General features: G+C 39.9%; 3 protein-coding genes across 5 annotated transcripts; all 3 read right to left on the bottom strand.

Moving 5' to 3' along the window:
- Positions 1 to 36,976: 36,976 nt before the first annotated feature.
- Positions 36,977 to 39,051, bottom strand: LOC101159737 (tumor necrosis factor ligand superfamily member 6). Its single transcript, XM_004068275.4, has 4 exons — positions 38,541 to 39,051; positions 38,016 to 38,064; positions 37,838 to 37,906; positions 36,977 to 37,755 (listed from the first exon to the last, which is right to left on the bottom strand). The coding sequence occupies exons 1-4, from the start codon at positions 38,814 to 38,816 to the stop codon at positions 37,340 to 37,342; spliced, it is 810 nt and encodes a 269-aa protein (XP_004068323.1). The 5' UTR covers positions 38,817 to 39,051; the 3' UTR covers positions 36,977 to 37,339.
- Positions 39,052 to 40,806: 1,755 nt separating this feature from the next.
- Positions 40,807 to 44,366, bottom strand: LOC101159497. 3 transcript variants are annotated; one of them, XM_004068274.4, is made up of 5 exons: positions 44,231 to 44,366; positions 44,049 to 44,089; positions 43,894 to 43,968; positions 43,622 to 43,811; positions 40,807 to 42,325 (listed from the first exon to the last, which is right to left on the bottom strand). In XM_004068274.4, exons 1-5 carry the CDS (start codon positions 44,295 to 44,297, stop codon positions 41,778 to 41,780), a joined length of 921 nt encoding a protein of 306 aa, XP_004068322.1. In that variant the 5' UTR covers positions 44,298 to 44,366; the 3' UTR covers positions 40,807 to 41,777. The 3 variants fall into 3 exon arrangements, with proteins under 3 accessions (XP_004068322.1, XP_011472650.1, XP_011472651.1); XM_011474348.3 differs by lacking the exon at positions 44,049 to 44,089 and having other exon boundaries at positions 43,894 to 43,983; positions 44,231 to 44,359; XM_011474349.3 differs by lacking the exons at positions 43,894 to 43,968; positions 44,049 to 44,089 and having other exon boundaries at positions 43,622 to 43,823; positions 44,231 to 44,354.
- A 7,735-nt stretch (positions 44,367 to 52,101) lies between these two features.
- On the bottom strand, positions 52,102 to 54,073 carry LOC101174822 (transcription factor AP-1). The gene has a single exon (XM_023954465.1). The coding sequence runs from the start codon at positions 53,767 to 53,769 to the stop codon at positions 52,792 to 52,794; it is 978 nt and encodes a 325-aa protein (XP_023810233.1). The 5' UTR covers positions 53,770 to 54,073; the 3' UTR covers positions 52,102 to 52,791.
- Positions 54,074 to 71,885: the final 17,812 nt, after the last annotated feature.

The raw sequence follows: 71,885 nt of genomic DNA, 5'->3' as shown, positions 1-71,885 counted from the left end.
TGAATGGAGTGGCTGGGAATGTTCACATGTAATGATGTGATTCTTGGGCACAGTTTAGCCAAGCAGGCTAACCTTGAAGAACTGAGGAGGAGCACCTGATCAGAAAATATTCTAAATGCACCTAGTCTGCCTTACCTTGATCCTTCAGAAGCATCTGAACCATCATCCTTTTTACAAACCACAACATGGTTTTCATCTCACTTTCACAAAAATAGTTTCCCCTCCAGTCATCTTCCTCTTTCTGGTTGACTGCTTTCATCTGTGAACAAATTCTCGTTCCTTTTCTGCACCACTGAATTCAGAGGAAACACCAATGTTGTCAATCTGTGTAAAAATGTACATTTTTGTGAATGAAACCTTTGTTTGTAACATTTTATTTCTGTGTTTTCTTCCACTTTTGGGGTGGGGATGAATTCAGTCAAAGGCTGAAAAAACGTTTCCTGCTGTATATTTTTGTGTAAAGTAAATTAAAAAGAAAAAATGTTCAAATGCAGATTTGTGTTGTTTTATTACACATTATAAAATACTGTAAGATTGACAGAAAAGAAAACTTCCTCCAAGATATTCTTTTTTTCTGAAGCAGACTCAAGTGGATGTAACTGAGTTAATATTACTACAGTAGTTACCACCCACCTCTGACATTAGCATCTGCTTGATGTGAAATTGGTTGAGCAAAGTGTCTGCTACTCCAATAAAAAGCTTCTTTTCTCACTGAGCAAAACAGTATTTTTTTTATTTTATGCAAATATTTCAAACCCAACTGACTGACTTTAAGCACAACAAACCAGATCCCACACTTTGAGCAGGATCTCATATGTCATGAAAACTTTCAGCATAAATTGAAGTTATGACTTAAAAGACACGATGATTTATGTGATTGTCAGGTGTGTCATTTTCGGGTTCTGCTATACAATCGTGTGACAGCTGCACTGTAGAACCAGAAAAACTAGTTTAAATGTATTTATAACATGCAGAGATTTGTAAAAATAGCTCATGCGTGTAATGAGGTTAGGGAAAAACAAACAAACCATCAGTTCAATCTGCCAATATTCTTTAAACGAGAATCAGTGATGGAAAATGGAACAAGTGGAGACCCGTAGCTGCTTACAGTCGTTCTTCACAGAAAACAAAGACAGAGATATCTTCCTTGAAAATTCTTCTTTAATATTGTATTTATTTTACAACAAATACATTACCTGTATGAAAAATAGACAATACGTTCATTTTGTGCAGTGTGCTTTACCGAAATATAAGCACTTTGGCACAGTAAAATGATAAAAGATGAATAACATAAAAAAGCAATTTTAAATAAAAATGAATACATTTTTATTTAATTCCTAAAATCTATTTATTTGATAGGGATTATGCAGATGAATGAATATCTACTGATGCAGTAATAGATGTGACTATGGCAAATTATTACAATAAAACAAGTTTAGAATTGTAGTCCCAATAGAACGTTAACACAATGAGATACCGGATAAGTCATTTGATCACATCAAAGCATCAACATGGCAATGCATGACCCTCCGTCCTGGGGGAGGATGTGTGACACCCCTGAGGTTTCTTCTTTTTTTTCCTGAATCCGTTTTTTTTAGGAGTTTTTCCTTACTGTGAAGGAGGGTCCCAGTTTAGTTTAGTCTGTTTAGTTAGTTCAGTTTAGAATTTCCCTATTGAATTCTATGACTTTGTGATCCTTGTGATTTTATGTTTACTATACAATAACGGGGATGAAGCCCATTGAGACGACTATTGTTGTAACATTGGGCTGTGTAAAAAAAATTGAATTGAATTTAAATTGAATGACTGGGTGGTTATAAATCAGGAGATAAAATCACACAAAACACCATCAAATGACAGTAAAATAAAAGAAAGCTATAAATCAAATTTGCAGGAGCGCTTGGCTTTCAGCCACTGCTTGAGGCAAATTCGGAAAGTTTTTAATATGGGACATTCCCTTACGGAGAGTGGGAGGCTGTTCCAGATGAGCATTTTAAGGGAGTGTTTATCTGTGTAGGATGTTACAGTTCCTGTTAGAGGAAGTCCTGGACCTCAACTGTGAGCTCTTTAGTTTTTTTGAAGACAGTCAGACATAGGAAGTGGGCCATGTGTCCATGGCCCACATTAAACAACTACACATAAAGTGGTTTAAATTCTGAAATTCTCAAGTTAAATTCTCTTTAAATTCTTAAATTCTCTTCTTATAAGTCAGTGGTGGGCTGCCAGGACCTTTAACACCTGTGCTATCCTATGAGGTCCAAATGACCCCACCCTTACCTTGACGTGTTATTCCTACCATGCAAAGGTGGATAAAGGTGGAACGATTTCATGTAATCCATGGACACTAGTGAAGATCACAAATCATTGAAGAAAAAAAAGTTCAGAGCACTGTCTAGTGGGTCTAGATGACCCAACTTCCAATGGTAATGTGCCAAGGATAGCACATGGGTTAAGGCCTTCTCTGGAGGCCTAAAAAATATCTGAATCATGTGTTAATTATATATTTGTCCATGCATACTCATTAAATCATTCCAAATGATCTGTCCATTCTCTTTTATTGTGTTTATGATGGTTATGCTGCTTTCAGACAGAAGTATTTTCATATTGGACCATTTAACCAATCGCATTTCAGCTGTCCTTTGTTGCCAGGCAGGGTCAGAGCTAAAGAGGCCTTCACTATGAGTTCTGAAGGTCTTGTGATGCAAAATCAATGTGGGTCATTCATTTCCTTTAACCAATCAGATTTTGAGTTGGTGTCAGCGGGGCCTTCTAGCAGGCTTTGGCAACGTCACAGTATTCAGACCTTTTGATTGGACTGGACAGTTTCAGGAAGACACATGCAGCCTTGTCCATTTTGACACAGAGCCACGGAGCACTTTTTGATCTGTCTCAGTTAAAACAGAGATGACTGTAATGTACGCCACAGATGATTTTGCAGGAAAATCTCCCGCTGATCTCCTTGACTTCCTTCATCAGAAAAGTCTGAGTGAGAGCATGAGCAGCTGTACAGATTTGTGTGTTTGGCGCTGACCACCCCCGTGTCCACTTCGTCCATCGAGCAGACACTTTCTGCTCTAAAGTGAATTACGCAGAAACACAACTGGGCAGACTCGGCTCTCAGCACCGGCCTTGATGGCAACAGAAAAGGACTTCTTGATGGAACTGAAGTGCAATAATCTTCATGACAGCGGGATCGAACTGTTTTTGAGGAAAGAGAGGAGGATGGATTTTGTCTTCAAATAATCCGATTTATTTGATGAGTGAAATGATAAATATCATAATAAATAATATTCCAAATGTATGTGGTTTGTTTGAATGTTTTTTGCTGGCTGTAGTTGCAAAATGAGGTTTGTTCACTGTTTTGTTTTTTCAGTTTATTTATAGGCATTAATTGTGAGTACAGGAATTTGCCAAGCTGGTTTCTGCATCGTACAAATGGTTGAGGGGTTGAGTGGTTCTGACGTAGCACTATTGAAGCCCCAGGTGTGTTATGTGTTGTCCGCTATTGAATAAGTTAAACTTTTTATAAAAAGCTGCAAGTGTTTAATGCAAGTGCTTTTCTATTCAATCCCATAGTGATTTTTTAGAGAGGGCTTCTATAATTTTACAGGTATTTACACCTGCCAGCAATCAACACTACTATATGTCTAATACAGTGTTTGAAAAAGGTCATTTAAAAAAAATTCTGTTCAAGTTGAATTAAATTAAACAGTTTTCGCTGAATGTCTTTCACTGCAAACTATTTGATATTTGCAAAGATTTAAAACTTTGTTTTGATTTGATTTGATTTTGATTTTATTGATTTATTTCAAGCATTGTGGTCAAAGCAATAAAGAATTTACACATATTTATCAAACTCATTACAGAAATGATGAAATGCATAGATTTAAAAGACATAAAACAAAACAAAAATGTCACTTAAATCACATTTGTTTAATTAAATAAAGTGATCCTTAACTGAAGTATAAGTAGAGTTTGATTTATTGCTTGAAAAGGAGTGGGAAGAAGCAAGCTTATACAATCCCACCCCTACTGAGTTCATTCATTTGATAGTTTTACAGTGTTTTAAATCCGGTTCTGATCAGATAGATTCTCTTGAAGTAACAAAATCCGGTGCCTAGTAATGATTGATTATCTTCAGAAAACATTCATTCATGATTTCAGTAAACAGTAACGGTACAGATATGTAATAATAATTGATTATTAGAACATATAATCACATTAAACCAGAAATTATTGCTACATATTGCAGATCAAACATTTAAACATTTCAGTGATCATTTTTGCACATTACAATGTAATACTCAGTGGTTGTAATTAAAAGAGCTTTGATTATTTCACCACAATCAAGTTCACACATGTATGACATGTTTTTAGACATTTGAGATATTTTCCCAGGTTTTTCAGTTGTTTTAACTTCTCTTCACACCACAAAATCAAAATCAGCACAGTGGAGAACTTTATGTCTCATAAGGAGCTAAGATCTAGAAATAAGGTAATTATTATTCAAATCAGTTTATATCCTTTTAGATTTAAGATTTATAAAAAATCTATTTAAAAAATCTCAAATTTATGTTTTTGAGAACTCCAAACAGGTTTGCCACAAACCTCATCTGATCATGAAAACTAGAAGATGAGCTGCAATTAAACGTTGAAAAGCCACATTGTGTTCGGTGTAGTTACCATAACCGTTTGTCCGGGAACTTTCGTTCGGGGTCCTTTCGACTGAACATAACGTCACACTACGGCAACCCCACTTGGACAAACTACGTAGCGTCGAGATCTGCTCAGGCTTCATCAATTTTCATTTCACGTTCCCTTTTGTGACATAAAGTTATTTTCCCTCATAAATTGTGTCTGACAATATTCTTTGTAAATTTTAGAGAGATTTTGCCACAATCCGCTTGTTATTCCAGTTTAAGTTCAGCCGTGGCAGAAAATGTTGTTGGCACGGCTAAATGTTGTTCTTCTGGGGCAATTCTGCCAATAATAAAGCACTGGGCTCACGGATTAAAAAAACTATAAGCGAACATGCATTCAATAATCATAACAATAATAAAGGTACGTTTGCTTACAACAAACTTCATAATATTTTCTTCAATAGTAATATCGTAATTTGTCCAGACCAATCACAATCTGACACGTCATCTGACCAACGTACAGCCAATCACATAATGTGACGTCAGCATTAGTCCCAGGAACTCGAAGGACCCCGAACGGAAGTTCCAGGCCGAACGGTTATGGTACCTAAACCGGGTCATAGACCTGATCTGTTTTGTTTATGTGCTCGTCAGGATATCGCCAGTCTGTTTTGTTCTTCCTACTTACTTTATTCACAAACATAGCACAAACATGTGAAATAAAAGCACACAAACATTACAAAAAACACACAAAAAAACAGAAGAAAATTGAAGCTTTTTATTACGGTAATTACTAAACGCTTCCATATGAAATGTATCAGTTATAGGATTTATCAAATGTTACAGGATACTAAAGGGGTTCACAATTTGTTGTCATTTTGATGGTTTTTACTGAATTAACAAAATAATCTTGTAAAGAGACATGCAAGTAAATGAAAGCAAATAAAAAAAACACACTTTTGTTGATCAAACAACTGTTTAAGCTCCCAGATTCAAATCAGCCGTTTGCACCATCTCAGAAGCAGTAGATGAACAGCAGCTCAGTGAATGTTTTAGTGGTCCTGCATTGTCTGAAGACCATCGTGAGTTGGAGGTCTTCAGGATGACATTTGAAGGCTACTGTCTGAGCTTCTGGAATCTGGGGATAAAGGCTGATTTAGCCAGAGTTGCTTCTTTTCAAGTAAGCAAAAATCTGCTGTAACGAAGTTGTTTGGATGAGTTGATTATAATCTTTTTCATTTTCATTTTCCAAAGTTGATCGAAAGTAACTTTTGTTTTTTGTAATATGTTTCTCATCAGTTCATATGTTGCTGATTGTGTGAACTTCAGCTGACTTTGATTTTGTTGCTCTTTTTCAGTCCTTCCAAAAAGACATGTTTTTACCTTTGAAACCCACACTAACAGACTTCTATCTGACTTGAATTGCAGCTACAGTTTTTGATGAAATGCCATTTCTCATAATCATGGTAATACTGTAGATTAGATATCAACTGACTGCAGTTACTTGTGATTAATACCACACGTTGAGCCATTTTTTAGTTAGGGCAATGTTTGCTTGAGGAAACTCAGGCCTGAGCTGCGGTCTGGTCAGCAGCATTGGCTTTTTTTCCCCTGACACACAATTGTCATTGGCAGAAAGGTTACAAAGCATTGATGTGCGTTATAAAATGAAGGCCACACCACATCAACTCCCACCTCTAATACTGCCATTTGTGATAAATTCACAAGTATATTTTGACAAAAAGTGACATCAGTGCATTCGACCAAAGCGTAATTGAGAATCGGAGGTCTGCCTTTCTGCAGCGCGACATAGAGGACCTCTGAATCTGGGTCAGAGGTGGGTGTGGGAGTTAGACGCTGAGCTTTCTTTGTCGGCTCACTTGTTCAGCAGTGTCATGTGAAGTTCCAGGACACAACCTTTGGACTGGCACGCTGGGTTGTTGCTTGGCCTTCAGAAACCAAAGCAGAAGGTGTGTTCCAACCGTAGAGGGAATCACATCAGTGCCCTCTGGCTTGATTCAGGTTTGTACAGTGCAAGCAGTGTCACTGCAAACTCGTTAATCCTTGCAAATATTTCAATTTTATTTATATAGCCCAATATTGCAACAGTAGTCGTCTCAATGGGCTTCATACCGGTACTTGTGCAAGAACAGGAAATCAATCATAAAATACAATCGGCAATTGCTAAACTAAATTAAACAGACTAAGCTAAACTGGGCATCCCTGCCCTTACACTCCTTCTCGGTAAGAAAATACTCCTAAAAATGAAAGAAATGGATGAAAATCAATCTTGGAAAATACCATTTGGATTGAGTCACAGTAGGTTTATTTACTATAACGTAAAAAAAACAAGTACCATCACACCTGACAACACACATGGGATGCAGCAAAAACTGATCAGTCCATCACCCTAGTCCAATGTGTGGAAACACTTTGAATTTAGCAAAGTCATGTGACCATTCATTGTGTGAGATTTCGTCAGGAGCTTTTAGGGCACACTGCTAACAAAGAGTTACAGTAATCCAGTCTGGAGTTGACAAATGCATTGATGAGCTTTTCAGTATCACTTTTAGATAATAGATTTCTAACCTTACCTATATTGCGCAGGTGAAAAAAATGCAGTTTTAAAAGCCTGTAATACAAGATATTGTACTATTGATACTATGCCCATGATAGCATGATTATATTTTGTCCTAAAATAAGTAATTTCCATTTATTGTACCTGTTTTCTTGTCACTGTAATAAAAATGAACTACAATTAGGTCCATAAAAACTCAAAAATACAAACCTGTGTAACATTCCATTTGAAGTAGTTCTAACAGCTTTTGGGGCTTATTTTTCCCTGTTTGAATACTTGCATGGAATCCCTAGTTTCTCAATTTTGATATTGATACATAATTTTTTGTTACCAGTTAGTAAAAACTACTTGTTGCATGGACAGATCATTTTACTGCTTTCCAGGGATTTCCCTTGAAGATTAATATTATTTTCCTATTTTTAGGCTGCCTCTTTTTGCAGTGTAGTTCTTGTTAAGGGGAGATGCATATTCAATTTCTTTTTGGTCAGTCACTTACAGTAATGTGTATTTTGTTCTTTTTGTGTCTTTGGTTTTGTTGTATTTTTGTTTCAGTCTTCTTATTTAATGTCAGCACCATTTCTTTGTATTTTATTTTGAAAAATGTCCGTGTTTTTTTTTTCTTTGTGGAAAGCAACCAAAGATTTGAGAGCTTTTCTAACTTTTTCTAACTTCTGTAAGCAAACTTGGAAAATGAGCATACCTCCTGCTGGAACGTGGGCACCAAATGAAGGACTTGTCACTTAGATTTGTGAGTGATGTGATCACAGCAGCAGTTTACGATGCAGAGCTGCAGGCACTTTCTTTGACAGCGCAGTTTGATGTACCAACATGTTACAGTTAGGCGTGGAACAAGCTGGGAAAATCTCTGCAACTCCTCACCAAACCTTTTACGATCATCTGAACTTGAGAGACATTTTCTTTTTTTTTTTTTCTTTTTTTTAACTTGTCCTGTCCAACAGCTAGGCAGACAGATGAGAGCTTAGGGCCTCTTGTGTTGGACATATTTTACTTTAACAAGAGGGGTTATTCATCTTCAGACAAACCAAAGGTATGCCTTGAGAGACATTTTCATATAGAACTGTCTAATTGAAATGGTAAGTTCCGTGGCGGGGGGATGGAGGGCAGAAGACTTTTGAAGAGGTGGCAAATGAGATCAGCAGAGTGGAAGGCCATCACAAATGGGAGGATCAAAAATACATATCCGCACGGTGGGGGGGTTCATATTACACCTGAGCCGGGGGTGTTCGTGTCCCTGGGGGGTGGGTCCTGGTCCTTGCCCCTGGGCGCTGGGCCCCGCCAAACTTCCAACATGGCCGAGCCTGGTCGGGCCATATTTATAACACCCCTTGTGGGCCACCCTTTTTTCCCCGGGGTTCCCCCCTCCTGGGCGGGGGCGGCGGGCCCCTGCCTTGCTCCTACCTGGACCAACCGTGGGCCGGGTGGGTGGCTGCCTGGAGTGCGGAGCGGGTCTCCCTTGGGGGGTCCTGGCTCGTACCTGGGGTCCGGGCGGGGGGATGCCCGGAACTCCTGGGTGGTGGTGGGGTGCTCGTCTGGGGCTGTGGGCGTCCCTCTCCGGTGGGGCCCTGCGTTGGGCTCTTCCGGCGCGGCGGGGGGGCTGCTTTCCTGGCTGGGCTGGGGCGGCGCTCTCTTTCCCTCCGCGCCTCCCTGCTCTCTGGCTCTGGGGGCCTCGCGGCGGTCCTGCTGGCCCTGGCCTGGGTGGCAGTCTTGGTCGCCCGGGGGGCGGTTGTTCCCTGCCTGTTCCCGTATGGCGTTGGGGGGATTCCGGCTGCCGCTGCTGCTGCGGCGGGGGTCTGGGTGTGGGGGTGGCTGGGCGCTCCTCCTCCTTCTTTTCACATTCCACCATCCATTTTAGTAGAACATAAACACTCACCTGAGCACAGGTGTTAGCTCACCTTTGCACTAACAGTTTGCATGATTGAATGAATGAAAGATTTCACACTAGTTGGTTTAAAGGCATAGGTATGCGTTCGTGAACACTATCTGTTTTGTGTACATGTTGACATGTGGACATTTTTGCAGCTAGCAGGTGGACATTTTTGCAGCTAGCAGGTGTGTTGATAATAATTGAGTGTGTGTGAACAGGCCCCGCCCTTTTTGTACTACATTTGAACCGTACCGTAATGATAAACAACCAGTAAACCTGTCTGCTCTATGCTGCTTCATGGTCTTACCCCCCTTCCCCTCCTATTATCACCCTCCTACCCCCCCCTCTCTCTAACGTCCCTCTCTCTTCTTCCCCTCTTTCCTTTTCCGTCCGGTCCAACACCAAAGATTTTCAAACATGATTGAAATTAATAAAGTTTGGCCTCAATTACAAAAGGGGTTTATTCAGAAATACCTTTGGTTTGTCTGAAGATGAATAACCCCTCTTGTTAAAATAAAATATGTCCAACACAAGAGGCCCTCAGCTCTCATCTGTTTGCCTAGCTGTTGGACAGGACAAGTTTAAAAAAATAAAAAAAAATAAAAAATACATATTTAGAACAGCTTTATTATTGTTGTTATTGTTGTTAATATTAATATTATAGAAGCAGTTGCTGTCCCCCCAGCTAAGCTTAACCTCCTGTAGCTCCGCCCTGAGTAAGTTTATTTATAAAAATATTTTTTGCAACTGGTTATGATAAAAAAAAAGATCAGTTTTGCTCTTACATTTGATTAAGTGGACATCTTGTTTTAGTTTATAAGTTGTCGTTCAGGAAAATAAATCAAATTTATTTAACCTTCTGATGACTATTGATGCAAATACACATCAAATCACTTCATTTGACCTTCATATGACCTTAATTTAGAATCTGCATTAAAGCAAAAATATGACAGATTTTTTTTTCATAGCTGAAAAATTAATTAAGGCACAGAGGAGTTAAAAACTGTTGTTAATGAAGTTTTTAGAGTCTAAAACGGAAGTGGAGGATCAGTTGATCAACAAGACTCACTAAGTTGTGAGTCACTAAGCACTTGGGTATGGAAAGATGCATTTTTTATGCAAGATATTTACTATTTTGTTGTTAATTCAGAATAGTCAAATTTAACTTAAATGGACATTTATTGAACTTGTTACTTGCCTAACTTTCCACATACATACAAACTTCAAACCTTCTGTTTCCTGTGAAAGAGGCATTATACTCTGTGTTCACACACTTCCAAACCCTTCTTCTTTCAGTTACAATGAAATTATGAGTGATGGAATTAAACATAAAAGTAGAAAATAAATACTTGTTTCCTTTGATGTTTTTGGGAAAGTCTGCGGTGCGTTACCTTTACGTCACCAAACCATCATTTTTCCATCCATATCACACTCCAGCCATTTGCCCATCAGAGCAGTTTGATGAACCGCTGTCTAAGTGTTTCATATAAGTGGAGCGTGCCCACATGGTCTCCCTCCACCATCATCCATTTCCTCCACTTTTGATCTGCTGGGGGAGGTGAAGCTGGAACACAAAGTGCTTGCCAGTGGTCTCAATTTCCACTGTGACACATATACAGCCCCTGCTTGACACCAGACATCAAACCAAACACAGATCAGCTGACTTCCTTTGCGACTGCCGGGTGCTGAGGGCAGGTAAGCCGTTCAGACACCATCAGTCCGCCCACGTGAGGTGTTGCTCACAGGAAGCCAAGCAGGCCATGACATGTCTTTCTATTAGTTCTGAAATAATTACACAATTGTCATGAGTGAGTTAAGAGAAAGTTTTCAATCTTAGAAATGGTCCTCTTTTTATTGCCAAAAATGTTGTAGTAGGAAACAAAATAGACGGTATTCTGAGTATGGGAAAAGCTGTCATAAAGCAGCTGTAATTTCAATCTCTGCACTTTGTTTTTGTGTTTACGTGTTATTATAATGACATTTTATTTTATTTTTTGTTAAAAAGAGAAGTTATCTTTGAAGAGTCGCAACAAATTAGGTTAAACTTTATCAAATTCCGTGAGGTGGTTTCTTTTTGAGCAACACAAGTACCACATCTCGTCTCACCAAGACACATTTGCATAATTTAATGAAAGACAGGCTGTAATACAGAAAAAGAGGGAAAGTCCAGCTTGCTTTATGGGCTTCCTGTGCTTCTTTAAAACACCTCCCACCTGCGGTGAAAAATGAAGAAGACAATAACTTCTGTCATGACATCATTTTCTCTACAGTTTTGACTGGACTCACATTTAGAACTGAAAACCCTTTCTGGATGTGCATGTAAGCATGCATCGACCCAATGCATCGACCTGATCTTCTATTCCGATACTGATGACCAGAGGGTCAAAGGTTGTAGTTAATCTGCCTCAAGTTTTACAGCTTCTACAAAGTTTGACATCGGTCAGATGAGTCTTCAGAATTAGAGTTTAAATTTCATCTCACAGCTTCTGACCTGAGTCAGTTAGTTACACACGATTTCAGTTCTGCCCACAAATTCTCTGTTGCGTTATTTCTAAACCAAAGGTACCTGCAGGTATCGAGGTCTTTTGCTGATGCTACACTGAATTTTTGTCTGACAACAATAACATTGTTTGTAAAATAAAAACAATATGGTGCTCAGATACTTATTTAAATGGTACTACTTTCTGTGAGGAGGTTATTTCCAACGCTAAAGCTGCTTATGGTTTAAACCTGTTTAGATTGGGTAATGTCAAAAATAGGGATTTCGTACACACATTCTGCATACTCAACAGAACTAACAATTTTTTCTCTTTCTTTATTACCAAAGTGGAGAAATAATTACCAACAACTTTCTTCAGATTGTGATGAAAATATAAGTCATTTGCCTCATGTCTGGTGAAGTTCTACATCCACTAAAAACAGCAGTTGTTACTCAAAATCTCAAGAAACTAGCTCTGATCTTCATGATATTTTTTCTGTCTCTATCCAAAATGTACAACTTCACAGAAGTTGTCACTGTTCAGATCCATGCACTCATGAACACCTTCAATTTGCATTTCGTCCACTCTACAGTATTGAGACTGCCATGATAAAATTTCTCCATTTTCCATACTCCACCTGCTTGACATGACCCCAGTATTTAACACATATTCTTCTCCGCTGTCTTTTCCAAACTGGCTTCACCAACAGAGCCTTCACCAGGTTCCATTCCAGTCTCTCTGATTATACTCAGCCCACTCAATTCATGGATTTTTCTTTATCCATCATAGTAACATGGTGTTCCCCAGGGGTCTGTCCTGGGCCTTTACCTGTTTATTTATTTACTGCCACACTTAGCAATATCCTCATGAAATATTAAAATGTATTCCATTTCTATGCCAATGACACTCAGCTCTACCCAGTCACTGATCTCAATTCTGCCCTGCCCCCCTCTTTTCTTTGTTTTCACTTAATTTCCTTAAAGTCCCACTCTGATCATCTTTTGTTCTATCCTAAAAGCTTTCCCAGTGGCCTTTTTTATTATGATTTTTTAGTTTTAAGACAAATTCCAAAAACCTGTGTCATTTTCTAGGACACAGTTTCCGCAGTGCTCCGTTGGCACAGATGAACCGCATCTCCCCTTCCCCTTCACATTGCGTAGAAGACTAGGGAGCTTGTGGCCCGCCCAGTGTATTTTTATTTAGTATGTGTTCACTATAGCCATTTCCATATGTCCTTTTAATTCCTCTCCTGGATACCAAACTTCATCCCCTCGGTTTCCATTCAACAACATATCCATTGAAATCTGCACCAATAACAACTCTCTCACTTCTAGGATGCTCATCATCATTTCATGAAGGTCCAAACAGGATTTCTCCTTCTCCTCCTGCTCACTTCCTGCCTGTGGGGCATATCAACTAACAACATTAACCAACACACTTACTATTTCTCCTCTGACTCACTACTCTATCTGACATTATTTTTTACCTCCACATAACTCCTAACAAAGTCAATTTTTAAGATAACTCCATTTCTTTTCGTATCTCCACCATGATAGAACAATTTAAACCCTGCTCCTAAGTTTTTAGCCTTTCTAGCTTTTCATCTGGTCTCTTGGACACACTGTATGTCTACCTTCCTCCTCTGTATTATGTTAACGAACTCTCTACCTTTTCCTGTCATAGTTCCAACATTCAAAGTCCCTACTCTAAGTACAACGATGTCCTTCCTGACACAACCCTCTCCATGTATCCGAGCTTGGGACTGGCACAATGAGACCCTGGCTTGAGCCCCCTCGTGGCTCCAAATCTGTTAAATCTAAAGTTGACAGCTTTTCATGAGCAGTTGAAACCTTTATTGTCCTCTTTTCCTAACAGATCCAGTCTCAGTGTTATTCTTGACACTTTGCTCTCTTTTACCACACTCATTAGTAAGATCAAACAAACAGCATTTTTCAATCTGTGCAGTACTAGCCGTGTCCAACAGTCCATCTGGCTGCCAGTCCATCTCAAAAGTAAGTTTAAAATCTTTCTCCTCACTTTTGAAAATGTGTCTCAATGTGGTCCCTTCATAACATAATTATGAGTTATGAAGGGTATCTCCTCCAGCTCTGTGTACCCTTCAGCACCTTAGAGTGCTGGAGAGGGTAGTTCTCTCCTCTTCTCTCCATTCACTCATCTTTCCATCCCAGAGTTGAGAGCATTCAGCCAGTCTGCTCCTCTCCTCTGGAACTACCTACCACATGATCTTCACGCTGTAAACTCACAATCAAACTCATTTTCACCAGTCGCACTTCAAATTATAAAATGGAAATGCAATTTAATAAGTTTTATTGATATTTTAATTTATTTTTAACTTTGTCTTTGCATGTCTCTGGGTCTATTTCTCCACCAATTTTTCTGTAAGATGACCTTAAGTACCATGAAAGGTGCCTTTGAATAAAAGACATTATTAGGGTCACAAGTCTGGTTCCAAAAAACCCTAATTGCATGATATCTACCCCTCCATGCCTATCTGCAGATGTGATTTAGTTTGACCAGAATCTTTTAACTCTTTTCTTTCTTTGTCATTTCCACAAATAGCAGTGGTTTTTATGACCACTTCATTTACATAAACTGTCACATTTCTTCAGAACTTTCTTTCCCCCCCCCTAAAGTTTCATTTTTGTTGCAAATACATCAAATGGGAAAAAAGATCTATTTTTCTACTTTTATGTTTAATTCTATTACTCATAATTTCATGGTAACTGTGAGAAGAAGGGTTTGGAAGTATGTGAACACACAATATAATGCCTCTTCCACAGGAAAAAGAAGGTAAGGTTCATGAATTTATCAGTTTAAAATTATGTGAAAAGTTATAAGTTATAAGTTCAATAAATGTAATTTTAGACCAATATAGTTGTCCTTTAAATAAACAGGTAATTATGTCAATCCTGAATAAACAACAGAAGAAAGTTCTCTACGTCACAAATTTTTCAAACATCCTTTTTTTGTCTGCTCCTGATTCGCAATGATTTAAACATAGAAATGTAATTTTAAGCCTAATTTTCTTTTAATGTGTTCTCCATCATAACAGCACAATTTTCATAATAGTAGGTCTTTAAATTTAACAGTAGCAAAACAGAATTTTTGCCTCTGGGTTCCTCTTATTTTTCTTCCAGCTTTTCCCTTCAGGGGTTGCCAGAGCGAATCAGCTTCCTCCATCTAGCCCGGACTTTTGCATCCTCTACTCCAGAGGTCACTATTTAGCGGACATTGGTCCTTTAAAATGGAAATGCAATTTATTAATTTTTATTGATATTTTAATTTATTTTTAACTTTGTCTTTGCATGTCTCTGTGTCTATTTCTCCCCCAATTCTTCTGTAAGATGACCTTAAGTACCATGAAAGGTGCCTTTGAATAAAATACATTATTAGGGTCACAAGTCTGGTTACAAAACCCCTAATGGCATGATATCTACCCCTCCATGCCTATCTGCAGATGTGATTTAGTTTGACCAGAATCTTTTACATTTTTTCTCTCTTTGCCTTTTCCACTAATAGCAGTGGTCTTTTTGACCAATTTATAAAAAATAAAAAAAACAATAACAAAAAACTCACATTTGTCATTTTTCCCCTGAAGTTTCATTTTTTCCACAGCAGTCCTGTCAAATTGGGTTCTAAAAACATTTCATTAATTTCTCTGCAATAAATACAATTTTAACATAAAAATGAACACATTGCTGCACTTTCAGGACTGATTTATACTAACCTCTTTCAACAGAGAGCAGGAAAGGATTGAATTAAAACCAGGAAAGGGTTTACAGTCCACCGATATTTTTATACTTTCCATAAAAAGGATGATTGTGGAAATTTTACCCAATTTATAAATGAGTAATAACGAATAATGAATGAATGTCTGTTTTCTAAGTGACTGAGCTGTTGTGTTGTATTGCATCATCAAGCCAAAAAATTCTCTCAGTTTAAATATTCATCAAGGACTGCAAACAAATGTAGATGTGTCATAAAAAGCCATGTGTAGTTGTGTTCTTCTGGAGCATTGTTCATGCTGCCTCCTCCTGCATGGGGTCACAGGTCACAGTGTATTTTTTATTTTTTTTTTGGATACTTGATCCATGAGTTCACCTTTCGATGCTAACAGTTTAGCAAATTATTAATTACTACAGTTTTTTCATGCTGACATACTTAGACATACTGTCATGTTTTCGTTTCTCCCAAGTTAATGTTTTTGTTGTTATTCATCATTTTTAATCTTTAGAATCCTTTGGAGTGGAGATGTCAGCACCATGCTCACAGGCTCAGTGTGGAAATGGTTTCGGGACTGTTTTGTTGATGTCCTGATGTGCTCCTCACCTAGTCTGCTCAGAGGACATGCAGGATGATCTTTATGGTTTTGCACCAGGTTGCAGCTGCCCTGCACTTCCTATTCAGGCAGCTTTCATGTGTGATCTCTCTTTCAACACCGGCTTTGGCAGCAGTGGACACCTAATCTGTTTCTGCTACATGACACAATATCTAGCTCTGATTTTCAGTCAGACCCCATGCTTTCCCCAGTTAGATTTTTCTTTAACATCTGTGTGGTGGTTGAACCTCAAACCACCACATAGGTGTTAGTATTTCTTTTATTTTTCTTTAAATTAAAATATTCATTTTTACTTTGTTTACTTAAAATAAATTAACAATGGGTGCACACATTTGATTCATTTGCTTTAAGTGAGAAAACACTGTATTCACTTGTGTTTGTTTGAGTTTCCATCCCAGGTGAGCCCATCCATGGTAATCCGCAGAGGAGATTGGGAAATTCCACTGGGGAACTGCAGGGATGACCAACTCTCCTCATGGACTTTATTTTTGCTTATTTAAAGGAAATTATTCAGTCCACTTTTTGTTGAAGACTACCTTTATATTGTATTAATTTTCTATTCTGTTTTGCAATCATAGATTAATTAGTTGGAATGTTTGATTCATTTGTTTTCCCCTCCCTCATGTCTCCAGTATGGTTTGTCCCTGTCTATAAAGCTTCCCCAGTGTGTCAGTGCAGGGCCTGAGTCTGGTCAGGCCTGTTCAGTTTAGTCCCACTTGTTTTGTTTCATTTAGTTATTTTTTTCAGTTGGGCCCCAAATTACTTTAGTTTTGAAACTATTCTGTTTTTGTACTTTTCTATCTTCCTTTACCATAAAAAAACTAAAGAAAAACCAAAGAATTATACATATTAAAAGATCTTGCAAGAAACCCCATCTTGTCCATTGACTAATTGTGAACCTTCACAATCTGCATCTGTCCTCTAAGGATAAGTGATTTCTTTGATTAATTTTTAACAATGTCATTTTAGTATTTGTTGTTTCTAGGATCACAGCTGGTACTCTGTGTTCATGGTGGTCACAGTTGTCAAATCATTGCCTCCTGTTGTCATATTTTGGTTTGTCCTGGGTCAGTTTGTTTCTGTTCTGTCCGTCTATGTTTTTGTTTATTCAAAACCTTTACTTATTTTTTGTTACAGAACATGATTTTTGATTCTATTTTTATATTTCATGTGTATATTTTTTCATAAATCCTTTGTTTTTGTTCGCTTGCCTCAGCTGTCCTGCATTTGGGTCCCACCAACCTTGACCGATACAAATGACAACGGCATTTTCAAATCCAATAGGAAAATAGAAAACAGTAAAGTTTTACAGGGGATGAATCATAATCTTCATCCATTTGAAGCTCTATTTCATGCACTGCCAACAAAACTTAACTGGTATTGTAGTAGGTTTAGTAGGTTTAGGTTTAACTGGTATTGTAAAAACAGCAAGCCAAAAGTCTTTCACATTTATATGGCAGATGAGGTTACAGAAAGCCATTCAGTGACAGCAATGTCCATGGATAATTTCATAAAAAAAAGAACATGTTTGCAAAACTAGAACACAGAGGAGGATCAAAAGTTTTTAAGTGTAACTATTTCCTTTTCTTGTTGCTGAGTCAGCGTTGTAGCAGAACAAGCTTCTGTCTTTTTTTGTTTGTTTTTAACCAAAAACCCGCTGCACTTTAAAAAGAAAAATAGGTTGTTTGCATCAAAATCTCCCTGAAGCCCTGAAATCAGTAGACCAAAGTGCTTAGTTATCTTCAGAAACAATAGTTTATTTAATCTTGTGATCTGCTGCCTACGTTTCTGGTAAACTCTCACTTTCCGTTTTGTTCACACAGGGACAACATGGGCACATTTCTTGGACAACACACCCACAGTTTTTGGTTCAGTGCTCCCAAACAGCATGTGTGATGGCTGTGGGGAGAGCAGAGCGGGACAGCTTTGTGCTGCTGGTTGACTCATTATGAACCTACTGATGCCTCAGAAAGGACAATGTCAGAGGGACACTGAAGAAGACCTGAACGAGTGCTTCACACCTTTTTTTTGAAAAATAGGATAGTGGCACAGATGACGGGGAAATGCATCAAGAATGCAACCTTAAGTCAAGACCAGAAATAAGACAGAAATAGAGACAAAACCACAAAAGAAACAAGGAAAAGGAAACAGGAGGGAGGATGGAAAAATTAAAGTAAACAGAATGACATAGATTTCCCAATATATGGACAGGGGAGTCCCCGTGCCTTAGCCACGATGGAGGGGCTTATTCATCCCACGTCCACCCTTGGCGTGATGCTTTATCTCGCATTGTGAGTGGGCTTTTGTCGATAATGTTTGCCTGCTGTTTGCTGCACCGAGTCTTGCATTCACTAAACAGAGTTTGAAGCTGGTGAGGGGAATCCCCTCTGCAGCACTTTGCCAGTATCTGTGAACCTCTCAATGCTGCATGAAGCTTCTTTAACCTGTTATAGGTATCTGTGAGCAATTTATAGAGATTTAATACATACTGTATATTCCAGGAAACCTTCTGCTGACTAAAACTGTTAAAACTGGTGGCCCTCCCTGACATTTGTTGATGGTACAGTGCAAGGTCAGAAAATAGACGAGGTGCAGTCCCTGCAAAAACTGGATCTGCTTTTGTGGTTTTCATTCGGGAGAACACTGCAGACCCAGTTTCAGATAACCTGTTCAACTCACTCCACGAGTCTGATCTAAATAATAAAGTGAGCTTCAGATGGAGGGATCTACGCCACCGCATGATGGAGGTTTAGTGACTCCTGGTTTGATCAAGATGGAACTGCACAAAATCTGCAATACATTATTTGCTATTTTTAATAAAGAGATGATCATTACAACAAATGAGAGAGATTTTACATATGTTACTGTGATGATTTTTTATTTACTGAATCTTTTTGATTATCTTAATGAGTACAGTGTGACACATCAAATACATTCTCACTTTTTATTATTTCTTTGTGTACTTTTGCTCCTAATGCTTAACTAAACCTTAAAGAATACACTTTTGCTAGGGGGTAAAAAAAAAGACAAACATTTGTTTTGGAGTTGTTTAACAGCATATCTTCCTTTTGGTGATCTGGAGTTAACTGACCTTTTCCTGTGCTCACCACGACTACAATCTATGCCTGTAGATAAGGAGTTCCTTGAAAGATTAACAAAAGGGGGTGTCTTTTGCAGGGGGGATGTCCAGGCACGCTTGAAACTTTGCAACACTCAAGACATGACATGTGCTCTGGGAAATCCAAGAAAGAGCTGCAGGAAAATGTTTTGACAGCTCTCACTTGTGCGGCGTCTTCAATGACAGTTCACATGGTGCGGCTAGCGAAGAGCATTGGCCTGGTATTGCAACATTCATGTTTCGTTCCAGCATCTATATTAAGGGAAATTGTCCTGACAGAAGAACAGGTTTTTTTCATTCCTGAAAAAAACAGGAGCAGCAAATCCGCCTGCGCTTTATAGTTCTATGTAATAAATGTTGTCGTCATACTTTGGAAAACTGATAAGAAACTTTCACCTGTTTCAGTCACTGTGGTAAAGGGGACTTTCCAAACCAGTGTTGAGCATCAAGCCTACTTTTTTTCTTTTTTTATGGGCAATAAAATTTAGAAAAAAAGCTTTGAATTTACTAAGGACAGAAAAAATTCTAAGGTGAAGCCATGTTTTGCTGGTAGCTGTTGCATCATGTGTGCAGTAAAGATGTTTACACTTCAGTTAGAGCTCATCACACATGCAGACCTCGACTGATATTTCATTCATGTAAAAGTCCTTTTGTGGAAAAAAAAAAAAAATGACCAAAGAGGGCTGAAAAAGTTTATGGTTTTTTTTGTCTTTCTCCAATCTTTTCATTAGGATTTCCAGATGACCTGATGACAGAGAAAAAAGATAACAAAAAGTAGCAAAGATAAATACATTATTAGAATATTGTACTTAAATACATATTCTATTGCAGCTTTATTAGATGATGTTGGTTTCACCCAAAGTGTGAATGAACCCACTCACTGTCATAAGCACACCCTGGACCTTGTTCTAACCCATGGTATAGAGATCAGCCAGCTGAGTGTCCTTCCTCTTAACCCCATCATTTCTGATCACTTTCTGATTACCTTCCAGTTTACACTGGAACATCCTTCTGCCCCAGTGAATAAGAAACAACTTAGAAGAACCTTAACTGACCGTTCTGTGTCTGAGTTTAAACACACAGTTCAGCCAGTACTTAGTGATATTCTGAGAAAATACTCTGAGACCAGCTCCCATAGCATCAGTCCTAGTATAAATGACCACTTTGTTAATGATGCCTTACAAGCCCTCAGGAGTACACTCGATGTTGTTGCCCCCTTGAAACCTAAGTTCGTCAGACAAAACCGAGTAGCACCGTGGTTTAACGCTGAAACTCGTTCTCTTAAACGAGAAACCCGTAAGTTGGAAAGGGAATGGCGCCGCTCCGGTTCAGAGCAGTCTCTGGATATCTGGAAACATAGCCTATTAAATTATAAAAAAGCTCTGCGTAGAGCTAGAAGCCAGTACTATTCAACCTTAATATCAGAGAATGGAAACAATCCAAGATTTCTTTTTAGCACTATAGCTAAATTAACTCGCAGTCAGAGCTCAGTAGAACCACATGTTCCTGTTTCTCTCAGCTCTGATGATTTTCTTACATTTTTCGATAGTAAAATCTCAAATATTAGACATAAGTTAAATCAAGTTATTCCTACTATCAGCCCAGAACAGGCTGAAGCGGTAGAAATGGAGGCATCCATAGAAACCTCTGTAACATTAGACTGCTTCACTGCTGTGGATCAAGCGGAAATAACATCAATTATTACGTCCTCCAAATCCTCAACGTGTCTGTTAGACCCAATTCCCACAAGACTTTTTAAAGAAACTTTTCCCCTAATTAATGATCCCATATTAACAATGATAAATACCTCTCTGGAAACGGGTTACGTGCCACAGTCTTTTAAATATGCAGTTGTTAAACCTCTTCTGAAAAAGCCCAGTTTGGATCCTAGCATCTTGGCCAACTATAGACCGATATCAAACCTGCCCTTTATTTCTAAAATCCTAGAAAGAGTTGTAGTTAAGCAGCTTTACTGCCACCTACAGGACAACAGCCACTTTGAAGACTTTCAGTCGGGGTTTAGACCTCACCACAGTACGGAAACTGCACTAGTTAGAGTCTCTAATGACTTGTTATTGGCCTCAGAAAAGGGACTACTTTCTATTCTGGTCCTGTTGGACCTCAGTGCTGCCTTTGACACTATCGACCACGGTATTTTACTCCATAGATTAGAGCAGGACATAGGGATCAGAGGATCTGCTCTCCAGTGGTTTAAATCCTATCTGTCCGATAGGTATCAGTTTGTTAATGTAAATGGCCATTCCTCTCAGTGCACTCGAGTCAACTATGGAGTCCCACAGGGCTCAGTCTTGGGACCGATCCTGTTTACGCTTTATATGTTACCCCTAGGAAACATAATCAGGAAACACAGCATTAATTTTCATTGTTATGCCGACGATACGCAGTTGTATTTATCCATGAAGCCTGACCAGAATGACCAGATAGAGAAACTGAACGCCTGCATCAGTGACATCAAGACCTGGATGACAATTAATTACCTCCTCTTGAACCCAGAAAAAACTGAGGTCATTATACTTGGTCCTAAAAACCTCAGAGATGCTCTGTCTGCTCAGATAGTCTCCCTGGATGGTATAAGTATAGCCCCCAATTCCACAGTTAGAAACCTTGGGGTTTTACTTGACCAGGATTTATCATTTAAGGCTCACATATCTCAGGCATGTAGAACTGCCTTTTTTCACCTGCGAAATATTGCTAAGATCAGAAATATACTTTCTAAGAGTGATGCTGAAAAACTCATCCATGCATTTGTTACGTCGAGGCTGGATTACTGTAACTCCTTGTTAGCAGCGTGTCCTAAGAGTTCCTTAAGAAGTCTCCAGCTTGTTCAGAACGCAGCTGCTAGATTGTTAGCTGGAACCAGCAGAAGAGATCACATCACTCCTGTGTTAGTTTCGCTCCATTGGCTCCCAGTTGATTCTAGAATTAAGTTCAAGATCCTCCTGTTAACCTATAAGGCCTTACATGGAATGGCCCCGTCCTATATTAAGGACCTCATAGTCCCTTACCAACCAATCAGAACACTTCGCTCGCAAAATGCAGGACTGCTTGTGGTTCCTAGAATTAGTAAAAGTACGGTTGGAGGTAGAGCGTTTAGTCACCAAGCCCCTGTCTTATGGAATAAACTCCCAGCTCATGTAAGAGAGGCCGACTCAGTTTCTACATTCAAAGCTAGACTGAAAACATTCCTCTTTGGACAGGCTTATTGTCAGACTGGCTAGTATTCAGAGATTATTTAACTTAATGTTAGTTTGTTTAAATTAAACTTAATAATAACTATTTCTTTTAAAAGGCTGCTAGAAGTTGAAGCTGGGGTAACTATGGTGCACTGGGGTTCTGTCCTCTTTCCTTTTTTACTTCTACCCTTCCTCTCCTCTATTCTTGATCATAATTTATCATTTAGTTCTCCATGCCTCTGTTTGGTGCAGTGCGATTCATGTATTGTCCCTCTTTTCCTCTCCCCTCCTGGGGAGTGGGAGTGCTTCCAGACTCCAGTTGGCTCATCCGTGCTCCAGTTCCTGACCGTTTACCTCGCCTTTGCTCCTGCTCCTACACCTGGCTGTGGATCCTGCCTCTGGCTCATCTCTGGCTCGTCTCTGCTCTGTACCTGACCGAGTACCTCGTCTCTGCTCCTGCTCCTACACCTGGCTGTGGTTCCTGTCTCCGGCTCGACTCGCGCCTTTGACTGTCCCCACAACCACGGCTGGATGAAGCTCGTCTGCTGGACTTTTATATATGTAGTTGTAGATTTAGATAAGTTAATTCTTCTCTAAGATTTCTGGTAAATCGCCTGTCCGTCCTGGGGGAGGATCCCTCCTTCATGTGGGCACCCCTGAGGTTTCTTCGTTTTTTCCGGAATCCGGTTTTTTTGGGAGTTTTTCCTTACCGCGAAGGGGGGTCTAAGGGCAGGGATGCCAGTATAGCTTAGTCAGTTTGTTAGTTCATTTTAGTATTTTTCTATTGAACTCTTTGTATTCGTGATCCTTTTGATTTCATGTTTTACTTCGAAGCCCATCGAGACGACTGTTGTTGTGATTTTGGGCTATGCAAATAAAATTGAATTGAATTGAATTGAAATAAGTAGGACCCTTAAGAAATTTCAAATTTCAAATTTCAAATTTCAAATTTCAAATTTCAAATTCAAATTTTATTTGTCACACACACAATCATACAGCGTACAATGTGCAGTGAAATGCTTAGGCGACCGCCCGCGACCTCAAACAAGAAAGAATATCAATAGGAATAGGAAGATAGATATAAAATATAGGAATATACAATATAAAAACATAAAAACATAAAAATAGAATGTCCGAATGTGTGCAAATATGCTCTAAAGTGACATATGTGAAAGTGGCTTGTGTGTATAATGTCCATGATTACTGGTTAAGAGTCCGTATCGCCTGCGGGAAGAAGCTCCTCCTCAGTCTCTCTGTGTTGGCCTTCAGAGAGTGGAAGCGCTTTCCTGACCGCAACAGCGAGAACAGTCCGTTGTCGGGGTGGCTGAGGTCCTTTGTTATCTTCCTGGCCCTGGTCCAGCACCGCCTGCTGTAGATTGAGTGCAGGTCAGGGAGCTCGGTGTGGATGATGCGCTCAGCTGAACGCACCACCCTTTGGAGAGCTCGTCTGTCCTGCATGGTGCTGTTCCCGAACCAGGTTGTAATGTTTCCCGTCAGGATGCTCTCTATGGTGCAAGAGTAAAAGTTCCTAAGCACCACAGAGGGCAGTCTAAAGTCTCTCAGACGTCTAAGATGGTAAAGACGCTGCCGGGCCTTTTTCACCACGGTGTTGATGTGACAGGACCATGACAGGTCCTGCGTGATGTGGACACCGAGGTATCGGAAGCTGTTCACTCTCTCCACTGGGCTCTTGTCGATGACGGGGGTCTGGTAGTTCCTCTTCTGCTTTGTGGCGAAGTCCACTATCAACTCCTTTGTCTTGCTGACGTTTAGGAGTTGTAAAACCAAAAGAAAAAACAACAACGTAAAAACTAGATGAAAAACAATGTTGAAGCACTGCTGTCGTTATGAGGTCATCACCTTGTTTTAGCTTCCGCTACATCATTGAGCCATTGGTGAGTTTCTCTGGAATAATGTCCAGTTTTTAGACGTTAACAAACAAATGGCCCCATATTTTACAGAATTTTCCAAGTGATCCTAAACTTCTCAAGCTAAAGAAGTTTGAGGCTTTTTTTTAATTCATGATGCTGAGAAAAAGTTGAAAATTTCCAAGCATCCTTTTTCTTAACCCACTGTACGCCTTTTGGGGCTGCTGGGACCTCCCCCAGCTACTGTTTTGGGCAAAAGTGGGGTACACCGTGAGCCAGCCTGTTCAAGAGCGACTCGCACACAAACAGGCACAGCTAGAGCAATTTAGAGTCATCACTCAACCTATGAAGCATGTCTTTATCACGTGGGATGAAGTTAAAAAAATACACTTCATTTCATTTCTAATTTAATTTCTTCAGTATATTAGCCACAGGGCATGGCCATCTATGGTCAAAGTCAAAACTTACACTAAGACACGTCCGACTTCTCATTACATAAAAACACATGCATCAAAAACATTTGTATTAGACACAGGGGAAGTCCACCAACTTTAACTTGATAAAATGTAATGAGTCGTTAAAAATGTCTGTATGACTAAACTTCCTTTAAAACTCTTTCAACTCTCTAGGAAGTCGTCCAAACATGCTCATCTTTACCTCCACTCGCATAGCCAACTCCAAAATGATCACACTTGCGAGAGAGACGGGATAGAACAGCCAGGCCGAAGCATGAACGGAGAAAACTAGAGTCAAATTGGGTTTTAAAAATACGGAGGAGGTGGTTGTACTCCTTGCACAATGTGGTTAATGTGTTAATAACCACATTAAAAACGTATGTTGTACCCTTTCTAATTGGTCTGTGTCAGATTTAGCTGCTCTTTTTCACACAGCACTGCAGAATTCCAAACTGGACCTCACATCTGCACAGTATACAGCAATCAGAGCTTTGTTATCCAACTTGGTCTTGCACCCAGATTGATAGGGTTCACATCATGACACCAAGAGCCCTATTGGCTCTGCAGAGAACTTGATGGGGAGAGCATGCAAACTCCACACAGACAGGTCTCAGCCAGAATTTGAACCAGGGCCGGGAGTTTTGACCTCTACACCAATATGCAGCCTCCAACAAGGTTAACAAGGTGTGGCAGGATGAGTTAATTGGGCTCCCAGGTGTAGGGACTCCCATCCTGGTGCTGCTAATGAGCACCAGGCCACTTATAAAATGGGACTGAGCTGGCTTTTGCACGTTCCTGGCAGAGACTGCCTCCGGTTCTGGGTTCCTGCGCCTCTGTCAGGTTTTTCATCGGTCACTTTCATGCACTCTACTAGTCCGACCACATGACTGCACAGGTGCTCGTGGAACTTGAAGGCCTGTTGGGACTCGTGACCAGCTACCCCTCCCTGGCTACCTGCAACAGTGACTGACTGGTGCACAAGTGGGAGTTCACTTGTTGTTTATTTTTGTTTGCTTTGATTTTCATAATGTATACTTGCATGTGAATGGGGTGTTTTTGTTGTGTGTTGGTTTGTGTGTGTGTTTTTTTTTTGTTGTTGTTTCTGTTGTGTACCAGCTCTGTTTGCAGGTGGGCTTGAGGCCCCTCAGTTTTTTTTTATTGTGTTTTAACCTTGTCTTTTATTCTATTTATCATTATTTTTTAAAACTTGGAACCACGTCTCCACCTGGTTGAGTCCCCAATTTTTATTAGTGTACCTGAACCGCTCGTGTTGCCACAAAGGGAAAAAAAAAGCTTTTGTGGTGGAAGATGGAGGTGTCATGGGTTTGGATCTATTGTTTCATTTGTAAATTGAGATAACACTAACGATCCCTCACAACCAGAACATCTGAACAAGATAAAAACTGTGGCATCTGTCATTTGCATCCCTATATATTTATGCAAAGCCAGTCCAGATAACACTTTTACACCAAATCAACTCCTGTTTTGCACATATGGAAGACTCAAGTTCTGTGTTGAGGGCTACCTCCAAAACCCCTGGGATTTCCTCTCCCAGCTCTACTTTCTTAAAGCTTCTTGATGGAGTTTAAAGAGCCAACATGCTTATGGATTAACAACATCTTAACAATAGCCTGACAGTTTATGGATTTCACATAAAGTGGGATGCAGTAACTTGTTAGACTGACAGAGCATTTTAGACAGTTCTGTGACTCACAGATTCTCTCAGTTGTAGCATCACACACCTTTGTAAATCCTGGATGAAAATAAAATAACAATTTCAGGTGTCCGCAACACCCTTTATACATTTCTTCATTATTACCGTTTAAGTTAGTTCTGACTTTCCTATATCCAAAGATAAGATGGTGCAGCAACATGTATCACTTTTAACGTCTTTTTAATTCCGTTAACCCCAATAATGAACAATCAAAACAATAAAAATTACAAAGTGTATAAAATGACAAAATTGTGAAGCACGAGGAGCTTCAGAAGGATGTTAAAATGTGTTGATCAAGGTCTGCATGAAGAAAGTGTTCTCATTATCAGCCTCTCCGAACTGTCACACTTTCACAGTTTGTGTGCCATGTATTGAAACTACCTTGACACAAAGGTTTCGAGTTCGATTCTGGCCACTAAACATTTTCGAGCCAAATATCTGCCTTTGTGAGGCATGGTGTGTTATTTCAATCTACTTATTGTTTTAACTCATAGTGATGCCGTCACCATTGAAAAGAATTTAAACTTTAAAAAATAATCAAGAACAAAGAAAAGAGTGTTAAAGGTTTCAGACACATTCGAAGAGAAAACAAAATTAGCTGATTCAGCTACAGTTGGGTGAAGTTGGCCTACTTGAACAGGTCACCAGTCTGTTGCAGGACCCCACATACACACAGTGATAATGACAGTTTAGAGTAACTATTTAACCTATAAAGCATGTTGTGGGATTGTGGGAGGAAGCTGGAGAAAACGCACACATGTATGAGGAGAACGACTCCACACAGAAGCCTCCCAGCTGGGACTTGAGCCAGGACCTTCTTGCCAAGAGAAGAGAGTGCTAACCACTACACCATGGGAAACCCTCAGAATGAAATATGTTTTATATAAATGATAACAATTCATGAAACCAAAAAATCTCCAAGATACACTCCTGAACTGATGCTGTGATAAGGAAATGGATAATTCACCCCATCTTTTTTTTTAATTTACTTCTTGATCAACAAAGAAGAAAAGTCCTGCTTTTCTTTTTGTTTCTTATACTTTCTGCCTGCCTGATCAGAACCTTACAGTGAAGAGTTGGTTGCTCATGGTGGACAGGGATCCAACGATGTTTTCCAGAGCAGAATGTGGGGAAGAGTAGCGAGGAGGAGAGATGGTGTAACAGCCAGAAAAGGGGAGAGACAAACAGGGGTAAATGTAAAGGAGGGAAAACGGGCATCAATCAGCAGGAAACTTGTGGGCAGAACTGCATTGAGAAAAACATTCAATGAAATGACAACATGGGGAAAAAAAACTGATTGCAGCTTGAAGGCTCTCGAAAAATAGATCTGTCCTTCGGAAGTTGCACCAAGGTCTAAATTAAAAATGATTTACCGAAGAAGGCTTCTCAAAGAAAGTGTTGAGCCCCCACGTGTGAGTTGGTGATGTTTCTGATAAGGATGACGATGCAAATGGAAAAACAACAGAGAAGGGGAAAAAAATAACATGGCTTGTGACAAGCCCCATGTTGTGGTTATCACATTTAACTTGTCACACTACTTTTTCTGCTCTTTCCTGTTGCGTGGGTTTTCTCCGGGCACACCTTCCTCCCACAATCCAAAACATGTCTTATTGGTTTCACTATGGTGATTTTCAATTTTCTCTAAAGCGCGAACATGTGTGTGTGGTGGTTTGTCTCTGTGTGACCCTGTGATGGACGGTGTTCGCCAGCTTTACCCAACAGTGACGGGGATAGGCTCCAGCAACCATATGACTCTAAACAGGACTAAGCAGGAATACAGAAGAAGAATGAATAAATAAAGAAATACCTGGCCTTCTTCATGTCTACTTGAAGTTTACCCTTTCTTTGGTCTGAATTAGGCTGGGGGTTGGTCCTCCTGTCATATTTTCTGTGAAAACAACATCTGTCCATGATGCTCACTTTGTGTACGACTGTTATGTGTTTTAACAGCATGAAAACAATGAGAAAAAAATGATGGAAACAGCAAATAGAAAAATCTGTGGTTGTGATCTTAGAGTCTGCTCTCGACCCTGTCAGATATTACAGTTTTACTCCATTGGTTTGGCTCATTTCTAGAAAACAGAAATTACATTCTGAAAATTCTAAGATCATTTGGCAAAACAGTCTTACAGTTCAGCACTATGGCTCACTTGCAAAATCTAATATATCTCCCAAAACTGTTCACTCATGCTTCAAAACTAAATTCCTTTCCCATGTAAAGAGTCAGTGCCACAAGAATGGCAAAGATCCTTCTCAATTGCTTTGGCTCATTTCTTGAAGCAGACCGGACGTTCTCAACACTCTTGGTGCATGTCGCAACCATCCCCTACACTGATCTGTAACATCCTCACATGCAGCATCCATTGCATGGAGCAGGGACGTCTGATCTTGAGCCCGATGCTCATACACTCTCCACCTCCAAGCGGGGAAAAACTCCTCAATAGGATTGAGGAAAGGAGAGTAAGGTGGTAGGAATACTATGAACATACTTGGATGAGTAGTGACCCAGGCCCTGATGAGCGGGCCGCGTTGGAAATTCCCTTTGTCCCATACAATAACATATAGTGGTAGGTGAGGCCCTAAGAGACCTCTCTCATTTCAGAGATCAAATGAAAAATAATAATAAATGTATCAAATGTTCCAAGGGATTCGTATATCGTATTCATGGTCTTATGTTCTTGACTAATTTTGGCAATTGAACAGACTATTGTGCATGTGATGACTTACACAATGAAATGATGCTGACTCATTTTGGAGCGAACAACCATTAGACTGAGAATCAACAATCAGTTTAGATCAACAAGATCTATTCACTCGGAAATTGTGCTAAATTTAGGCTACCTGTACTTAATCATTTGCAAAGATGTACTGAGACATTGAGACATGTACTAAGACATTTGCAATTTGATGAAATCAATGAGAAATTCCATTCTGTTGTGAACAATTGCCAAGTGGTTTGAAGGTTTGTCAATGTTGTTTTGAGAACGTAATTTCTGTTTCAAGAAATGAGTCAATAATGTAATAGAACAAAGTGGTTCACACACTTGCCATGATAAGTCTTTTACAATTACAGTACTTTTTTCTTGTACATTCATCACTTAAAATTACTTTGTTCTACTTCTACAGGTATCACGACAAAAGTAAGAACAAGTAATGCAAGAGTTATTTTACTTATTACAGTTTTAAGACAGTAATTATGGAGATTGAGGAGTTTCTTTTGAAAAACAGCTAGTCGTTAATCTAGAGTTTTGTTATAGCTAGGAAGTAAAGTACATAACACTTGATCGTAACCTACATTAACACCACAGATTTGTAAACAAATCAGAAGTTGGAATATTGCACAAAATGCGTTTTTAGTCCTCTATATTTACCACTTAAAGGTGGTCCCAGCTTGCTGCAACCAAATGACATGATGGGAACATCAGGAAGAAGGAACATGAAAAACTGGAGAAAAACCAGGAACTCAGAGAAGAACTGGAGAAAGCATGGATGGCAAGTGAAGGTGACAGTGGTGCCTGTGGTAATCCATAAAAAAGCAGTGCTAGGAACAGCTAAGATACTGCAGGACCCCTCAAGCTCCCAGGCCTCTTGTAGAGGACCAGAGCTTGGGTGAGAAAGTACCCGTGGAAGGGTGAGAGGGGCCTTTTTATTTTTATTTTTATCTGTACATGTGTGTGTGGTGTGGTACAGACCCAGAATATACACATGTGAACATCAATGCACTCCAAGCAAGAGTCTGGATCTCCAGAGGATTTCAACATTTCTGTTGAAATGCATTCCAAATCTTAATAAGGACAACACAACATGGCCGGAGCATCACATGTTAAAACCAAAAAAAGCAAAATTGTCAGAAAAATTATAAATAAAAAAGGAAAAAAAAATCATAAATAAAGTACAATGTTTTCCAAGTATAATTATTATTACTAAATATGTATCCTAATGCAAAACTTTATGGGTAAATATTTTGTAAATGTATAAATTGGGAAAGACTGACATGGAATTTTTCAGTTCACGGTTTTTATCAACCAATGAAGCATCCATGGGCTGCACTGTGGCGCAGCGGTTAGCGCTCTTGCCTCACAGCAAGCAGGCCCCCGGTTCAAGTCCCAGCTGGGGGACATGAAAAACACAATTACTCTGTGTGGAGGGGACCTTTCTGTGTGGAGTTTGCATGTTCTGCCCGTGTATGCGCGGGTTCTCTCCAGGGTCTCTGGCTTCCTCACACCATCCAAAAACATGCTTCATAGGTTAATTGGTTATTCTAAATTGTCCCTAGGTATGAGAGTGAATGGGTGTGTGATTGAGGACATTCTACCCTGCGACAGACTGGCAACCTGTCCAGTGTGTCCCCTGCCTTCGCCCACAAGTGCCCGAGATAGGCTCCAGCAGCCATGTGACCCCGAAAGGGAGAAACGGAATAGAAAATGAATGAAACATACATGATAATTCCTCTTTTAAAGAACAATGGTGAAATTACAAAGCACAATGTGTTCTTGCTTTAATGCAAGAAGGCCCCGGCTCAAGTCCCGGCTGGGACTTTTGTGTGTGAAGTTAGCGTGTTCTCCCGTTTATGCATGGATTTTCTCTGGGTAATCCTGCTTCTTCCAACAGTCCAAAAACATGTTTCAGAGGTGAGTTAATGACTCTAAATTGTCCCTAGGTGTGAATGAGTGTGCATGGGCGCATGATTGTGGCCCTGCGACAGACTGGCGACCTGTCCGGGGTGTACCCTGCCTTTGCCCAACAGTGGCCAGATTAGGCTCCTAAGCCTCGAGACCCTGTCAGGGATAAAATTGGTTTAGAAAATGGATGGATGGACAATGCAATAAATTTGATTTATATGAAAATTATTCTTTGTTTTTTAAATTGTAGTTATTCGTTTTTATATTTGTTTCACAAGTCATCAAAAAGCTGTCATTTCTTTTTCAAAGACTCCTTGTTCTCCATCTATTCATGTTCGCAGCACACGCATTTGGCGCCCTCTGGTGGCCAAACATGTGCAGTAACACAAATGTCAGCCACAGCTTTGGTTGTTAACGGGCCCTTTACAGAAGGAATTTAACGGCCTAGAAAACTGCATACATAGAGAACATATAAACAATTATAAATACATAAAAAGATTTCACATTTTATTAAAAGGCCAAACGAAAATGTCACTATTAAAGCTCTTTTCTATATTTTATTCTTAAATAAGGCATAATGGGGTTGAAATTTTTAGGCTTTTAAATATGCAGAAACGGGAGACTGAAACCGAAATGTACCGTTAAATGGTTATAAAATACAACCACTGAATAAATACAACCGTTGAATCTTTTGGATCACCATTGAACCAATATATGAATGACTTCCAGCCACAACTAGATTAATGAAAATTCACCATAATTTCACTCCAAAACTGAACCTCAACCAGAAAAGTTGTGGAGAAAATAAGTATTTAATTACTTGCTGCTTTTGTAGATTTGCCCACTTTAAAGAAAATGGACTGTCTGTAATCTTAATGACAATTAAGAAAATCAAGGAATCTATTTTAAAGAATTTATACTATGAGTTCTGCTTCACACAGACCAGGTAGACTCTCCTAATCAACCTGTCGCCTGAATTGAAAGCACCTGTTTGAACTAATCACCTGCAGAAAAGACACCTGTCCACAGAATCAGCCAGACTTCAAATTGTCCATCGTGGAAAAGACTAAAGAGCTTTCAATGCATTTAAGGGAGAAGACTGTAGACCTGCACAAGACCAGAATGGACTACAAAACCATCAGCAAGAAGCTGGAGGTTAAGGTGACAACTGGTGGTGTCATTGTGTGAAAATAGAAGAATTACAACATGACCATCAATCCACCTACAGGTGTGAGGCTCTAAACAAGATCTCAGCTGGTGGGGTTTTCCATGATCACAAGGACAGTGAGAAGTCGGCCTTAAACAACACGGCAGGAGTTAGTAAGTATACGCCATTTACCATTTAGTTAATGATCTCAAAGCAGCTGGGACAACTGTCACCAAGAAAACCATTGATAATACTTTACACCGCAATGGTTTAACATCTTGCAGTGCTTGCAAAGTCCTAAATCCTTTAGAAAACCTATGAAAGCTGAAGCTCAGGAGCAACAGCCATCAAACCTTATTGATTTAGAAATAATTTACAGAGTGGACTAAAATTCCTCCTGATATGGGCAGAAAGCTGCTCATCAACTACTAGAAATCTCTGACCTCTGTACTTGCTGAGAAGTAAGGCTGTGATGGTTCATTTTAACGATTTGATTTTCTGTTTCATTTACTAACATCATTGTCACACTTTTTCCCCACAAATTTTCTTTCCTTTAAACTACTGAAGTTGCAGAAGGGCTGCCACGAAAAAACAAGGAGCATCTTTAAAATATCATTTACTTTTTTTTTCATAATCAGTTATTTTAGAGGCTTAAGTGTGAATTTTACTGAAAATGATAATTCAGAGAAGGCCTGTAGGGGGGCCTTCTCTGCGCCTGGCCGGTTGGGTAGCCGGTCCCCTCCTCCCCCCCCCATCCTGGGCTGCCTGGGTCCCGATGTTGGGAGGGCTCCTGGCCTGGGGGTCTCTCCTCCCCTCTCCTGGTCTGGCTGGGTAGGATCTGGTTCCCCTTATGAACACACGGTTCACTTCGGCGGCATGCATGTATCTCCACCCCCACATGCACGTGCACACTGCTCCCTATCTGCTTCATCTCTCCTCCTAACCCACAGTGTATTGATGGACAGATATTTTCCGCTCATCTTCGTGTCAGATTTTCACCTTTGATGTAATATTTGTCTTTCCACCGGATCTGGTATAATTGTTACAGCTTAAATTAATAACGTATTCAAATCAGTACTTCTATCCCCCACTTTCTCACCTTTCTTCCTTTTACTCTCTTCCACCCCCCCCCCCCCCCCCTTCTCTTTCACATTCTTTCCCTCTCCCTCCCCACACACACTAAATGTAACAAATAAATAAAAAAATAATTCAACAAAAAGGGGTTTATACAAATCTACACTCTGACTTCTAAAGTTCTATTAAAAAAAAGAAAATGATAATTCAACAAATAATTAACATATAAATGCAATATAGTTCTAATTAGGTCTAGGTAGAAGGTACCAGCATTGTGTTAAAACATCCCTTAGATGTAAGTTTGTATGTTTTTTTGTCCCTGTGTGGCCCTGTGATGGATGAGTGAACTGCCTGGTGTACGCCAGCTTCACCCACCAGAAGATGGGTAGATCTGAAACAAGATTTAGTCCATCAAATGGTGGATGGATGGGTTCAAAATACCCAATATCACCAAAAGTATTTGCTCACCCGTCCAAATAATCAGAATCAGGTGTTCTAATCACTTGGCCTGGCCACAGGTGTATGAAATCACGCTCTCAGGCATGCAGACAGTTTTACAAACATTTGTGAAAGAATGGACCGCTCTCAGGAGGTCAGTGAATTCCAGCGTGGAACAAATCCAGCCGTGAGATTTCCTCGCTCCTAAATATTCAACAGTCAACTGCCAGCTCTATCATAACACGATGGAAGAGTTTGGGAACAGCAGCAATTCAGCCATGAAGTGACAGAGAGGGGTCAGCGCCTGTTGAAGCGCATAGTGCAAAGAGGTTGCCGACTTTCTGTACAGTAATCTGCTACAGAGCTCCCAACTTCATGTGATCTTCAGATTAGCCCAAGTACAGAACGCAGAGAGCTTGATGGAAGGGGTTTCCATGGCCGAGCAGCTGAATCAAAGCCACACATCACCAGGTGGAATACAGAGTGTCAGATGCGGTGGTCTTAAGCACGCAGCCACTGCATTTCCCACTGGTTCTCCGGAGTGATGGGCCATGCTTTTCCATCTGGCAATGTGATTGACGAGTCTGGGTTTGGAGGTTGCCAGGACAAAAAGTACATTTGGGACTGCATTGAGCCGAGTGTGAAATTTAGTGGAAGAGGAATTATGGTGTGGGGTTGTTTTTCAGGACTTGGGCTTGACCCCTTAGTTCCAGCGAAAGGAACTCTGAATGCTTCAGGATACCAAAACATTTTGGACCCCATTTTCCCAACATTGTGGGAACAGTATGGAGCAGGCCCCTTCCTCTTCCAACATGACTGTGCACCAGTGGACAAAGCAAGGTCCATGAAGACATGGATGACAGTCTGGTGTGGATGAACTAGATTGGCCTGCAGAGTCCTGACCTGAACCAGATAGAACCCCTGTGGGATGAATTAGAGTGGAGACTGACAGCCAGGCTTTCTCCACCAACATCACGGTGTGACCTCACCAATGCACGTTTGGAAGAATAGTCAAAAATTCCTGTAAACACACTCCTCAACCTTGTGGGCAGCCTTCCCATATAAGTTGAAGCTGTAATAGCTGCAAGAGGTGGACCAACATCATATTGAACTTTTGAAATAGTGCAAGTTTTCAGACCGTAAAAGCTATTGTATATAAAGGCTGAACAGTAGATGGCGCTGAAACAGCCTTTTCTTCAGCTCAAGCAAAAGGGCCCTGAAACTACAAAATCTAAAACTACAAACTCAGTCCTAAAAGAGCATGGTTAATAGCAGTGGCAGAGCTTGAACATTTTATATACATAGAATGCTGAGGTGCTATTACTAAAGCTTATAGAGATTAAAAATAAACCTTTGTTGTCAGTAATGATCATAACCCTTGTGCTATCCAAGGCACTTTAACATTGGGAGTTGGGTCATCTAGACCCACTAGACAGTGCGCTGAACCTTTTTTCTTCAATTATTTGTGATCTTCACTGGTGTTCATGGATTACATGAAATCTTTCCACCTTTATCCACCTTTGTCATGGTAGGGAGAACACGTCAATATAAGGGTGGGGTCATCTAGGATAGCACAAGGGTTAACACATTAATTCACTGCAGAATTCTGGCAGATTTCTTTGCAGCCTTGTGATTTTCTGAAATCGCGTTTTTGTGGGTTTCATGAGCTGGAACCATCATTTGAGTAAAAATCTACAACTAAATACTTAAATTCAACTAAACAGTGGTCCCTGAAATTATATTCTAGGAAAGTTACTACCTCTGTAAGGTTTTACATCCACAGTCTAAGTGAACTAGCAATTACTTGGTGAGAAAAAATATCTACCGGTATGTTTTGTCCCATCTTTTGCAGCTCAACGTCTGTGAACATTTTTTTTGTTACTTCAAGTTTGCAACATGAACACCTAGAAAAAGTTGAATGTATGTAATCCAAAACTGTTTCCCTCTTTAGTTTTAAATTGGCTTGCAAAAAGGATGAATGGCTGTTGTTTTGTGGACACATTCCCTCATCACATGGTCTTCATTCAAAGCTGCTTCTATTTTATCTGTTTGCCTATCTTACTTTATGGTTTCCTATCACAGCACATCAAGGCTGTGTGTGATTGTCTCCCTGGTTCTCACTCTTTTCAAACCACCCTGTGGTTTTTGAAGGACTTGCATTAGCCAGTCAGAAACCTTTCGATTTTGCAGAAAAAAACGAACTCTACCCTATTTAATTAACACTTTCAACCATTTTTTCCAATCACCTCTTTAACCCCTTGACGCCTTTTGATGCAAATATGCATCAAACCAACACAGCTCCAATTTAACATTAATTTAAACCAAAACATCAGTGATTTTTTTGTTTTTGTTTTCACAGCTCAAAAAAAAATCCAGGGACCAAGGTGTTAGATCTAGATTTTACTCTCTGCAGATTGAACTATTTTTTTTCATACCAGTAGGTTATAAATTAGGGTTAATGGCTGACGATGTGTGCATGTTTGAAAATAAAGAGATAAAAGAAATGAGCTTAATCTGATGAAACAAATGCAGCCACAAAATGCAAAAACTTGTAAGGCTGTGCAACAAGTTTGGCAACACATATGCACAAATGTGGGCAACAGCAGGTGACACACGTGATGCAACCTTTCAGCAGCTTCTCTGTTGGTTTAAAAGTTGACATTATGATAGCTCCAGTTGGGATTTTTGTTTTGTTTATTGTTTTGTTTATTTGGTTTAAAAAAAAGGCTCAAAATGATTTTACTTGATTGCTTACTGTAAAAAAGTAATTAATAATTTGTTCCTTTACAACTGGCTTGCTGTCCTTTTTAGATTTGAGAAGTGTGTCAAACGTTTCTGTGCAGTTTAACGCTGCGTTTGCAAAGAAATAAACTCTTTGACAAAAATCCACCTTCATGCGTTGAGACCCTTGTGGTGTTCGCACAGGAAGGAAACGAGTCAAAACTGCCATTTCTTGTCCCCTCACAGAGAGTGCAGCTTGGCCTGCAAAGCCATCTCACATCAGTAACATGGGTTTGTGGTGTACTGAAAATGAGCAAAGCGCTGAGTTGGTCGATTTGAGAATAGAAGAAAAAAAAAAGGGCTGCAAACACCTGCACTGGCACCAATTATGTAGAATTGCTGGGTTAGACACGGAACAGTAATCGATCAGGAAATAAATAGAGATAAGGGGATTTTCTTCTGAAGTGCAAAAATGTCTGCAAGGAGGAATGCATGCAAATTTCTACCACTATGAGAAGAAAAAAAACTGAGTTGGTGTCTTGGTGTGAATATTTTCCAGCGGTCACATTAAAAACCCTTGTGGGTGCTCCTCTGTCTATTCAAACATGTGATACTATCATTTAATGTGTCATAGCTTCAGGGTTTATCTTTCCATTCTGTGTTCAAACAAACAAAAACCCACTTAAATTATGTTTTTATTTGCATGATGATACAAGAAATAAAAAAAAAAAACAGGCAAACAAGGTTTCAGTTTCTCACTAAAATAAATACTTCACATGCTACAACTAGATCGGCACCTTAGTGTTAACTGACTTCACACAATCAATAAAAGGCACAATCTCTTCTTTTGCTCTCACACATTTGTATAAACAACGTTCATTTATTTTCCCCGGTACTTGAAGGGCTTTAACTTCTGAATAAGCTGCCAATTAGGAAGATCTGCAACTTTTTCGATATGCCATTCACTCGATATGTTTCACTATTTGATATGAGCCACCTCCAATCTGGACTGAAAGACTTAAACTCTAACATAAAGTCTAAGTCTTCAGATCTTGTAGAGGCCAAAGAAGTTGCCATAATGTGAGTGACTGAGAATATTTGGGTGCGATACATTCACAAAGACTCTGTCGCCTTGCTCTAGGTGGTGGGCCGAGCCGAGGTAGCTCTCTGTGGTCCAGGAGTGCTGTGGCTGAGGGCAGAACCCCACCCTCCGAGCCACCATTAAGGTCTCGGATGACGGCTTTTTGGCTCGCTTTTTAAACACCAGGTGTTCAAACACGGTGGCAGGGGAGCACTTTTTAAAGATAAATTCCACTCGTGAGTAAATCTGGAAGAATCCAGTCTCATTGACCTGCAAGGACCCGTCTTGAAGCCGGTAAACCACTCCCCCTGAGGTGAATGCCTGGCCTGTTTTTGGCTCCCAACGCAAGGTCTTTTCTGAACCATAGTTCTGAACACGCCCTGCCGAAAGAAAGGAAGATGAGATTGTCTTAGATGCAAAGAAGAAAAAGGGCCCGGTGTGTTTAAATAACAGAAATTTTACCTAACACATGTGCTGCAGGTCGGTCGCTTTCATCTTCTTCCTTTAATCCAAGTTCATGTTTCAAATATCCTAAAAAAAACCCCACAAATTAATCATTAATTTTTTTAACCTTTTCTCTGGAGCATTTCTTTATTTATTTATAGTGAGATGCGCTTGAAAAAAAAATGCTATGACCTACCAATCTGCTTCAGAGGCACACTAAATTCTGCCGCTGCTTGAGGTTCAACCTAAAGGGAAATGAAACAAACATTTTGTCAATACCACATCAGTCGAGGCGCTGCATTCGTTCTTTCATCTGAGAAGCTTTCTCAGAGCACAGCTCAGACGGAGGAAATCTTGTCTGGATGACCACAAGTGGAGGAAAGAATCTATGGGTTTGGAGCTTTTAAATGTCACAGCTCAGATGCTAAGATATAAAGCAAACCATGCTAATTACTTAGTAAACACACCAAAACTTTCCAGACACTTTTCCATTCTCCCTCCTCCACTGACACCTCAAAAACGACCTAAGTCACACCTTTTTAATTTTTGTTGCAGGTCTCTCAAAATAGTGATCTCTTTGACCTCACTGCTTAATTTACATTGCTTGATTTCCTCATTGCTTAATTTACAATATAAAATAATATTTTTGCATTAAAAAAGGTATTCTTTTAGGACCATGTTCTGCATACATGATTAAGCTTTTTTCTGCAGTAACTCTTACCTTTTCAATGTCTTTGAGTTTTTCCCTTAATTGCAAAATCTGGTAGGCTTCGAAACCCAGGATTGTGAACACCAACATGAACAGCATCAATGCAATCAAGGCCCCACCAGGGTTGAGACCCATGAAGCCCCAGCTCTTCCCATGTCCCTTCTTCTTCTCCCGGGCAGGCGGTAAAGGCATCCAGGTCAAGTGGTTTGGATGCTGCGAAGAATGGAGGTGACTCCCATCCCCATCCACAAAAAACACCTCTGCTGGGTATCTCTGCTCACAGCTCATGGTGCAGGTCCTCCTGTGAATCAGTCAGCTCTGCTCTAAAAGAGGTGTGCTCTTGCATCTGAGCACATCTTGGCTGAGTGGATGGGACTGTCAAGACACTCTCCACCCACAGCCCACTCCCACGCCTGAACCAAAATCTGCATGTTCCATTAATCTGTTTAAGCAGAAAAACTATCAAAAACTATTCATCTGCCTTGACTTTCATTATTCCTTTGCATCTTGTGCACATAAGTTCTGCATGTAAATTGGTTTATTTGTGCCGTGCAAAGAGTCTTAAAAGAGTCTTAAAAGAGAAGGAAGTTTGAGGTTTGGGCTGGCCATACCTTTTGCTCCACCTCAAGTCAAAAGCAGAACAAGACCTTCTCAGAAGTTCCATGAAACAAATGAGAAACCACTAACTCAAACACCTGAACAGCTATTTAGAGTCAGCACATGATCAGTTGCCCATGAAATGAAACACGTTTTGTTATCAGGGCTTTGTGGTGCAGCAAGGTATCATTTTGAAAGCAGACCAGCGAGGGTCTTCATTTCAATTCAATGATTTTTTTCTTTAATATAAATGTTATAAAGATGGATTAAATCTAACCTAATTTAATTGCTGAATTGTGATTTTTGTAGGTCTACATACAGCTGGAAATGTTAGTAAACAGTGAGGCAGCAGTTTCAGTAGCACAAGGTGTAGTCTTGGTGGGAGATGCTGCTGCCACATGAAAAGGATGAATGTCTCTGAGCTGGTTTACATAATGGTTGCCTGTGAAAAGCAGATAGATCGAGATGTTCCACTGAGGTGAAAAAAACCAAACCAATGCAGCAGCTCTGAGCTGAGAGGAAAGCTGAACAGACAATGTCTCTCCCCTCTCTTTTGAAGGGCCTATGTGGTTTGTAGATACTAAGGACAGAGAGCAGATATGCTGCAGCTTCAGTTGTGGGTGACACGGTTTCTTTCTGCATCACCTGCCTGTTGCACTAGTTAAACAGAGTTGGATAGCCCTCACTGGTGGGTGTTCAGTGGTTTTGCTAAAGAGCATCTTCATCTCAAGTCAGCATTTGGTGAGGACTGTACAGGCTTGCGACTAAAAAGGTTTGAGTGTGTTCTGTAAGGGTTTTGTTTCGTTTCCCCGGGATCACGAAAACCCAAAGGGAAACCCACCTTGCAGTGTGCATAGAATTCTCCAACCTGAAGGGGATGTAACTGCGTCACGTCTAACCGTAAAGCTTCACACCGCCTGCCCCCCTAGATGCAGTGGCTGAACGTTTCCCAGAAGAGTCATGCTGAAAGTGCTCCTTGCTGTAAAAAGCAACAGCGTTGCATCGTGGGTTCAGTGGGAGGGTAGGGTTTGGGGTCTAACCAGCTGGCGTTCACTGCTGATCCAGTTAACGTGATCAGATGGGAGAAAAATTCAATGAGTCAGCAACTACCTTTCTCAATCAGGGTTCCTCTCAGTGTCTTTCTGCCATTTGTTGCACATTGGAGGTGAGCTGTGGTCGGGATGACTGATTACACAAATGACAGTGCACGAAAATGGAATCCTCTTGACTGATGTAACTTATCTCAGACCATTTCTTTGGAAAGGAACAGGTTTTCTTGCATTTGAAAAAGCATTTTGGCATTGACTTCCTTTTTATATAACACATTTTTCACTTATGTCTATGTCACTTTTACTATATGTGGATTTTTAGTTTGTATGAATTCTGTTGCTTTGTAAATTATTAATTTTGTAGTTTTCCTAAGAATTTATTTTATTCCTAAAAGATGTGGTCACAAAAAAAAAACTTTTTTTTTTACATACATTTTTACAAATCAGATAGTTGAAAATAACTAAACAACAAGAAGACACAATTTGAATCGACCCTACTGACAAAACCAACAGTATTGTCCTCAATGAGGGCAGGAATCCAGGTTCCTCTACAGGAAAAAATCATTAAGGTAAATATATTTGTTAGTTGACTCATTAAGGCAAACTCAAATTTTAAAAAGATAACACATAGATTCCAAAATTAAAGGCTTTATTTCTTAAGGAAATGTTGGTTATGGCTAAATGTAAAGAAATCTTGACATTTAGTCCCTTAGAAAAATTGAATATCAAACGAGAACAATAAAAAAATATGTTTTTGGTGCAGACTTCAGGCTTTTTATTTTCTCAGAACTTGGTATTTAGTTGGGGCTCATTTGAATGAATTCAGAATCAGTGTTCAGTGCTTCATGCAGTGTGGCATGAAGCAGATCCGCCTGCAGAACTTTAGAAGATACAGTGGCACAAGATATGAAATGAACAGCAACATTTACATTCATCTTTTGAGAGCTCTGAACCACAGAGCAACAGCTCCTGTTCTCCTGAACTCAGGTCAGACACTTTTGAAGTTGTCTCTGGTTGGCTTGACACAAGAAATGACATTTAAAGCCCATGTCTGGTATGAACGTGTGTGCAGTGGCTAGTGATGCAAGTCCAATCAGAGCTCACTTCCTCTGATGTTCCCCCACATTCTTCAATTGATTTAACTTAAAAACCCTCCATCGGTTGCTGTTGTTTCTGGTGAATGCAGCACTCTGTGAAGAACCACCTCGTTTAACGGTAACCTTTTGTGGCTTGCCCTCCTCGTGAAGAAAGGTGTGGGTGACTGTCTTCTGGAGAATTGTCAAGTCTTTCCCATAATGGTTGAAGTTGTCACACTAACGGGTGTGTTAAATTTCTTGTCTGCCTTTGACTAATCTCCTGGGGGGCCAGTGGGCTGCAGTCTCTAAAGTGGATCCCATTCTTAGTGTGGTATGATCCAACTGTGGATTTGAACCCGCAATCTCCCCGGCTCAGCGTGGGCACCATCACTAGGCTACGGAGCTGGTCTAAGGGGGGGTATAAGACTGCATACCTACTAACCCAGACAAACAGCCCATTTAAAGGATCAGGAAATCTTTGCTGAGTAACCACTTAGACTGAACCGTTTTCATATTTTGAGATGCAACTATGTGCTATAGTCTTCATCAGAGGAAGAGTAACAGTCCAGTCCTAGAACATGACTACTTTTTTCTGTCATGTTAGTGCTGCTGGATACTTGCTCCAGTTTTCCTTCTGCTGCTTCGTCGTCCAGCTCCGTATTCCGGGTGCGTCCGTATCCCAAAGCGTAATTCTGCGTGGTTCTTAGTGTGTCTTCTTTGTTTCCGGGACTTAATAAAAAGCTTTGTCCAGAAGTGCTGCTTAGGTTTGGCAGGCCGGATTGCAACAATTGTGCGAGGTTGTGTGTTTGAGAAGAACTCGGCTGAGCTGCTGGTCCTCTAAATGCAGCTGCAGCCACCGCCAGTCTAATGCAGTCAAATGTAAGGGGCTGGTCTTGGATTGAACTGGCGACCTCAGAGGTTTGTGAGACAGGGCTGGTGGGAGCTTGTGTTTGTGATCTGCTCTCAGAAAAGCTGTGGGATCCTTCAGCAGATAAGAAACTGCTGGCTGACTTGTTCCCGTCTCGGCTCTGTGGCTTAAGAGCATCACATGGTTCACAGAGGCGAGCAACTTTACCTGTGAAAGAGGAAACAAAATCCGACAATATTAACGTGACTTAAAATGGCAAATGATTCACTTTTCTACATACTGGCACTCAAGGAGCCTTTCATTGCTTTGAATCTACCCATTCACCCACTCAAACACACTTTCCCATTGATGTCTTGCCCAAGGGTACAACAAAATATAACTGGGGCAGCCAGGAATTAGAAAATCAAAAGTTCAAGCTGACAGATGACTGCTCTGCCATAGACCACAAGCACAGAGGTCCAAGGTCAACATTCACTGTGCATGGCCACCTAGAGCTGTGACGGTGTGGGATTTTTGATCACCGCGGTGATGAACCAGCAGGGGGCGCGGTGTCGCGGTTGTGTATGTGGATGTGTATGGAAGCGATTGATTGTGTAGCATAATTCAAAATAAAAGTCAATACAAGAAATGCTTTTTCCTTTTCTACTTAAAAACAGCTTATTCTGTGTCATAATTAAAACGAAAATGCAAAGAGGGGACTGCATTTACATTTTAACATCCACCCTGCGAATAGTGTCGCATATTTCAATTCGACTTAGCATTTCCAGAGGGGAGGCGGGGTGATGACATCATTGTTATCTCTGTGTGTCCGGCTGCTTAGAGACACAGACACCAGGAGCAGTGCGGCCAGGCTTGTAGCTTTGTGTTAGCGGCAGAGGAGAGGGCTTTGTGATGGTTGTGCACTGATTGTACACAGCTTCTCAGAACTACGTAGCAGCATTTCCGCCTTCCGCGGTCCGTTCGTTGAAACTTTCCCCGGGACTAGCTTTGTCTTCGGACCGGCAAAGGCGGAAGTGCTGCTACGCAGATCTGAGAAACTCTAAACCATCATATGAATATGTTTTCCCAGTGGTGTCCAGACAAAATAAAGGCTGATGTAATTCCCACATATTTACATCCAAGATGCTCATTGCGGCATTGCGAAATCAGTGCCAAGCTGCAGGAGACTATCTCCTAAATGTGCTTTTCTGCGCTGTTTTTGCTGTTCGATTACATCAACAACACATTCCTGCCCTCAGAACTTCTGCTCACTGGATATTTTCTCTTTTTCTGACCATTCTCTGTAAACCCTACAGATGGTTGTGGGTAAAATTCCCAGAATGTATACAGTATAGACCTCTCTCTCTCTTTATTTGTGTAGGTTTCACAAAAAGAACACAAAAAAGATCAATGTCTGGTATTTGTAGTCCCAAGATGTTTACATAAAGTTTTCTAAATGAACTACAAGTGAATGAGAAAAAAACCCAAAACACTTAGTTTGTATCAAGGTGATTAACCACTGACCTGCTCTTGGAGAATTTTGGGTGTCAGCTCTCCTTTTAGTGTAGGCTCTGGGGGTCCAAGGTTTCTGCTTACAGGAGGGGTCCAGGGAGCGTAGCTTGGTAATAAAGCGTTTGTATTCCTGTTGTAAGGCTTCAATGCGCAGCTGGAACTCTTCGATCTTCCTCTCTGGGTAATGAGTCAGCTGGGATTGCTGAACAGACGACTTGTTAATGACATGCCATTTAAAAAAAGAAAATCCACAAATAAATGGTTTGTAAATGCAATAAAAATACCTGCAGAAAATACTCAATTTCATTGTTGATGCTGGGGATCCACTTTTTCACAGAGGAGGCTGAATTTAGAGAAGACTGCAAACGGAAGCGCTGAAAGTTAATATGACGTAACCTTGTTAGAGACAAAGATGTTGCTAACTTTAATGTCTCATTACCAGTTTAGGCCGGCGCTCATTGACATCGTTAAGGCGCCCTTCTGGAAATATTAAGACAGTGATGGAAACGTTAGCTCATAGCTAACACAGTTAGTTAGCTACAGCTAACTTTTACCGCGATGCAAATCCCCCACAAACTATGAATTTAACGGCAGCCCATATTAGGCTTAACAGAATCTTACCATGTCTTTCCTTCTGCAGCCAAAGTCTGTTCAGTCGTCCCTGCTGTTTCTCTTCGTTTCTCGCCATGTCCAGCTTAGCGTCGATTACATCTCCCGAAGAAAATAACACAACACAAAGTCACGTGACACACAGAAGGTCACGTGGTAAAGACTTCCTCGAAAGGAAATCTCGCAGAATTTTGGGAGGGTTCTCAATGTCTTACTTCATTCACCCTTAAGTAAAACAGGACGCGGGTTTGTATTTCTGTTATTGTTACCGTTGTGTAGATAAAATGTTTTGGGAAGGGGTAATAAAACACAAAAATAAAGAGAAAGTATATATTTTTTTATTTTAAATATGAATTACTTTATATATTTCGACAGTCTTCCTTTCAAAATAAGAGACACCCTGTGTCACAGGATCACCTCGATGCAGCAAATTTAGTAGGTTAAAATGGTGTCATGACAACTGATTAAAAAAATCTGTTGTGTTGTTTGTGGAGCATTTCAACCAGAAATAAAAAAATCTAACTAATCAAAATTAAATAAGAGCGAATTAAGTGACCATATTTTTTTAACCATAAAGTGTGCTTATAATCTTTGAATTTGTTTTGAAATAGAAAATCTGATTTAACCCAGTGCGCCTTAACTCTTGTTGTGCATACAGACTTCCAGTTGATTTTTCGGTCCATCACAAAAAATCTGTCAAAATGGTTCAGTTTGAGTTGTGAGCCTACAGTCCTTCAACTGTTGAATGACTTAAATAAAGTCTGAGTTTATTCACTTTTCTTTTTTTAAACTTCCCTACTTAATTTTTACGTTACAGTTAATTTTTAGGATGAAAATGTTTCATTTTTCTTTAACCAGAGAGGCACAATGGAGAAGGCTTTGTTTTAGACCGTGTGCTTGCACCCATTCCTACTTCAAGATGACACCTTCCTTCCAGCCTTCCTGGTTACCTGTCGGTTTACGAGTCACATGGAAGCGCTTACAACCACTCAGGACCTATTCCAACTCACTCCTGCACTCTTACATTTTCAGCTTTGTTCTTTTTTTTCTCAAGCAAAATCCACACTGACCCTCTCTCTGGTTACACTTGTATGTGTTCCTCCATACCTACTTATTCCAAGTCAGTCAAGCTATCCATCAAATTTAAAAGTCACTTGCCAAGATCATGAAGCAATGAAGCAATGAAGTGCAAATAAGAAGCAGGTTGTGGGTTCCTTAGGGTTTCAGTTTGGTTGTAAGAGTAAAAAAAACTCAAAAGTCATGGCCCTGCAGGACTTCAGAGTTGACTTTTATGAAATAATATCAAAGAAATGCACCATGGTCAAGGTTAGTTTCTTTGGAAAATGCAGCTTTTGTTTCCTTGCAAAACTCCAACTTTCAGCCTGAAAACTGCATTACAGATATTTAATAGATTTGTTTTTTCTTGTTTTTTAATGAAAATATCGTCCGTTTAACCGTTTTTCAAGCTAATTCACATATGATTCATATCACAGCAGTGGAGTAGGAATCTGTGGTTGGGTTGAAACACTGAAAATGTTAGCTGCAGGGGACAGTTATCTCTGAAAAGATGGAAAAACTATCTAACTTAACCCCCTTGAGTTTTGAGTCACTCATCATTTACCCGTCATTTCAAGAATTATGTTACAAAGCATATTACAGGAAAAGATTGTGAGGCCTTATCAGGGTTGAATCTCTTTGATCAAGAAACAAAATAAAAAAAAATAATAATATGAAGAAAAAACTTTTAATTAAAGTGCAAATTCTTTGGGAAGTGTAACAACATAGGAACTTAATCATTGTATTATAACAACAATCCAGTCCCAGTTCCAAAATAAAAAAAAAATGTCATTTTCTGGGACAAAGTCTCTTAAAAGTGGCAGTAGTTAATTAGAAATTCACCTCTAAGTTGTGAGCAAAACTGTTGGTATGGAGTAAGTCTGTCCCCATTTCCCATCATCCATCTGTTTACACACTCTCCCATTAGCTTACAGTCTTATTAGTCCTGCACCTTGGGAGGAGCAGCCTCTTGCTGAAGGTGCTTCTCTGGCTACCGATGATCGTGTGCAGAGGGTGGATGGCATTGTCCAGGATACACGTTAGTTTTTTTAGTGTCCTTCTCTCTGCTACAGTAGCCAGAGGGTCCAGCCTTGTGCCAACCACAGAGCCAGCCCGCCTGATCAGCTTCTCCAGCCTGGAGAAGTCTGTCTTTGAGGTGCTCCCCCCAGCACACCACAGCGTAGGTAAGAACGCTGGCGACCACAGACTGACAGAAGATCACCAGGAGCTTCTTGCAGATGTTGAAGGATCTTAACCTCCTCAAGAAGTACATCCTCTGGGCCTTCTTGTACAGCTGCCCCGTGTTGCTCGTCCAGTCCAGCTTGTTGTCCAGCCACAGCCCAAGATATTTATAGGTCTGCATGACCTCCACCACCTCCACCACCTCCGCTCCTATCAGAACTGGTCTTGGGTCTGTCCCTCCCAAAGTCGACGACCAGTTCCTTAGTCTTGGAGGTGTTGAGCTGTAAGTTATTTTTGTGGGTCCAGACAAAAAAATCCTACACCAGTCTCCTGTACTCCTCCTCCTCGTCACCACTGATACACCCCACGATGGCTGTGTCATCTGCGAACTTCTGGATGTGACACGTGTCCGAGTTGTAGCAGAAGTCCGTGGTGTACAGGGTGAAGAGGAAAGGGGAAAGTACAGTCCCCTGTGTTGCTGACCACAGTGTCAGACGTGATGTCCTTCAGCCTGACGTACTGTGGTCTGTCGGTGAGGTAGCTGGAAATCCAAGCAACCAGGCACAGGTCCACTCGCATATTGGAGAGTTTTTCCTGGAGTACAAGGGGCTGGATAGTGTTGAAGGCACTGGAAAAGTCCAGGAAAGTAATCCTTACAGTGCCTTTTCCCTTGTCCAGATGCGAGTGGGCTCTGTGCAGGAGGTAGAGGATGGCATCCTCTACTCCAACCTCTGCCCGGTAGGCGAACTGTAGAGGGTCCTCAGCGTGCAGCACCTGGGGTCTGAGGAGCTTGAGGAAGAACCGCTCCAACGTCTTCATCAGATGTGATGTGAGTGCCACCGGTCGGAAGTCATTCAGCTCGCTGGGCCGGTTCTTCTTGGGGACCGGAACAATGCATGAAGTCTTCCAGAGGGTGGGCACTCTCCCGAGTTGCAGGCTCAGGTTGAAGATGCGTTGTAGCGGCTCCCCGAGTTCAGCAGCGCAGGTCTTCAGAAGCCGTGGACACACCATATCGGGTCCTGCTGCCTTCCTGGGCCGGAGCTTCCTCAGCTCCCCCCTCACTTGGTCGGCCGTGAAACAGGGGAAGGGCTGTGAGGAGGGTAGGTGGAAGAGTTGAAGCTGTAATACCTGCAGAAGGTAGACCGACATCATACTGAACTCTATGGGTGAGGAATGGGAGAGCACTTTAGTTCATACAGTATGTGAGTTAAGAGGGTGAGCAAATACTTTTTGTAATATAGTGTATTTTAACCAAGTAAAAAACTATAACAGATAGATCTTATCTACTATATCTATTGGAGCATGTTACCTATATTTACTGTTTTAAGTAAAATGTTGTGCAGCAACAGTCCACAACTTCTGTTTTTTGATGTTTGGTGAAGAATAGAAACATTTTCTGCCCTGTGGGTCCACCACCTGCAGCAGAGCTCGGGTGAGAGCTGCGCTTCTTTGCTTAGCTTGCTGCCCTGCCCTGGATGAGTATAAGAAAAATGATAAATAGATAGAAAATTAATAAATATTTTTAGGTTAGTGTTTGCTTTACAAGGTAGATAATTTAGCAAGACATGACATCTTCATTAGAAAGAATTATTATATGCTAATTACAAAACGTTTTGAGTGGAAGTTTTATTTTCAATCAAAGCCTATGTTAGGAGTCATTAAAACAAGAAAAATCTAAATTTCATTTCAAAATATCTTTTGTGGAGGCAGTTTTTCATACCAAGCAGAAAATATACTATTTTCTAACTGCTTTTTTCAAGTTTTAAAATATTTGTTTTTAGGCGTAACTAAGTGACCCTTTGAAAAACCTTTTTTTTCTGTTACACAATTTGAGTTCAGGCGTCAAAGCTCTTTGTCGCCTCCTAGTGTAATTAATGTGAGGTACACTGCAGAGGAGCGTCTTCATTGTTCTGCAGAGGTTTTCCTGGGCTTCAGGAGCCTCATCACTGTTTTATCTAACCCTCAGGAGGGCATGGCCTTATGTATTAATGACCAAACTCTATTAAATAATAACTGTCATTACTGCTTCAAAACAGAAAATTGCTGTTGATGAAGATGTAGTAAAATGCTTCAAGTCTGTGACGTATCTTTGATGTGAAATAGATATTACTGATCCTAGAAAACGATTCTAATGGGGACTTTTATCATTTACGAGAACAAAACATTGGAACAAAACTTTGGTACACCTAACTGATTCTAAATTGAATTTAGATTTACTAAACTCCCAACACTGCAGGACCTACAATTACAAAAAGAAACACTAAAAACAGAGCAGAGCTCTGCTTAAAGAAGAGCTCAGTTTAACACCAACATCATAATTCATCTTTCACATTTTAACTCATTTCTTTTCTTCTTTCATCTTCTTTTCTTACAAACAATATTGTTGTTATGTAATCTGGTATAATATATAGTATACTAGTATTGGTCATTTGTTTTTTGTTAAAGGCCCACTCCAATAAAAATACGTTTTTTGGTGTTTTCAACATGCTCATGTAGCATTTTTCTCATGATGGAGGAATGAGAATTAAAAATGCAGGAGCAGATGAAAAAAAATGCAATTTGAAAAAAAAGTTGTCACACACAAACTACAATCGGCACACCATAAGCTTTCTGCTCTGCTCCATTCTTATAATAATAATAATAATAATAATAATAATAATAATAATAATAATAATAATAATAATAATAATAATAATAACAAAACATTTTATTTGAAAGCGCCTTTCAAAACACCCTAGGACACTGTACAGATTCAAAAGTGAAACACAATAAAATCACAACATGTTAAAAACAATAAATAAGTTAAAATCATTAATAAAATCAGATGGCAGAAGATGAAATATTGTGATCTGGCTCAAATCGGCTGTCATTTGTAATGTGTTGTGTGAAAAAAGTGTAAACAAAGGGATGATGGGAAATCAGTGCAGGCTTACTCCGCGCCAAAAGTCCCGCCCACAACTCAGAGGTGAATTTCTGATGAACGCCGGCCGCTCTGCTGAAACTATGTCCTAGAAAGTGACACAGCAGGTTCTTTAAATATTGGCCAGAAATTTTATAATTATTGTCAAAAGACCACAGGCAACACTTTAACCACACTTCAAAAGATGATCAAAGTGAGACTTTGACAGTGTTCTCCAGAGGTCATCAGCCTAATGGAGAAACTTTGTTCAGCATCTAAATCTCTCTCTATTAACACAGAGGGACAGTGAAGGGATATGGTTGACCTTTTGCTGCCCTAAACCTTAACATTCAGCTATCAATTATTCTTTTTTCTTTCCTTGTAATACCCATTGTTTTCCTTAAAGGACCATTCAGCATTTGTCCTTATATTAAAGGTTTTATAGTCCAAAGTTAAACGCACAGATAAAATAATTTTCCAGCCATCGCAGCTTTTCAGTCATGCTTTTCATTATCAGTGGCTGGCCTCGCGCCCACAGCCGTCCCCAAATCTAAGCTAATTCTTCTCTAAGATTTCTGTTACATCGTCTGTACGTGCTTCATGTGGACAACCCAGAAGTTTCTTCATTTTTTCCCCCCAGAATCCATTTTTTTATGAGTTTTACCTCACCGAGAAGGAGGGTCCAAGGGCAGGGATGCCCAGTTTAGCTTAGTCTGTTTAGTTTAGTTTAGCAATCAGCTGTTGTATTTTATGATGTTCTTATACAATTACTGTTATGAAGCCCATTCAGACGACTATGGTTGTAATTGGTGGGTGATATAAATAAAATTGAATTGAATTAAATTGATTATCTTCAACAAAAAGAGAAGATCTTGAAATAAGAGCACACTTCTAATTTCTGTCAAATAAAAACTCAAGATTTTAATGTTTAAACATAATACAGTTTCAAGAAATTATAGTTTTATGAAACAGGTATGAACTTTTTTAACCAGAGATCATTTATTCAGAAAAACAAGAGCTTGACAGATTTTATTGCTAATTTATATAAACTTCAACTAGCAGACATGATTGAATGATAAAAATGTGGAAATATTTATTTCTATAGGTATAAATTGCGTTTTTGGGCGGAGTCCACATCCTTTTTCATCCCTTGTTTGTGTCATTTGCATTTCTTTAAAGCCTTTAATCGGCTTCATCTTTTCATTGATTTGCCCTTCAAATGTAAATCCAATCTCCTTTGAGAATTACTTCCCATGGCTCAGCCTGTTGGGCAGCAGCAGATTACAGAGTGGCTCCACTTCCCGTAAGACACGGCTGCTGCCCTGTGACGTAGATCTTCCGAGCGCCCGCTCCTTATATGGCAGAGAAGCGCGCGGCTTTCCGTAATGATGTCACGCGGCTTGGACAAATCCCAGCAGCGCGATCACGCTGAAACCAAAGTTCCCGTAGAAAAGCCGGCATTTTCATTCAATTTGATGTTTACTTTTGGACATCCGGTCCATGTCATTCAATTATAAAATGACTAAACTGATATAAAAAAAAAATCAAAATTATGTAGGAATAACTTGAATTTGGTGGCTGATATACTGTCTAACGTTAATGTAAATGAGTGACACATGCTTTAACCCTTGTGCTATTCTAGGCACTTTAACGTTGGGAGTTGGGTCATCTAGACCCACTAGACAGTGCTCTGAACCTTTTTTGTTCAATAATTTGTGAACCTCACTGGTAGGGAGAACACCTCAACGCAAGGGTGGGGTCATCTAAGATAGCACAAGGGTTAATGCCGAGGAAAAAAACAAACAAACCCCCCAAAAAATTTAAATGTGAAAGATATATAAATATATATATGATGTAAAGGTAAGATATGGCTTAGGTCTACTTTAAATGTAATGTTTCAGTGTCATAGAATGATAGATTCTGTGTTATAATGATTATCATTTCATTAAAGGTATTCGCGGGAAAGGTGAAGGAAGGGTTTCAGGGTTTAAAGTGAAAATGACTAAGCCTGTGTCTCCCTCTAGTGGTTGATCGGGGTCATTATCGATTATGGGTCTGTGTTTTGATTCAGTCAGTCGTTCTCACCTGTTCACCTTAAAACACCTGCTGCTTCTGGAATAACTTTTTGACGACCATAGATAACTAAAAGTCACATTATTTTGATGATTGTCATTAAAAAGTCGATATTAGGATTCTTTTATTACCTTTAATTCATTCTATGATGACACAACAACAGTTTGCATTATTTTATGTTAATGCAATCCATGTAATAAATTAAATCTTGCTAAATTATTATCACTTGTTAAAACATGAACTATGATTGAGGCATAAAGCATATCAACAGAAATTTGAGCTTTCATTGTACTCATGGATTCTTGTTTAAATATGCCTGAGCTTTTTTGTTTATATTTTACAGCAACACAAGAAGCAATCTTGGACAACTAGATGGCCCAAGAGAAGGAGGGAAAACAGATCCAAGTGCTAATTCCACATTTATGTGGAGTTTTTGGGACTGGCTGCTAAGGTGTGATATGGTGGAGATCTGTAGAATGGCCTTCATCGGTTAAGCGGGGCCGCTCTGACAGCTGTAACACAATAACTTTAGCCTGGATCAATACCAGCACTAATGGAATTTACCTTGAGAAGCTCCCAAGCAGCTATTGCAACATGTTGCAGCATGTTTTATTGTGTGAGCTCCTGACATGGCACACCCACAGTTTCCCTGTCACAAGAACAGACAGCTTCCTTGATTTGTTTTATCTGGTTTATTTTCTTAAATACTGATTCATTTCTGAAGTCCTCAGAAAACAAGCATAAAAAAATTATACAGTATTCTTATGACAAAAAGTAAACATAAGTACTTCAAGTTGATCTTATATACATAACAATGAGTGAAACCCCATTAAACAGCTTTAGAAAAAAAACAAGTCGATCTTGAAGCTTTTCTAACATAATTTCTTACAATAAGAAAACTTGTTTAGAAACTCAGGCAGCTTTTGTTATTACTTTCCAGGCGCAAAGTTGAAAACACGCCCAAAATTGAGGACCCTTATCATGGCTGCAGCAAGAAAAGTCTTTGTAGGCTCTTGAATCCTCTAAATAGTGAACTTCTCGCCTGCTGAGAGGAAGAAGCTCCATGCAGAGCAAAAATCAAGAAAACTTCTGTTCTGTAAAGAAAACAAGAAAAACAGAACCCTTAAAGGTGTCCTGTGTGTGTTGCCGTGCCCTCTCTGGTTCGTGGCTAGTGTCACAGTCCCGAGCGCCTCTTTCAGGACGCGCCACCGGGGAGCGCATGGGACGCCGGGAGCACCAGCGCGGCCCGCGGTCCAGCCAGTGTTGCGCCACATCATCCCAGCCCCGATATGGTTTCGGGAGAACACACCGTCCCAGAAAGCGTCCGATTCTTTCAACATCAGTCTCGTGGCTCTCCGCCGCCTCAGAAGGTCTGGAGCTGCTGCGTTAACATGAGCTGGCAGCCGCTGTTCACGTGGTTCATGACCTTCTGCTTCAGCTGGGCCACTTGCTCGCGCAGCAGGTTGGCGGTGGACGCCAGCTCGGAGTTCTGAGACTTGAGGGTCTTCACTTTCTCCTCCAGCCTGGAGATTCGCTCCAGCTTCCTCTTCCGGCATTTGGAAGCGGCGATGCGGTTCCTCATGCGCTTCCTCTCCGCCTTGATGCGCTCCTGGCTCTCCATGTCGATCGGGGAGAGGGGAGGGGTCTCCCCTGGCATCTCCGGGACGGTCTGGGGCTCCTCTTTGAGCGCAGTGAGCCGGGGCAGCTGTGCGCCGGACGGCTGGCCGTAGATGGGAAGCTGAGGCGGGGCGGCGGGGAAGGACATGGTCGGCGCTGAAGTTGTGTAATTTGGCGCCGACACAGTGCTGATGGCTGGGTTGAACGTGTTCAAGTCCTCATACACCGGCGAGTCGGAGCGCATGGTGGCGGTGTTGCTGTAGACGGCGGCCCCGGCCACAGAGGACACCGGCGGGAGGGCGGTGCTGGTCTGGGGGGCTGAGGTGACACCCACGTTGCCCGGAGCCGGCATGTGTTGGTGGTGCAGCTCTGCCAGCGCGCGGACAAACCCCTCCGCGAAGCCCTCCTGCTCGTCAGTGACATTCTTGGGGCAGAGGAACTGGGTCGGGGTCGGGGTGGTGGTGATGAGTCCGTTGCTAGACTGGATGATGAGCCGCTCCAGCTCCGGGGAGGCCAGCTTCAGCAGACCCACGTCCGGGGAGGTGAGGAGGTCGCCGGCCTTGGCGCGGAGGTGCGGCTTCAGAGATCCCGTCGGGTCGGAGAGGTTCAGTGTCATGTTGTGTTTCAGCGCTTTGGGGTTGCTGTATCCGTAGCTGGCGTTTTCGTGCTGGGAGAAAGCGTTGAGTGAGTCGTCATAGAAAGTAGTTTCCATCTTGGTATACATAAGAAGTTGAATCAAAGTTTGAGTCGCTGGAACACAAAGTTGCTTCAGCCGTTTCTTCTCGGATCAAAACGAAGACAAAAACTGGCTTCCAAAAAGTCTTCTGTGCGTAAAAACAAAAAAAAAAAAATCCCAAATGCGACTGCGCGCAGCCGGAGAACCTACTTCTTGAACTCTCTGTCAGCGCATCCGAACTTGTTGTGATTCTGTGAGCACAGCGCACTGAGAGCGTAAAACTTTTCTGCCGCGAGCCGCTGCCTCCGCCTGTCTGTGTGTACACTGTAAGCTGTGCGGCGTGGAGGCAAAACTTATCTGCAGCCGCTGCGTCCCCGAAAATAACCATGATGTCATGACGGCGTTCTCTCATTGGCTAGGGGGCGTGTCTCGGGGCGGGGTTGTCTAAAACGATAAGCCGCGTCTCCCTGACAACCAGCCAGAAGATTCTTATTCTCGCGGTGGATTGTGGGATGAGGTAATGCAGTCAGGAGAGCGTGAGCGCGGGGGATTGTGGGATGACGTCTTGTTTTTGAATATCTGGTTACCCGCTCTTCAGTCGTGGCGGGACAAGCCGAGTCCGGAGCTCCAGCAGCAGCAGCTCGGCTGTTCAGCTCCGCTCTGTTAGGTTTTCTGTTGTAATACAGACATTCATTTAAATGGAAATAGTTAAAGTAAAGCGTTTTAACCAGCTTTCTCAGAAAGAAAGTAATAAATAAAATCATCAACCCAGAAACAGCAAGAGTGTTGGTGGAGGCAAGGGGGTTCATTTTTAGACATTAATTAAACGTTTTAAAACATTTAATTTGATTCACACCTTTGTTTGAGACATTGACTGTATATGAGTACTGGACTGAGACCCCCGCAGACCAAATAGGAAGTACCCGCTGGTCCAAAAAAAGCCGAAATCCGAAAGACTTCAATTGAGAAATAAACAGCTATTAGTCATTCTATTTGAATGAATAACCGTTCTTGCTCTACTACATTTTTTTTAACTTGTTCTTGCTAATCCTAATTATTTTTTTTGTCAATTTCTTTTTTCTGTAGCACCAGCTATTCAAGTTATAAATTGTCCAATCAAATGCCGCAATGAAATCATTGGATCTCACGTCTGACATTTGATTGACAGATTTTCCCCTTTTCGGTGGAAGCCGCGTCGATTTCCAACAAGCTCACTCCTGATTGGTAAAAGTGGCTGACGTTGTCTCCGCATCGCATTGAAAATGGCGACTGAATTGACTTCACTTTGCTGGAACCGGAAGCGAGTCATTTGCTATGGGTGACGTCACAATCGCAGGGTCCAGTGCTCAAATACAGTCAATGGTTTCAGAGAAAGTTTATTTATTTTAATACGTGAGGGAAGAAAAGTCTTGGTGGTCTGGAGGTCCTGCAGCAATTCGGTTAAATACATACCCTAACTGTTCCATATGTGTACAGACACATTTCTAGTACATTCCAAGTGTACTCCACATGTTAAATAGTTTAAACTTGTTACATATAAAACAAGCATTAGCAATAAATATCTGTGAGTTCACTTGTTTACCAGAAAAACCAGCTATATTTTAAAAATGTATGTACCGGTCGTAACATTTTACATTTGCACCAACTACAACATTTAACATGTATCATTACACATTTACTGCATGATCTTTTACCACAAATGCTTCCACAATCATTTTTAAGACATTCTGGCTCTTATTCTCATATAATCTCTCATCAATAGAAAAAGCCATCCACTTGGCTTCATAATAATCATGACTATTTGGTGTTATTCCTGTCAGGATGGGTAATTAGTGTAGTGAAGTCCATTGCACCTTGGCCTCTGGTCAGAAATCATCAGCAGGAGGTTAAGCTGTGCAGCTGACGTTGCCCCCTCCAATGCCCCCCACTCTCACTGTCTGGGTCATCTTTTGCCCTGCCAGCTTTACTGCTCACTCTCTTCTGCACGTCTAGTCTAAATATGTCCCCCTTGTGTGACAAGTAAATCAGTCCCCCGGCGCTGGCTGGCTTAGAGAGGCACCTAAGGAGGATGAACTGTGCCATAAAACACCAGCACAGACAGACCTTTTATGGCGGCTAATGTTGTCTTTATGTACTGCAGTAAGTGTCAAATTGTGGTAGTCAATAAAGTCTTAAATGTGATCTAACTTTGACTTACCTGATCTTATATGGTTTGAGAGAAAATTGCATGGTTTTATGGGACATATTAAGAAAAGGTTACAGCAGTCATCATTTTTTATTTGGTTGAGTCTCATTCACGTTGTTGTACATGTAGATTGTAAAAGAAAAAATACTTTAGGGACTGTACAAGCATGTACATAACCATGTTTGCTCATGGCTTCTTTTTGTCATTACAAGCACATTTATGCTACATTCACACCAAACGCAATTTGCTTGTCAATGGTATCCAATTTCTGTTAAGTCAATACAAAGACACACGAGTTCCTGCTGTGTGACTTTAGCATCCGGCATGATTCGAGAGTGGAGGCGAGTTTTGGGTTGTACAACAGCGCAGTGTATAGAAAGGTTTGATGCACGCCGCATCTATTCCAAAACCTAAAACTTGGTAAATATTCACGTCGCATCAACTAATCAGAAACTCAGCTTTGTTAGAAATCATTGACTGTATAAAGGGGAACTGGACTGAGTTAGCGTGATGTCACCCAGCTTACTTCAAGGTCCAACAAAATGAAGTAAATTTAGTCGCCCTTTTGTCGATACAGATGTCACCATGTTGGAGCCAGACGACATCTCTGAAAACTCTTATGTACACTGACTTGGAGTTGTGCTTGCTGACACCTTGTAGAGCTCTCCAGAATAGATAAACTAAAGACGCTTTCTCAACATCATCCATGGATTCTATAATGGATCAATGAGACCATAAAACAAGGGTTAAAGGGCCTATATCATGCTATTCGTCTTTCAGAGTAAACTACATCCATTTATTTGATAATATATTACCTTTGGCACACTAAAGAATTATTTTTTTGTCAAATGTTTGTTATTTATGTCACAATGTGATGTGAGTACCCGCTCATTTTCGTGGATTGGGAGGGGGTAAAGGCTCAGAAAGCATAATTTTAGAGGGCTACTCAGAAATGCGTGAAAGGATCACAGTACTGCGTTGGGGTCGTTTTTTGTGAGGGATTAACAGAATAATACACTTAAAAGCTCAAAAAAGGAGATTTTGCATGATATGCCCTTTAATGATTATTCCTTCCACATTTGAATTCAACTGTTAATGAACACTATTGAACTGCGGAATGCAACACCAATTTAAAATTATCTAATTTAAAAGTTATATTCAGATTGATCTAAGGTGCTTTCCCACTACAGTTTGGACCAGAGTTCTTGTACTTCAGAAAGTCCATTTTGTTTGGCAAGTGTTGGAGTTCCTTATGTGATTCATCAAGAACGTGCAAAAAAGACAGAGCAGAAGTGAACAAAAAGGAGTAAGTGGCATTAGTACCATGCATTTTGGATAAGAAAAAATGTAAAAAGCCTGCAGTAAATTAGTGTATCATCTGTAAATTCAGTGCAGTGAGGCCTTAAACACTCTAAAAAGAGTATTTGGGCTGTAGTTGGAAAGATGAACTTTTTTACATTGATCTAACTTAATTATTTGGTTTGGTGAAAATAAATCTTTTTTTTAGTTCAATCAATAAAAATAACACGTTGTTTGACATAGTTATTTTACTTTCATTCAACTTAATTCAATTAAGTTGGTGTAACTTTGGTGCGAAGCTGTCAATACGTCATGATGTAAGGACTTACTTTGCAGCACAAGGAACTGTGGGATATCATTCCCTCTGCCTGTCTGGACGGATTTGGGTACAAATGTAGGTTTTTGTCTAAATACGTTTAGTTGTAGCTGTTTTACTGTGTTTTGTCAAGTTATTTTACCCTGTTATATTTTAATTCTTTCTGAACCATGAATGAGAGGGAGGGAGAGGACGATCAGTTTATTTTGCACCCCTAGTGCAAAATTACAGTATCGGAATTGAAGTTACAGTCAGAGTCATGAACATTATGCTTGTTATGTATTGTAAAATCTTCCTGAATCATTTCTTTTAATTTTATAAAAATGAGAAAAATCTGCAGCCTCTAACTTAGAAATATGAGAGTTCAATTGAATTGGAGTAATATTTCATTTAATTAGATAAATATGTAATTTTTAGTTGTCTAAACAACTATTGAGTTGGATAGACATAAGTAATTAGGTTGAATAAATTAAACCCAATTACTTGTTACCAATTGAATCAATTCATTGAAGTTTTATAAGTTGTATATACATCACAATGTAATTGGAAATAAGATCAGAAACTCGTGCGTTTACCCTGTCCGTTCTTTTTCTCCAAGCAGAAACTCTTTCTTTTGCTGATGCAGCCGTTTTACTTTTTTGATGGACGTATAATCTTCATACGCCGTCATTAAAATCTCCAACTCCGTCTCACTGAAATATAGTGCTCTCTTTTTTCTCCACGCCTTTCCATGGTGATTTGGGCTATCGGCGATCCATTGAGAACGTCTTTATGTACTTGCCGTGCACGCTAACCCAGGGTTACCAAGTCGAGCGTAACTGCGCTAACTCATATCCGGTCATTTAGAACCGACATACCCAGAGTAAGCAAGTTCAGGCGGATTTCAGCCAGAGTTCAGGGTTCAAGTCAGGGTTTAATCTTGGTTTCTGTGATACCCCCCTGTTTTACTCTTTTTTAATTAGTTACTTAACCTGTTATGTTTATTTCTTTCTGCACCATGAGTTAGAGGGAGGGAGAGGATGATGACCAATTCCCTTGTGCTGAAAGACGTATTCTCTAATATTAAAGACAGAGTTCACAGTAGCTAAAGTCCTGCCATGTAGTGCAATACAATGCTGGGTCATTCATGTCTTTAGTATAGAAATAACAATAGTTGGCTTTAACTCTAGCATATGTGAGTTCAATATAAACATCAAATGAAACCATATATATACATAAATATATATATATATATATATATATATATATATATATATATATATATATACACCAAAGCCAGAAATACATTGTATTAAGTAGGATACATGTATATTAAGTTAGATAAATGTGTTAATTTGAGTTATTAAAACACAATAGAGAGTTGGATAAACTTAAAAAATTAAGTTGAATACACTTAATTCAATTACGTGTTACTAATTGAAGTGATTCATTTAAGTTGGATCAACTTTTTTCTTTTTAGAGTGAAGATGTTTACCAACTATTCTCAAAAAGAGTTCTTTGGCTGGTCAGAGGTCTCATGAGACTATTAGGGTTTTGTTCTTTGTGTTTTTTTCTTTCATCAACTGTGCTCACAAAGAGAACACATACAGACAAACATATGTTCCCACCCACTCCAAAGGGATCATTTAGAGTCACCAATCAACCTATAAAACATGTTTTTGGACAATGAGGGGAAACTGGAATGCCGGGAGAAAACCACTCAACTCGAAAAGGTGAACATTTCTTTTGGCATTTCCACTTTATTTCAAGTCAGCCAGAATGTGAAGACATCCTGAGTGTTTAACACAGATATGTGGGGTAGCAATGACCTGGCATTGCTTTTCTTCAAAAGTCGTAGTCAAAAAACACAGCATGGTTCCTTTGCTGAAGTCCATTTACGTGCTAAAGCGTAAAAAGCAAACCACCTCGGAAAAAATATTGTTGCGTGTTTAGAGAGTTTCTCGCTGCTTTCTGGTGAAGCTTGGAAGTTAACTCTACTTGGCTGTACTATATTCAGTTTTTAACGCAGCCCCTCACCAGCATTGTATCACACCCCTGTTGTCCATTTTCACCATCATAATGTTAAATCCTAAGGTCTGTTTTGTAGCTTTACATTCTTACCGATTTTTGACCACACAGTTCTGACCTGTTCAGTGTGTAAGACTAAACAGTAGTCAACATGTTGTTTTCAATTCTGTGCAGACATAAGACAAAGAGCTCTTTCCTGTAGCTGCATGTGGAGTTTATTTTCAAGATAAAAAATCAGCACTGTCACAGAGACACATGGTTTTGTAAGCATTGTGTTCCCACTCAGCTGCATCCTGACTTGAGGGAAAGTCTGCAGCTTTTCCTCCTATCAACATCTCTCTGTTGCTTGCTGAACCTTTTCGCCATAAGTGCTTCTTCTTCTTTTCCTTGGTACCTCTTACTTGTGCATTTAGATGCCCCTAAAAACTCAATTCTGAGTGTTCCTCCGCCCCCATCTTCCCACACATTATGCCTTTTTCTTATCTCTCTCTTGCTCTCCTTCTCATCTTACTCCTATCAGTGGCTGTTCAGGCAGCAGGATTTCCCCCTGTGATGGAAAAAGGCAGTGGCTTTATTGTATTGTTTCAGTGGTTCTTTTCAGTAAAATCTCAGTCTGTTCTCCATGCTTCTGCTGGAATCGCTATATCAAACTTATACCACCATCAAGGCACCACACTACACGGAAAACGAAAGCCCCGCAAGTTTAAAACCACAATTCCATACATGAGAAAGTAAGTGGAAAATGTGGTAATCTGGTTGAAATCTCTGCCTCCCCAACTGATAGTTTTGTGTTAAACAAAACTCATTGGTGACAGATTGACAAAGTATCCTTCTTTGTGTAGAAGACCTGGTCTTGTTGTTTGCTCAGGCTTACATATTATTATGATGATGTTGTTGGTTTTTTGTTGTTGTTTTTGGGCTTAATTTTTCAAAACGTCCCACAACAGAACTGCCTGGAAATCATCTTTTCCTTTCTAAACCATACAAATTAGCTAAAAAACTTGCTAAAATTTTGTCACAAAGTTTGTTTGTATAAAAATGCATTATTCTGATCACAGTCATGTCAGAAAACATTTTCACAACCACACATCTGTAAAAGGACAATATCAGTGTGTTATTTAAAAAATGGATAAGATACATCCAAATTTTTTGCTACCATTGAAGACTTTAGGGTGTTGTGATTTTGTCTTTTTGTGTTTCACTACCTATGGTGCCATTTGTGCAAAAATATTCTGTTAACCTCTTAAGACCTGGGGGTATTCCAGAAAGCATGTTTAAACTACCCTGACTTTAAGCCTGAACTCTGGCTGAAATCCGCCTGAACTTGCTTACTCTGGGTATGTCGGTTCCAAAAGACCGGATTTGACTAGGGGTGCTATATAAACTCATCATCCTCTCCCTCCCTCTCACTCATGGTGCAGAAAGGATGAAACTTAGTAGGACAAATAACTGGGCAAAATACAGTAAAACAGTTAAACAACTGAACACATTTGGTCAAAAACCCACACTTGAACCCAATCCTTTGCGGTGCCGATCTAGCAGCAGCACCAAAGTTACACCTACTTATTTGAATTATTAAAAAAAAAACCTAATTGAATCAATTTAAATGAAAGTAAAGTATATGTCTGATAACTATGTTTTATTTTTAAGCTGACTTAACTAAAAATAATTGATTTATCTTAACTAAAGCAAATAATTAACTTAGATAAAAGTAAAAAAGTTTATCTTTCCAACTTCCAAATGTGATCTTATCACCCTCTCACTGTGGAAAAAGTATTATCTGAGCTTCTTCATTCACTAAATCATCTTCAAATGGACACACCATGCTGCTTCACTTCTCTGAAAACAAACTATCCTTCAACTAAACCTGCTCCAGACCAGGTTATGTTTAGAGCATGAGTTGCCATGGGGGAACTAAGCATACCCTGAAACAAACCTCTGTTTTTGGAACCGTAAGCGGTGGTTGTACATTTCTTTAGCCTCAAACTTATTTGGGAGCTAGCATAACCTGCTTTCTGGAATACCCCCCTGGCGTTGATATGTGTGGACATCACATTTTGGATTGTTAGTTAATTCCACTTAACTGGGGCCTTGTGACTGCATGTGTAGACAAACAACGAGGTTCCTAGGGCTTAAGAGGTTGAAGGTATTTAAAACTAATCAAGCTCCGGATTTTCATTATATCTTTAAAATCTCAACAGTGTAGGCTTAGAACCTTAAGATGGAAATTGTCCCTTCAACCACATGCTTACCTGTTGTTTTTTTTTTGAATTTTCAAAAGTGAAATGTAAGACAGAGCATTCATCTTTCACGGTCCTTTCTTCTGGAGGCAGACATCTCCACCTCAGGGGACAGACTTAATCCTTCCTTTTCAATACATTTTTGGTCAAAGTTGGCCCAGTGCTGAACCTGAGGCATTCCTTTAGTTGCTGCTATAGACACTTGACTTCTTTTCCTCACTTTTACTTCTGCCACAATTGTGACTTTATAACAAACAGTATAAGTAAACTGAACTCAAAGTCTTTATCTTGTTTATGGTTGATCTTGCCCAACCCTCCTCATCTTTCACCACATCTTTAACTCTCCTCTGCTGCTATTTTCTTCTTCTCAAGCTATTTCTTACAAGAAACACAAACCCAAAGTGGCTCATTTTCATTCATACCCATTAAAAACTGTGCTGTGGCATCACATTTTTATATTAGAAAGCAAAGACAAGGATAAATGACAAATCTCACTTCTTGTCTTTGGATTTATGATGTGGTTTAAAGACAAGAATCATTAGGTTAGATTGCAGGGCACACTCAGAGACACTCTCCCAGACTCTTCCTGAGTGATGTCCCTTTGTTCCACCCTCTGCCAACGATGTTTGATGCCTGACTTTGACGAGGTGGTTTTAGGCGCCATTTCAATTAATTTTCCCATAAAATCAACACTGATTTTCAGCAGCCTCTCTGGCTCCAGCAGCCACAAAAATACTTTATTAGCTTCGACAATTAATCGTCACTATTTATCCAGACTAATGCTGGATTTATTAGTCAGAATCATATAGAATATTGATTGGCTCTCCCTCATTTTGACCCTCTCAGCACGCCGTAATTCATGAGCAAGTGTCCAATGACATCATGGGTGAGGCTGAGCCCAGTGCTGGTTCTTTTCTGTTTGAGCTTTTACTTTATTGCTTGCTTTTGAAAACTCACAGCAACTGGATTTGTATGTTTCCAGGGGGGCTTGTCTGCATTGCTTTTTATTTGTTGTCTCAGAGTAATTCAATCTATGAGAGTGAGTCTGGCCCTCATTATGTAAATTAAATAACCTCATCTGAAAAGAAACGCAGAGAGAGCCATAGAGGGACTCACAGACACACACGTGGTTGCAAAGGAAAAAAAGGACACCCGTGTGCACACGCTGGCAAAGTAAATGGCCCTTTTGACATTGCATTGAAGGTAATGTGCATGTGTGTGTGTGTTTTGTGCGTATACACTCAGAGACCTGTACGAGTCCTCAGCTGGCTCTGCTCCGCTTGTAACAGGGAGGTGAGTGTGTCACCAGGGAAAATGATCGATAGCTATTAAAACCCACCAGGGCCTCAGTCCAGATGGAGCACTATTTTGTGTGTGTGTGTGATTGTGTGTGTTCAGCCACGATCAAGCACTGTGTTTGTACAGGTGGGACATTATAAGGCAGCGGTGCTAACCTGTTCCACACCATTTACCTCTCCGGGCTGGGGAACCCTACCAACCCCACAAAGTGTGTGTTTTTGTTTCAGCACGTCTCAGGCTGCGTTTGTGTGTTTGTGTTATTTATGTGTGCGAGTGTGACTGGGAGGCTGTCAGCGTGTGTTTAGACTTGTTGGTTATTCAAGCCTGGCTTTTCAGAGGCAATAAAAAGGGGAGGAGGGTGAGGAGGGAGGAGGAAAGAGAGTGACAGGACCGAGCGACTGTTTTAAGTCTAAATGTTAGAGAGGCACAAGGAAGAAAGAATGGATGTTTGTTCTTCTGCGTTCACTGAGGAGGACAGTAAAAACACGGGCTTGTCAGATTGAGATGAACACAACGTGACTTAGGGTGTGGCGAATATTTTCCCCAAATTATTTATTGGTCACATGATCAGGATAAGTGAACTTGATCTGGTAGCTTGCAGTTCTATGAAACAAGAGAAGCACTGCAGTAAAAATAAAAAGGGTCTCCCGTCTCCTCTTTTTTTTTTTCTTCTTCTCTGTATCTCTTTCTCATGCATGTGTGAGTGCAGGCCAACATGTGAACACAGAGATCTTCCTCACAACTGTCCACTGAGATGGCTATGAAACCTGATCGCAGATCAATACCAAGTGGTGTTATTATCGTGTGGGATGGTGTTTAGACTTTAATGACTGTCTAGCTGTTTTTTTCCCCACAAAAAATGCACCATGAAGTGTTACAGTATTAAATTAAAGTTTGATTACAAGATTAAAATATTTACAAAAAAGCAAACAATCTTGTTTTACAGTGTTAAAAAGTAGAACTCAAGATTACGTATTCTAATTTAGGAAAAAACATAAAAACAGATATTTTCATATTATTTATGTATTTAGATACAAATAGAAAAATGTTAAGTTAAATTACGATTACATGTTAGAATTGATGATTAGAAGATTGTTGCATTTTTTTAAAGGATTGTTGCAAATGTTTTGCAAAAGAGAGAAAACATGTGTACCATTTTTTACATTGAAATTTTCTTTCAAAAGTTATACACACCAAGGTAATCTTTTGTATATTTCAATGTTGTAGATTTATTTTCTCTGAACAGATCGAAGTTTACATTACAAAATAAAAAAAAAAAAAAAAAAAAAAAACACACATGAAGCTCATTTCATATCACAACATTTGAAAACTGCCTTTGTCCACAGTCCCCCTCACCAAATCAAATAATTCCAGACGATGCTTTATAATGTTGATGGCATAACCAGACTGAAAAGACAGGTACAACTAGATTCTGTGGGATTTCTGATCAGATCTTTATCCTAGGAAGTGGTTGGACTGGAAAGATTTATGCTTTTATAGTTGTTAAGAAATTAACTGTGATACCTAGCTGTCTGCTGCCTGTCATTACCTAAATTTGTAATGAGCGATGTTTACCTTTTAACACAAATAGTTTTATATTTTAATAATAATTTTATAGTGCAACAGCATAAAAGGGTTTGTGGTTAATTTATACAGACCCATTTATATACAACAAATAATTAAAGCCTCTAGTTTTCTTTGTTAATGACTAAAAAACAGTGGATCTAATATGATTTGGGAAAAAAACAATCATTTCTACGCAAACATGTTCATCAAGATTAGGTTTTTATGATAGCACAGACCTAGTTGATCCAGATTTTTTTGGTATTTGCTGCTTTTTGAATGACATTTAAGGGACATTTTAATTCATACGATACTAAACAGCTTTTTTTCTTAGTACCAGTTCATTATTCTTTAAGAGTAAAATTAGTTTTTACCAGTTTCTTCCATAAAAAAACATTTCCTGTGCCAAATCTAATTTGATCTTTCTGTTTTGCTACAATTTGTCAAAGTCAAAGTATTATTTTAGATTTTTACAGGGAACACCAGAGACCAAGACCAGATGTAGGCTTGGGCAAAAGTAAAGCCCCCCCTAAATACTGTGACTGCCCCCCTAAATGAGATGGCCCGTAAAAATCCACAAATACAGAATTAAAAATTACAAAAAAACAAAATCAAAACAGAAAAACGAAAAAACCCAACAAATAAACACAAAACTATACATTAAAAATGTCAAAAAAGTGCAAGGATGGACAGAGAGACATAAAAAACTGCAGCCTTAACCCTTGTGCTATCTTAGATGACCCCACCCTTACATTGACGTGTTCTCCCTACCATGACAAAGGTGGATAAAGGTGGAAAGATTTCATGTAATCCATGGACACCAGTGAAGATCACAAATCATTAAAGAAAAAAGTTTCAGCAGCCCACTGTCTAGTGGGTCTAGATGACCCAGCTCCCAATGTTAAAGTGCCTAGGATAGCACAAGAGATAACAGAGAACAAATCAGTGTCCCACTTATGCCTTTACTAAACCCTGTAAATGCAGGGTAGTATCATGAAGAGCATTTAACATACATGTAAAACTTATAGGAGATATCAAATAGATCACAGGAAAAGGTAGATATAGGCTGTGGATAGATGAGCTGATTTAATAACAGCATGGTTATCTTTGCATTTTAGGGCTCAGATGGATATGACACCCCAAACTCCCAGAGACCTCTACAAAGACCCATCATACAGTAGCTGTCTAAATGTTTGCAGTAACAAAGTTTGGGGTCATAGTAAACAAAGAAACAATGACAATGTTTTCTTTAATTAAGTGTGTCTGTATTTATTTAAGTGTTGAGTGTGTGTGTATTTGAAGACAAGGTATTCTTGGGTAGACTTACTTAAGGAAACTCAGACTGCTTCTGATATTGTTTGTTCTGTTTGTGTCTCTCAAGTCACTGTTCAGTTCATTCTTGTGTGTGTATGCAGCTTGTGTAATCTTTGTGTGCTCGTGCATGTCTTCCTTTTTGTTGCTTCACTGAATGCATGTTCACATAAACCATTCCTGCAGGTGCCGGCACGTGCTGGAGCTGCTGCACAAAGAAGTGGCCCAACTGAAGCAGAAAGTCGTGAACAGCATGAACAGTGGGTGCCAGCTCATGTTAACACATCAGCTGTTTTATGTGGGCAAATGTACTGATTCAGTATGGTTTGTTAGGGTTTATGGTCAGGGGATCAGTACGATGACATCTGTAGATCTTCTGTCATCTAAAATAAGTGATGAAACTCACATGGATGGCTGTTAAACATTCATTCTTCTTTTTAAGTAAAACACGTTTTTCCCTCAATGGCCTCTTTTTACTACCTTGAGTCTCACATGAGAAACTGGATTTTGTAACAAACAGGTTGGTTGTCTGGTTGCCCTGCCAACTAAGCAACAAATATTTGCAGCTATGTAACACGTTCCACCGACATTCCAGAATCGGCTGCTTAGGAAAGTCATCTTTCTCCATCCAAGATTAAACTTGTCCTTTTTATTACCCTTCACCCTTCTTGTCTTTCGTTTTGAATGTAGAGAATAATGTACGGTTGTCTTTTTGGTCAAAAGTTCATAGACGTGAAAACAGTAGTTGAGGTAATCTAAAAAAGTAATTTTTTTTTCAGTTTTGTGCTTTATTACTCAAGACTAAAAGTGAATAGGTGCCCCTAAAATCAGCATATAATAATAATTTGAATAAAATTAGAAACTTGGGTGACAGATTGGAAAATGCCCAGTAAACTAGATTGTTTGCATCAGAAAAAGACAATCTGCAACTGAAAATAGGAAGATATGGATTCTAATTCCTAAACATGGGAGTCATTGTAACTTTGGAAAAAAACAAACTTAAAGACCCACTCCAAAAAAACTGGTGTTTTTGGCGTTTTTAACATGCTCTTGTGGTAATTTTCTCAGGATGGAGGAAATATATAAAGAAAATTACTGCCTTTCTGAGTATTTTTTTTATTCAAATCTTTTGCCAATCACGAGTAGACAAAAAAATGCCCTTTGAAAAAGCTGTAGTTGTAACTTAAAAAATACAAACTGACAGACTTTTTGACTTTGTCTTAAAACTGCGTAATCATTATTCAAGGACCACTGAGTATGCTTTTAGAACAGCTCAAAAGATGATCAGGGTGGGCCCTTAAGGTTAACTTCTACAGCACAACGCACAAAAGCTTCCAGAAAAACTTGGTTGCCGTAATTTTCTTTGTCACTGAAGAAAATTAACGAAGCCCATGACTCATGTCGCGTGACTTAAAAGTAAAATTGCTTCAGACTTCTTGTCGAGGCTTCTCTTTCAAAAGGGAGGAATTACACTGCAGTGGGGTTCCATGCACTAAGGTTTAACTTCCCATATGCCACTTCAATTTCATATGAATTTTTTTCTGGTTGCTTTCAATTTTTTTGTAATTTCATAGTTTTCATTTATTTAAGTCCTTTAAGAGCAAATCCTTAATATGACTTTAAATTTGTACTTCTATTTAATTAAGGCTTAAGGCTGAAACCAAAAGCCTCAACTACCAGCAGGAACTGAATTCTTTCAGTTAGAACCTGAAACTTCTGGCACGTGTTTCACAGAGCATGCCTGTAAGAAGAATTGCATAAAGCACACAACTCATGGAACCTAAATTAACAAAGATCTGCCTGAGTGAAAAAAAAAAGTGTGGAAACCCTTTTTGTGTGTAAACTCGATCGAACAAGTAAAATATTGTTACCGGTACACTTGATTTGTGCAATTGTTAGACGTGCAAAATAGATGTAGTTAATGAGTGTAACTGTCTTTTATTAAGATACATTGTGACAAATAGCACAGCCGAGTTTTTAAACAGGATTGGGTTGAAGGTGTCCTTGTGTTGGTGTTGGTGTTGGTTTATCCCAATGGAAGGTGCATGCATTAATGGCTGCAGGAACTGTTGGGAGAAGGAGGTGCAGACATCATGAAAGGTGATGGCCTCTTTTCTAGTTGTAAATACTTTGCAATGCCAAAAACAATGACTATCGAGACATATTTGCATATCCAGAGTGCCATTTTTTCCCCTGGATGACTTTAGTGCTGATCTGGAACCAGTTAAAGTAGGAGGCATCTCTTCTGCTGGCCCCCACCTGTCTTATTAAATCATTAGTTTTCTTTGGTTCCTTCATCTTATATCTTTCCAGTTCCATTCAATATCAACTGATGTTCTTCTTGTTTTGCCATCTGCATTGACATTTCTGAAAATACTTACCTTGCTTTTATTTGCCTTTTCCAATGTTCTCTATTCTTCCTATGTGAAAAAAAATAATTTATATAAGCAACATTCCTGCTTTTATTCTATATGTGCAATTAAATACACACACAATTTTGTGCCATTTCATAGGGATCTCAGTAAATCAGGCCAATGGTGTGCAAAAACACATCATAAGAGATCTTAGAAACGGAAGTATGATGTAAGATTTCTTTGTGATCTAGAAAGATGTCCATGATTTTTGGAGGTTAGGTTGTGAACTGGTCACGCCTTCTGTGATTTTGATTATCTCTAACCATAGATAAATAAACCCCAGAACCTAGATGATGACGGTGGTAGGCCAGTCCGTTTCAAAGCATTGCTTTGGCAAAATCATGTAGAAAGCAAAAAGGGCAGCAATCAATGAATTTAAAGATGATTGGGATTGGCCGAGAAGAAAAGGAAGTCCAGCTATGGGTTTAAAGTGAAGGCCTAATTGATGATGGTATGTGGAGTGATGTAACAACCCAGCGTACCTGGAAATGAGGTAGATTTTCCTTATTGAAAATGTGCCAAAGCTTCACAAGTCATATCAGTTTGAGAAGTCTCAGCTTTCAGACACAGCAACTCACTAAAATGTGGTCGGATGAATGCAGGCTTGTATTTAAAACTTTCAACATGATACACATTGCTTCTCACTGTTTTCCCGACAATATACGTCAAACACTTCCTTCTTAGATGTCTTCTTGTCAGTAACCGCTTGCAGCATGCTTCCGTTGTACCAAAACAGCAATAAAAAGTGTTAAGCCTGACACTGATACAGGCGTTCAAACTATACCGACAAGGTTTGCAAAGCGCAGGACTTTCATAATTTCTGCTTCTAGTTGCTGTGCACCCCCGTCGTAATTCCTGACTATAGAGTGAGGAGATTTTTAGTCATGTGCCTTTGTTTACAAGCTTTGGTTCGAATCAGGAAGGGCCGCTTGACGGCCGCCTGAATACAGACCAAACACAAGGTTCAGGACTCGATCCAGAACAAATTAAGCAGAATCGGTCTGGACCAGTTTTCACAGCCCTTAAAAGGGACTTATGATGTCTGATTACAGTTTGGTCGGGAATAGTCTACTAAATGTGAGGAAACGCTTACGCTTACGCCTTCATAGGTTGAGTTTGCAGTGGGTATTATCAGTGTATCCCTCTGTGGAATGTACTTCCACTTCCACCCTCTCAACCAATGATTAATCTGTTTAACCAAGCAATCTGGCTGTAACAAAGCTTTGCTAAATCACCTTTCCGCACTTCTTCATGGGTAGTCCACAAGCTTTGTAGGAAGTCAGACTGGTTTGCCTGAAAGTGCAAAAAAGTCTATGCTGAAACTGCCTGTAGAACATACTCTTCATGCTTTACAAGCAAACACAAATAGCTGAAATCCTGGCTCCACTTAAAGGCGTTCCTCTATCTTAGGTGCCATGGTTCTTATCGCACTCTAGGACTGTGCACACTCGTTTTTGTGTGTGTGTGTGTGAGATTGGATGAGAAAACACAGGCTTGCCTTTGGGAATGCCCAGGTTGTGTGTTTTGCTTCAGTCAGGCAGACCATTACTGTGGCGTCGAAGGTCAGCTGGTCTGCCAGAGCTCGCAGAAATGCTGTTATGAATTAGGCTTGCTGGCTTGATAAATAACTTTGCAGGGAAGTTGATATACAACTCATTGGATCCCAGAGGATTTTGTGGTATTCACACGACAGTTTACCTTTTTCTGTGTGTGGAGTAAACTCGAGAGGAGGCAGGCCACCCTGAAAGTCCACATTTACAATTTGAATTTTTAAATTAAACTTATTGGAAAACTGTCACCCTAACCAATTCTTTTTATTCTCAGTTTCCCGTCAGAGTGAAACTGTCACCAGCAAGTTAGAATTGTAATGCATGTTTACAACTTACATAGACAGTTTCCTTTAAGTCCAGCATTAAATGACAAATACGTATAATTTTTGCAGATTTACCATCCAACTTAGGTTGCAGCATACAGTTTGATGCCACACCTTCATGCTTGCACATCTGACACCCTTGGAAGGTTTAAAGTATTTACCAAACATAACTTCCACTCTTCCTCTGTGGATTCAGTCTTCACTTTTGTGCTGGTTATTTCCTCAAAAGAAAACAAAAAACAGCGTCAAACTTTGGTTGTATATTTAATTAATTTGAAGATTTTTTAAACCAGCAATCCACAGAAAAAAGTCCTTTGAAAAGCGCCTTATAAAACACATCCAAAACAATAAAAACAGAAATAATTCACCGACAAAAAAAGCCATTATTTTACGATCCAGGAGATAATCAAAAGGGCTTTTATGTCCCACAGCAGTCCTGGACTGCAAGTGCCACATTGTTTTCACAATTTTTCTTTCTTGCTGAGCCTTTGAGCAAAATTTACCAAAATTACCAAAACATTGGCTTGGCAGTTATTGTGTTGCAAAGTGTGAAATTTGGGGATTTTACCATCTTTCCACAAAATCAAAAAACGAAACAAAAACAAAGCCTTTGTTTGAGCAATTTTCATGAGGTTTCACTCCCATACCAGCAGCTTAAGTCGACAACCACCACCGAAGTTTTATTGACCTTTGACTTCGGGAAGAGGCAGCCATCTTGAATATTGCAAAAAAGAATTACCTTTAGTAGCAGCTACAAATTTAAACTCCACCTAGCGATTTGCAGCTATCACCTACTTGCTCCTTGGGTTAAGAAATGTAGATTCTGAGTGGCATTAGCGTGGCAAACTTGCAAAAGTGGCGTTGCTGTGTTGCTCGCACAATTTTAACTGTAATATTGTGAAAATTTGTAACAAAAATCCCCCAGTGGCCAAGGAAATCCAAACGTTTACCTTTGCAGATTCTTCTAAAAATTACACAGACATGTTTGTCACCCCGCCGACCAAAACATAAGTTGCTATGGAGATGAAACCAACAGAAAAGCTGCGATTTTGAAAAAAGTTTTTTTTTTCCCCATGAATTTTTCACATGCAGTTCTGAAAGTGAAGTGAAGGGAAAGTGAAGGGTCTGTAGCAGCCGCTCAGCCAGTGAGGGGGCCATGGGTGGTGGCGACGGCGGGTAGCGCCTTTGGCTACGGTTGCATCTTTAACTAAATAATTAATTTTTTTACAATCACTCTTACAGTTCTGGGAAACTGGCCTTTTTTCCATCTCAAAATCACAAGTCATGAACAACAGAGTTTACATCTAATGCAAAAGGCCCCTGGGCCTCATTATGTCCACCTGTGAACAACTTGACTGATTGAGAAGATTTTAAATAAATGTAGCAACAACAATCTGGTTTTACTGTATGACAATATGATGCACAAACACAAGGAGCCATAACAACTCACTAAACTTTTGTTGCCAGATCCTTTTTATGATAGAAATATTGGATAAATTTAAACTGTACCCAAACTGATCTTCATGGTTGCACCAATTGCTTTAAGTGGGAAAATATGCCATGAAAGAAACCTTCAAACCTTATAATTTGACTCTTAACTGGGATGCTTGTAATAATGAGACAAAAGGTTTTGTGACAAAGAAATACACACTACAGC

Source organism: Oryzias latipes, chromosome 4 (genome assembly GCF_002234675.1).
Source record: "Oryzias latipes chromosome 4, ASM223467v1".
Taxonomy (NCBI): domain Eukaryota; kingdom Metazoa; phylum Chordata; class Actinopteri; order Beloniformes; family Adrianichthyidae; genus Oryzias; species Oryzias latipes.
Note: the sequence above shows the minus strand (reverse complement) of the source record. Positions and strands in the feature narration are given on the sequence as shown.

What these genes read in the sequence shown, in the direction of transcription:
- LOC101159737 (XM_004068275.4), bottom strand. Translation starts at nt 38,816, where the DNA reads ATGAGCTGTGAGCAGAGATACCCAGCAGAGGTGTTTTTTGTGGATGGG. An exon ending in TGTGCCTCTGAAGCAGATTG is followed by an intron (nt 37,907 to 38,015) that starts GTAGGTCATAGC and finishes GGTTTTTTTTAG; the next exon opens with GATATTTGAAACATGAACTT. An exon ending in ACCTGCAGCACATGTGTTAG is followed by an intron (nt 37,756 to 37,837) that starts GTAAAATTTCTG and finishes TTCTTTCGGCAG; the next exon opens with GGCGTGTTCAGAACTATGGT.
- LOC101159497 (XM_004068274.4), bottom strand. Translation starts at nt 44,297, where the DNA reads ATGGCGAGAAACGAAGAGAAACAGCAGGGACGACTGAACAGACTTTGG. An exon ending in GCTGCAGAAGGAAAGACATG is followed by an intron (nt 44,090 to 44,230) that starts GTAAGATTCTGT and finishes TAATATTTCCAG; the next exon opens with AAGGGCGCCTTAACGATGTC. An exon ending in AAATTGAGTATTTTCTGCAG is followed by an intron (nt 43,812 to 43,893) that starts GTATTTTTATTG and finishes TCGTCTGTTCAG; the next exon opens with CAATCCCAGCTGACTCATTA.
- LOC101174822 (XM_023954465.1), bottom strand. Translation starts at nt 53,769, where the DNA reads ATGTATACCAAGATGGAAACTACTTTCTATGACGACTCACTCAACGCT.